This window comes from Podarcis pityusensis (genome assembly GCF_964106645.2).
Source record: "Podarcis pityusensis genome assembly, chromosome: 3".
In the NCBI taxonomy this organism is placed as follows: domain Eukaryota; kingdom Metazoa; phylum Chordata; class Lepidosauria; order Squamata; family Lacertidae; genus Podarcis; species Podarcis pityusensis.
Window position 1 is genome coordinate 45174296 of NC_138026.1, and position 72089 is coordinate 45246384.

Below are 72089 nucleotides of genomic sequence, written 5' to 3' on the forward strand. Positions count from 1 at the left end.
TTACATTGCATCTAAAATAAGCAATGCAAGTTTCTGAGAATTCCTACCCAGTTCCTTTTGAATGCTAATTTCAAGAGGATGTGGTGTCTGCATTATCCTGCCCCCCACCCCGCCCCCATCCCAAAAGTATTTTTGATTTTTATTAAACAGAGTGGCTTAGAAGGGCATGCTTTAAAATAGACATTTTCTGGTTGCATAAACAGGAAAAACTCTGAATGCTTCTCTTGTAGTGTCATACAGAGGTTAGGGGGGGATGATTATAGCACAGCAGAAAGAAAAGTACACTGGAAGCTGTCTTATACATTGTCAGACCATTGGTCTGTCTCGCTTAGTATTGTCTGCGCTGACTAGTAGTGGCTCTCTACTCAGGCTATTTATGTATGCTACTAATACAGCCTGTGTTTTGTTAGCCCAAAGATGGAAAATGAGCAAGGTCCCAACCAAAGAAGAATGGCAACTTAAACTGATGGAATATGCTCAGTTTACAGATTTAACACATAGAATAAGAGAACAAGAAAAATGTATGTTTAAGGAAGACTGATTTTTTGGTGAAAATTGTGTTCATTTAAAAATGCCGGTAGCATTAAGATACATTCAACAATGTAAATAAGGCTTGATGGATGTAACAATGGATTAGTGAATGGTTTAGTTCATGTTAAATATGCAGGGATGTGTGGTATGCAAAATGAACCACGGAAAGAGAAAAAGGGAAGTCATTGATTTAAGGTTGTTTAAATGAATATTTTGAAATGTAAATTAGAAAATTTAATTTAAAAATTATACATATATATATAATCTCCTTGGTAAGACCTTGAAGAGGTTCCAGCAGGAGGTGGGAATAGACACCATCCGATGCATGAGCCAAAGTACTGCCTACACCTGTAATTGATAAAGTTGTGGCCACTTTAAATTCCAGATTGTTGCCTGTCTGAGTCTCTACCCTCACATTTCACCTTGGAATTAGAGCTGCAGGTGGAGTGGAGGAGGCACTGCGACTGGGATAGCAATGTTTGAAAAGGCAAACTCACAGAAGACGGAAGCCTGACTGTATAATGTTTTCCAGAATCAAATGCTGTAATTTAATCTCAGTTCCATGAGATTTAGAAATGGTATTGGTACTTTTGCTGTGAGCAAGCCCACCTTAGCTCAGGATGTGTGGCCCACTTGTGTATCATGCACTACTAATTGTAGAGAATTGACTTAGAGCGTAAACTGATTCTGAATATTTTCGTGGTGATCTTAGTACTTAGGGACTGTAAGGAAAGCTGAAATATATCCCCTCTTGTGGATACAGTTCATATCATATATGCAGCCTGTTAATTTCCTGATCAGCTTCTTCTTAATAACCATAATTTAAAGAGACTTTTTAATTGTCAACTTCTTCCTGGGAGAAGTGACATTCATTCATTCATTCAAGTATTTCTATACTGTCATATCATCAAATATCAGGGCAATGTGAGGGAGCCATGCAGAAGAGTGTGACAGCCTATTTAAGTGTCCTAAATAGGTTCCAGGGAAGAAGAATGTCACTGCAGGTGAACATTGGGAAGGGGACTGCTGCAAACACTTTTGCTCCCTTTCAACCCTCGCTTTTGAAAAATCTGCTAAAGAGGTTGACTTTGTAGTGGATTGTATTTGTGAAAGCATTGAACTGAGCTCAGACTGAATATTTGTGGTTTACGTGATATAAAGGGCAGATAAATAGAATTGTTTAAGAACCTGCTTATTGTATTATGTAAAGACTTCTGCAGGCTCTTCCACAAGCTTTTACAAACAAGTGCAGTGGATTTTCCCATTCACAGATCTTTGGATGCAACCCTGTAGTTTCATTTGTTTGGGATAGTAGCTCAGTTGCATAGGGCTTACTGATATAGGCGGTGATTTTGAAACACTTTAGGTGTGTAAAGTCTTGGGTTGCGCAAGCAGGCTGTTAAGGAACTCTTCTTTCACATCACAAACCACTCTGTATAGTTTCCCTGTACACAACAGTCATATTAATAGATATATTTAAACAGAAATTTCATCCCTCTTTGATATGTACTAGCTCTCGAGTATCAATTTTTCCCACACAGACCACTTGATTTGAAATTACTGTGTATGCTGTGCTTCTTGTCTGCAAAAGATTTAACTTTCCATTTAAAATGCAGTTTATCAAGTTCATTAAAGCATGCTTGAGGCCTGCCTTCTCCAGTACTAATATGAGCTGATTGCTTTGTGTTATCCAACTTTTACTGCTTTTCAGAGTAGTGGAGAGTATACAAATTATATGTCAAGATTAGAGCTATTGTCATAATCAGCACCACACACTCAGCAGGGCTTTTTGCTTCTTTGTTGTATAAAAACACCTCCTCTGGCACTTGAAAGTTTGCTTTTGGAACATGAGTTTGTTTCAAGAGTGGTTTGTGATGTGAATATTGCCTTAATATTGAAATAAATTTATGAACATCGAAAGGGCAAAAAGTAACTAAACCTTTAACAGCAGGAGTTATCACAAAGAGTAGAAACACCATGAAGAGTGCTGTGTGTTTTCTTTGTTAATTTGCTTTGTTTTTAAGTTGTACTTTTATCTTATTTTGTACAGTATTGATTTGTGTAAGTAGCCTTGTGCACTTTTGAAGAAAGGTGGGACAGAAATTGAACAAGTACCAGTAACAGTCACCTGTTTTTTGATAACCAGACAAGGAATTCACATCTTGTGAGCAGCCAAACTTAAACTAACTCACTAGCCAATGGAAGACTGATGGGGCTCAACGTGCTGGCACTGATCATATAAAAAACTCCTATATGCATGTTCATATACCTTCTTCTGTACACATGGAGGTGGGGAGCAGATCAGCAGATGTGATCTCACTCCCCTCTCTATACGTTTAGTGAACATAATTACAGTGTTGCCTACTGGCCTTCCTATATACCAGAGGTAGGGCACATGTGGTCCTCCAGACATTGCTAAACTCCATCAGTCCCAGCAAAAATGGCCAATGGCCAAGGGCAATAGGAGATGTAGCCCAACTACAGATAAAGAGCCACCAGTTGCCCATCCCTGCTATATAGTAATAGTGAACTCATTCTCTGAGTGCTGATCCTTATGTAGCCAGAATCATACAAATCCCCCCATCCACTCAATGTCAAAGAGGAAGTTATCAACAAGCCCTGGGAAACTGAAATAAACTGAAATCTTTGCAGAAAGATGAACCACCCAAATGTTGACTGACCATGGTCAGTGGTCACAGAACACTCAGTGTATGTTCTCTCTCTCTCTCTCTCTCTCTCTCTCTGTGTGTGTGTGTGTGTGTGTAAAACTAGGGTGGGGAAGGGAGCATCCTGGAAAAAGGTATGGTTGGCTGGAAGAGAATGAGTTTTGAAGACATGCTTTGTGCCGACCTTGAGGGAAGGTATATAAATGCACTCCAGCCTTCTGATAGTGAAGTGATATTACAGCAACAAGAAAAGAAGCATGCGATGCTTTATATACTTGAATGTAAAAATAAAAATAATGAAGAAAACCTCAAGTTTTAAATACAGGAAGCCTTTGTGGATCTGTCTTGACAGCCTTCATTTCAAAATCCATATGAAGTTGTTAATATAATGAGTGAAACATATGGAGACGAGAGCAGAGCTATCATTAAAAGATAATTGGTCCATCTAGTATTCCGTGTTGCAAATACTGGAGCTGTATATATTTCTTTCTTGAAAACAAAGTAGTTTAATATGCCACTACTTGCCTGAGTCAGCAATCCAGCTGTCAATCACGTTCCATGTGCTATTTTGCTTGATAGGCCACAAACATCTGCCAGGAATTGATTCAAAAGCACCAGCCATTAACATGGCTAAAAATGCAGATGATCTAGGATACAGCTATCCTTTCACTGAAATATGGGAACACACACACACACTGAAGGAAAAAACAAGCAGAGCTAGATAAATTGCTATTTACTAAAACTCCCGTAGAGGTATCAGGCTTACAGTAGAGACAATAGTTCTGTACAGGGTTTATACTTGAACAGAGAATACTGATGCATGTTGGGAGCATGAGGCCATGCATGCTGGTCCTGCCTGCAATGTCCCCATGTGCTTCATTTCCTACCTTCCTGCATTGAGCCAGAAGATCTAAAGAGATGAACGTGCTTAGTCAGGAATCTTGAATCATAAGAGGCTGGAACGAAAAGCGCTACACATACTGGAACAATTGCTGAACACCTTGTCAATATCCTTCGTAAACGGTGACACCCAGAACTGGACACAGTATCGCATATGATCTGACCAAGGCAGAATAGAGCGGTACTATTACCTCGCTTGGACTTCTGTTGATGCAGCCTAGAATAGTATTAGGTTTTTTTTTGGGGGGGGGGTAATGTGAACACACCTATGTCCAGAAATAAGCCAATTAGCCTAAAATTAATTTAATGGTAACAGTGCTTGAAGCATTATTGGGGGGGGGGGGCTGGAAAATTCTAAGTGAAATGCACCAGTCCTACCCCCTTATTTCCCAAAGTTAATAAGAAATTCAAGCAGTACAGTATACAGAAAGAAACAGCATAAATTAAATGAAAGTAGTGTAAGACACAAGATGTGCTATGGGACATAGCTGGCAAAATAGTGTAACAAAAACATAAAACTATCTTGCCAGCCAATCTGAAACCCTTCAAAGCTTTAAATGCAGAGGTTTGTAAGGCATTCTCCAGGAATTCTTCTCGGAAGATTACATAAGACTGCCAAATTTCACTGCAATATCCCAATTATAGAAGCAGTTGGACATGTCAGGAATGACCAATGGTGGTCAGTGCATTGGTTCTGTTTGACTAGATCTTCTCCATTTACTTTAAGAAAAGACCAAAGCAAGGAAAGTTTGTGATAAATGGTGGCATGTCCCATTTATTTAGTGTGTTAATGGAAACATTTGACATTCAGAAAGATAGATCTTCCTAAATAAGAAGCAAGAAGGCAAGGAATGGTCTTAGTGCGATTTCACAGAACAGCCAGAAGCAGAACACTTTACAGAAAATAGATTTTAAAGAAAGAAATTGACTTGTAAATTAAAACAAAATTTACTTCAATGAACATCTGATCTTTCCCCATTTTTTAAGAAGGAAGAGCCATTTCCCAGACTAATGCTTTTAAGCTTCCTATTTGTGGTTCCCTGAATTCAGACCAGCATGAATCACAAAAAGCCAATTACTGTAAAGTGTTGCCATGCCGGCAGTGGCATTCACGATTCTTTAATATTTCCATGAACCTTATTTCTCCTGTGAGCAAGATAGCTGCTGCTGTTTGTTCAAACTTGGCGGCCATGATAGGAGTAGCTGTCAGACAGCCATAGTTCCCTTTGCTAATTTCAAGGTCTGTTGAGCAGTACTGCTGTGGCAAGCCTATCACTCAGCATTTAGTAACGGCCCCAGCAGGTGGGTGAAGAGGGCGGGGAAGAAAAGCTTAAGGGAATCCATAGATATTGCTGATCAGAGGAAGGGAGGGATCTTGTGCTTTTATAGAAGTATTCACTGTTACCACTTCATTACTGGAAGCAAAACAAGTGTCAAGAGTGAAGTCGAAGAGTTTGAGACTGGACCAGCTGCCAACACTTGTTAACACAGAGAAGTCACTTCGCAGAGCCGAACATAATTAGACATTTGTAAAGACTTCACTGAATGGGAATCGTTCCATTCATCACCACTGCCCATGCTGTAATTTCTAGACCTGCCTGAATAATGCAATTTGGTCAGCTCTCTTTCTGAAGGACAGTGGTAGGTTCGGGGCAGGGGGAGGGAGAAAGGTTTTATTTAGGGATGCTTTTACAAGGGATGCAGAAATGGCCATGATTCAAGCCAAGTGTTCTTCTACCCATGGAAAGACCTTAGAACTAAAAACATAAGAAGAACTTTGCTGTACAAGGCCATCTAGTCCAACATTCTCTTCTCACAACGGCCAATCAGATGTCTACAGAAACATGTCCTGGGTGCACCAACACTCTCCCTAATTGTGATTATATAAAGGGGGTCCTCTTCCATTGCCAGATATGCTATGGAACAATTGGCTCCAACCCATCAATTTTATAAGACACTGAAAAAACATATCAAATCAGAATCAGCTACACATATTTTAAATTGACACCTAATTCTACTGCTCTATTGGATTAGCTCCAAACTCTTCCTTTTCTGACGTACTGTCTGTGTGTCTGTTCACTCCTGTTTGAACTTCCTGAGAGCTTTGGCTGTGTTCCAGTCTGCTCCCAGTCATTCCCTTGACGACTGGCATTCCAAGGGGCAGGGGAGTAGCACTGGGCACTGGCCACTGTGTAGCCTGTGTCAGATTTAACCCTGTCTGTTCTGCAGCTAACTGTAACATTCCACTAGGAGCTGGCTCATTCCTGACACCTACATTGTACAATTGTAACAATGATAAGTAAATCCATAAAATAATTGCCTGCGTCCACTCTGTATAATCCGAATACCCCCACCTAAAATGAACTTATCATATGTGTGTTGTCATTTTGCAGAAATGTAAAATACAAATACATCCAATGTAAAATACAAATACATCCAACACAATGAGAAGGAGGAAAACCTGGGGGAAAGTTGATAGACATGCAGGATACACAAGGGAAGGGAATACCTAAGTCCAGGCCACCATATGTTATCCAGAAACTCCACTCACAGCAAAGCTGTGTCAAAATGAAGTGTACATTAGATAAGCTTGCATACAATAATGTGTACATATATTAGGAGAAATTTGCAATGAAATGAGGCTCATTTTTTGAAAAATAATAATAAACTGATGTGAAATATGGAGAATGGAACTTAAGACTGGAAAAATGAGAAACTATGAGAAACCAAAATTAACAGTTTTGCTTAGTCCTACTTGGGATCCAACCAAACTCCTTTCTTCTTTCCTGATGGCTTTTTCTCCTGATAGCATAGCTATTTCAGTACTTGGGTCTATATGTAAGACATTTTTGCAGCATTTACTGTATATTTTGCAGTAATATAAAAGAGGGGGGAAATGTATTTTGTTTCCAGGACAACAAAAATAAAGCATATTAAAACAAGGAGAACAATTTACAGCTCTGTGGGGACTGCAACAATGAAAGAAAGAAGGGTGCAACCAAAGTTGTGTGGAGAAATACAGCAACTGTTATTAAAGCTTATCCTTCATTTCAAAGAGGTGATGCCAAATGACTGTGACAATTATATTTTTATACAGAAACTGAAATTTGATGGAAAAGGTGTTTCCTGCTCATGAAACCCAAAACCATTTTTTCCATTTCAACAGCTTTCTAATTGTGTGTCTATTGCAGTTCACTTGGTGAACTGTAAAGCCTCTCCTCTTCCAAGAGGGGAGGTGTTGTGGGTGGGACGCGATTTCTGCGTCATGCAGGGGCCGTTATGGCCCCTGCCCCACTTACCTGGCTGGCGCACCACACCCACAGGTAAGCGCCCAACCGGGCAGCATGGAGGGGGCGTGGTTTGCAGTTTAACTTACTGCTGCGCCAGCCATTCTGCCTCATTTTGCACCTTCCCGCCGTGAGTCACCCACCCTCCACTCCCTTAGAGTTTAGGGTTTAGTTTTTTCTCTTGGCCTTGCTATGGACCTTAGGTTGGTCGCCCAGGTTGTCCTGGGGGCCTGGTAGGAATTTTTCCATCTGGCATTAGGCCTTGTGGTTTTTTCGCCTACCTCATAGCAATCGTCACAACTTTCTTGGTATTGGTGGGTAGGTTAGGCATTGGAATGTGTTGGTGGTGTGTGGAAGGGCTAGGTGCGGCCATCGCCTACCCCTTCAATTTTGGGTATTCCGTTAAAGGAATCCGGCGGTCGTGGATCCTGTCCAATGCCTGTATGGCAGGGGGCCATGGCACGACCCTCGGTAACATCAGGGGAGAGCTTATAGTTGTATTAGCATCAACAGGCTCCACCTTCTGGTGAATAAACCCCCTTTGGGCTCACCCCCTACCCGAGTGGGTGGAGTCAATTGTCGTGATCCAATGCCTAAGCCAATACCTTTTCACTTGCTGTAATCAATAAAGTTGTGGCCTTTTCTTGCCCATTAACCTTATATTCCGTGTCCGTGTGTCTTCATTCCACAAAGCGGGGATCGGGTCCTTGAACCACAACTCCTTAATCTGTTTTCTAACACTGTGATTCTATGCATGTCAACTCAGAAGAAAATGGCATTAGGTACAATGGTTGGAAGCCAGTATATGATGGACACTTGCACATGTTAAACTGCACAGCTGAATACAAATATAAAAAGCTTAAAACAAAAGGACCTAAAGAAATCAACAGGCACCAGCAAATCCTCCAATTCACACACACACAAAAATAACAAGGCTTTTTTTTTGGAGGGCTGTGTTAACAGACCCTCCAAGTGTTGCTATTTTGCAGGGTCAATCCTGGATTCACTGAAGCCATCCTGGTTTCTGATTTGATTCTCGAATGTCCTGCTTTTCCTTAGAACTTCCCTATTTTCAATGGAGAAATGTTGGAAGGTATGCAGTTATGTGACCCCTGAGTCAAGGAAATAAGGACAGCAGATCTGAACATCTATTTGAAAAAAATAGACAACAATCTGTGCACTCCTTGCACAAACATTCAAAACCTACAAAATCCAGGAATCCGTCTCTAGTAGAAAACTGCCAGATGTGTCTGGGAATATTGCAAGTAGGACATGCTGACATTTAGATTTATACGGTCTCTGAATATGGAGATTCCAATTTTAAAACCAATAATACCCATTGATAGGCTGTAATATTGACTAAATCTTTTTCAAAAGCCACCTGATCCAGCTGTACAAGTTCACCATTATGACTGGTGAAACAAAACCAAATTCCAAAAGGACATCTGTGGTTTGCATAGAAAATCCCTTAACATGAGGTCACCTGAACCAAATCAATTTAAACTTCCAAAGTAATGAGATTGCAAACATGATATTATAGAAAATTCATAAGCTATTTCCATCACAGGGAGTTCAAAATTACATTATGCAGGGAATATAATTAACTCCACTGTATTATATCATAAGTAGCAGGTTAAGAGATTAAGAACCACTCATTAGCATAAGAAGACATAGAGAAACAACATGGAGTAAGTTAACTAAAACCTTAGTAGACACTGAGGTAGGCATCTAGGGGAAATTGCATTTGGTCATATCAGTAAAACTGAAAACACAAACTTATAGAATCATAGAATCATAGAGTTGGAAGAGACCACAAGGGCCATCGAGTCCAACCCCCTGCCAAGCAGGAAACACCATCAGAGCACTCCTGACATATGGTTGTCAAGCCTCTGCTTAAAGACCTCCAAAGAAGGAGACTCCACCACACTCCTTGGCAGCAAATTCCACTGTTGAACAGCTCTTACTGTCAGGAAGTTCTTCCTAATGTTTAGGTGGAATCTTCTTTCTTGTAGTTTGGATCCATTGCTCCGTGTCCGCTTCTCTGGAGCAGCAGAAAACAACCTTTCTCTCTCCTCTATGTGACATCCTTTTATATATTTGAACATGGCTATCATATCACCCCTTAACCTCCTCTTCTCCAGGCTAAACATGCCCAGCTCCCTTAGCCGTTCCTCATAAGGCATCGTTTCCAGGCCTTTGACCATTTTGGTTGCCCTCCTCTGGACACATTCCAGTTTGTCAGTGTCCTTCTTGAACTGTGGTGCCCAGAACTGGACATAGTACTCCAGGTGAGGTCTGACCAGAGCAGAATACAGTGGCACTATTACTTCCCTTGATCTAGATGCTATACTCCTATTGATGCAGCCCAGAATTGCATTGGCTTTTTTAGCTGCCGCATCACACTGTTGGCTCATGTCAAGTTTGTGGTCAACCAAGACTCCTAGATCCTTTTCACATGTACTGCTCTCAAGCCAGGTGTCCCCCATCTTGTATTTGTGCCTCTCATTTTTTTTGCCCAAGTGCAATACTTTACATTTCTCCCTGTTAAAATTCATCTTTTTTGTTTTGGCCCAGTTCTCTAATCTGTCAAGGTCGTTTTGAAGTGTGATCCTGTCCTCTGGGGTGTTAGCCACCCCTTCCAGTTTGGTGTCATCTGCAAATTTGATCAGGATGCCCTTGAGTCCATCATCCAAGTCATTGATAAAGATGTTGAATAAGACCGGGCCCAAGACAGAACCCTGTGGCACCCCACTAGTCACTCTTCTCCAGGATGAAGAGGAACCATTGATGAGCACCCTTTGGGTTCGGTCAGTCAGCCAGTTACAAATCCACTGAGTGGTAGCATAGTCAAGACCGCATTTTACCAGCTTCTTTACAAGAATATCATGGGGCACCTTGTCAAATGCCTTGCTGAAATCAAGGTAGGCTACATCCACTGCGTTCCCTTCATCTACCAGGCTTGTAATTCTGTCAAAAAACGAGATCAGGTTAGTCTGACATGACTTATTTTTCAGAAATTCATGCTGACTATTGGTGATCACAGCATTCCTTTCTAGGTGCTCACAGACTGTTTGCTTAATGATCTGCTCCAGAATCTTCCCTGGTATTGATGTCAGACTGACTGGGCGGTAATTATTTGGGTCTTCTCTTTTCCCCTTTTTGAAAATAGGGACAACATTTGCCCTCCTCCAGTCTGTCAGGACTTCGCCTGTTCTCCAGGAATTCTCAAAGATGACTGCCAGTGGTTCTGAGATCACATCTGCCAGTTCTTTTAATACTCTTGGATGCAGTTCATCTGGCCCTGGAGACTTGAATACATCTAGACTAGCCAAGTATTCTTGTACTATCTCCTTAGTTATTCTGGGCTGTGTTTCCTCTGCTGAATCATTTGCTCCAAATTCTTCAGGTCGGGCATTGTTTTCTTTATCAAAGAAGAAGGAGGCAAAGAAGGCATTGAGGAGTTCAGCCCTTTCTGTGTCCCCTGTTTGCATTTCACCATCTTCTCCTCTGAGTGACCCCACTGTTTCTTTGTTCTTCCTTTTGCTACGAACATACCCATAAAAGCCTTATTTGTTGCTTTTAACCTCTCTAGCAAGCCTGAGTTCATTCTGTGCTTTAGCTTTTCTGACTTTGTGTCTACACGTGCCGGCTATTTGTTTGAATTCCTCTTTGGTGGTTCCCCCCCTTTTCCATTTTTTGTACACATCCTTTTTTAATCTTAACTCAGTTAAAATTAAACTTCATATTAAGGAGTAAATTTGCAAGGAGAAACCAGGAGGCAGAGCTAAATGTTAATATGAGTGACAATATATCCATGATATAACACAGTTTCAAGCCGAAAATAAGGAATCATCATCATCATCATCATCATCATCATTTATTTATTTCTACCCCGCCCATACTCTGGGCGGCTTCCAACAAAATATTAAAATACAGTAATGCATCAAACACTAAAAGCTTCCCTAAACAGGGCTGCCTTCAGATGTCTTCTAAAAGTCTGGTAGTTGTTCTCTTTGACATCTGGTGGAAGGGCGTTCCACAGGGCGGGTGCCACTACCGAGAAGGCTCTCTGCATGGTTCCCTGTAACTTGCCTTCTCGAAGTGAGGGAACCGCCAGAAGGCCCTCGGCGCTGGACCTCAGTGTCCGGGTAGAACGATGGGGGTGGAGACGCTCCTTCAGATATAAGGAATATGCAGTGGTACCTCGGGTTAAGTACTTAATTCGTTCTGGAGGGCCGTACTTAACCTGAAACTGTTCTTAACCTGAAGCACCACTTTAGCTAATGGGGCCTCCTGCTGCTGCGGCGCCACCGGAGCAAGATTTCTATTCTCATCCTGAAGCAAAGTTCTTAACCTGAAGCACTATTTCTGGGTTAGCGGAGTCTGTAACCTGAAGCGTATGTAACCTGAGGTACCACTGTATATAAGGAATAGGAGTCTTTTGCCAAAAAAACATTTCTAAAGAAGTTATCTGGGAAAGTGTTTGTCTTCAAAAGATGATCAAATATACCTTTTAAGAATAACTTCTCACTTCTCATTTCCTTAGGCACATCTACCAGTTCCAAGATATGGCAACATGAGCTTCCTTGCCATTAACAGCCAATTACATTTGCAAAAATATTGGCACACACAGAGACCCAAATAAACCCTCAGACCCACCACATAAGGCATGCCTGTGTGTATATGCAGGCACACAGGCACACATGTTTATTACATACACAAATTTATAAGCAAATACTTTTTATTTTTTATTATGGCATGGCTTTTCCTTCCCTCTGTTAAAAAAATAGATTGTTTGTGCAAACTACACACTATGCTCAAGATGAGTTTTTGGTGAAAAAAACTCTTTCTTGCCCATGATAGTTGATGTTTAGCTAGCTAATCATTCTACCTTACATTTTAAGAAGCTTCAGGTTCTCTTCTATGATCTATGGTTAATAGCTAGCTAATGAGACATTAATGTCTGTCATTAAATAAAACTTGATTATTGTCGAACTAATCCTTCAATATTTTCTGCATTCTAAAAGGAAGCGTAGTTCACAACTCAACATTTACAGTAGATCAGAGCTGTATTTTTAGTCTGTGCTTTTTGATTACTTACACAGTATTTGTTATGTGTCATTCCAGTTATATTTTTTGTAACACACACTAATATGCAGGTGTGTGTGTGTGTGTGTGTGTGTGTGTGTAAATCTAGTGTATGATAGCAGATCTCAAGACTGCATTACAGAAAGAAGCCCTTTACCATAACTGAGTGCAACAACATTTCCAAATGAGAACACAAAATAACTGTCTTAGTTGAAATGGAGCAGAGGCTAGTAACACGGATTATCCCAATTCTAGCGACATTCTGAGAAGGAGAAATGTTAGAACTGATAGTTCCGAGTGGGCACATTCCTAGCCCTGCACCTTCAATGCCACCCAAAGGCTGACACCTTACAGACAGAAACTAGTCATTTTGAATCATGGGCTGGGAATAGGTGAATATTTAAAAAGGGGCACCACCTCACTCTTTCAACCCATAACAAGTCCAGGTCATAACAATTTCAGTTTTGTCCAGACTCAAAATGATCCACCTCATCTGTCCTTACTAATGCTAAGTAGTGAGCCAGTGTGGTGTAGTGGTTAAGAGCGGTAGTCTCGTAATCTGGGGAACCGGGTTCGCGTCTCCGCTCCTCCACATGCAGCTGCTGGGTGACCTTGGGCTAGTCACACTTCTTTGAAGTCTCTCAGCCCCACTCACCTCAGAGTGTTTGTTGTGGGGGAGGAAGGGAAAGGAGAATGTTAGCCGCTTTGAGACTCCTTAAAGGGAGTGAAAGGCGGGATATCAAATCCAAACTCTTCTCTTCTAAGTTTCTCCCATTGGTGATCTACTTGTGATGTAAGTGAGCCTGCATTTGACAGGGAGGAAATACATAATATAATAATCACTCAAATTGTGGATAGCGTTGCCCGTTAGTAATTTTGCCTGTAAGATACTGAGCAAATGTTAAGGGTTGCCCTGAGCACTGGTAATTTGTAATTGCATTAACTTTTTTCAAGTTTTGAAGTTTGACTTACAAAAGCTATGAATTGCGTTGTTTATCTTTCTATTTTAGAATGCAAAGTATTAACTCATTTCCTTCATTTTTGTAGCTTCTCCAGTACTGACAGTTGCAGGAAGGAAACTCAATCAGCAGGAAGCAAGGTACAATAATGCCTAATGCTTACGGACCATTAAAATGATCAAGAGCAGGTTTTTAAAAGCTGTGAAAAGTACGACGAATTACAGATGTTAATGTTGCAGGCAGAGATGGAATTGTTACAATCAGGCATCATTTGTGCAACTTCACTTTCAAATCAGCGGCAGCCGCATTTCTAGATTAAATATACATCTGAAATAATCATCTCCCTGAAATTGATGTGTGGGCATGTATAAATTGCTCTGCTAAACCCCAGACAAGTCTGAACCTGAACACTTGTGAAGCATGACACACACAGGCCTCTTGACAGCCAAGTTAAGTCAAGTACTTGGATTTTATTACCATGGCAGTCAGGGGGCCCAAATTGGCTTAAATTCTAGTAATTTATCTTAATCATGTTATGGAACCTGGACATAGCTGTGTGAATTACATCCTGAACTATCCACATTTCCTTTGCTTTCATCCAGAAGTACCTTACAACTGACCGGGGGGGGGGGGGATATAAAGGCTGTTCTTAGTGCTCAGCAATTAGTTACAGACAGAGAAAGCATTTGTACAGAATTTGAATTAATTCCACACAGCTCCAATCCAGAGACTGTCATGCACCAAAGCACCAAAGCAGGCTGTTTGGACAAAAGAGGATCTACCTGAAAAAGAGATAGTTGGCACTGTGAATATGTCCATTTGGGGTAAGAGAAGAGAAGGTTCCCAGGATCCCCCCACCTCCATCACAATGGGTGATAGCTGCTTTCAGAGTTTTTGTTGATCTTTCTGCTGCCTAGGTTAGTTGCAACTGCTTTGCACACAGTTACAGGTTCTGGGTGTGGACTTCTCATGATCAGCATCATTGTGCAGGTTGCAATACAGAAATCTAATCTGTACATGGGAAGGGTTACTGCCTTCCTTTTTACAAAGGGCATAAAATATGTACAGTGGTACCTCTGGTTACGTACTTAAGTCGTTCCGGAGGTCCGTTCTTAACCTGAAATTGTTCTTAACCTGAAGCACCACTTTAGCTAATGGGGCCTCCCGCTGCTGCCGCGCCTCCAGAGCACAATTTCTGTTTTCATCCTGAAGCAAAGTTCTTAACCCAAGGTATTATTTCTGGGTTAGCGGAGTCTGTAACCTGAAGCGTATGTAACCTGAAGCATATGTAACCCGAGGTACCACTGTATGTATGCATGTATAAATCTGCTTTATATTGCCAAGCCATTGATCCAGATCAAAGGCCTGGTTGATGGCAGTCCTCCAACCCCTACTATAAAACCTGGCTTAGAAGAGTGGATATGGCAGTAGCCAGTTCTTTTTTTCTAGAAAAAGTGGTGTCAGAACTTACCATGAACGCCTCCCTTGTTCTATTATAATGACAATGGCACCTACCTGAGAGGTGCTGGAACTGAATTTTGGCAAGTTATAGCTGGAAAAAAGCCCTGGCAATAGCTATTAGAGGATCTTGGGGAAATGATGCTAACAGCATATTTTGCCACCAGGGTTCAAGGCTACAAATTTCATGATATCCAACACTGGTGATCATCAGGTCTAAAATTCAATCTGATGGTTCTAATTGCCAATAGAATACATAAGTAGCCAAGATACCTAGTTTCAAATTTGGCATCCTACCCCAGCTCCATTTTGGTTATCCTAACCAGGGGTCCTCAAACTTTTTCAGCAGGGGCCGGTCCACTGTCCCTCAGGCCTTGTGGGGGGTCTGACTATATTTTTTTGGGGGGGGGGAATGAATGAGGGATGATGAGCGCGTGTGAAAGGGCTCCAGAGAGGGGCTGCTTTAAGTGGTGGCCACTCAAGAGGGGGACTCAGCCAGCCTCGGCTCCTGTGTCTTGCAAGTGGCAGGGGCTGGCGGCGGTGGTGGAGGGACGATGAGTGGTGCGTGAAAGGGCTCCGGAGAGGGGCTGGCACCAACAAAGCCCAGCCCCCTTCCTCCTCTAGGCAGGGTGGGGAAAAGCCAGGAGGAGGGAGGGAGGAAGTGCCGCCGCTGCTGTGTGAGGGAGAGGGAGGGAGAGAGAAAGAAGGCATGCATGCTGGATATCCACGCGGTGATTCCCTGACTGTCCGCAGGCTGGATTTAGAAGGCAATTGGGCCTGATCCGGCCCGTGGACCTTAGTTTGCCGATCCATGGTCTGAACAGACTTTCATTATCTAATACACCATACTTCCTTTATACCACAAGGCTGCAACTGGTTAGTGACGCACAGTAGCTACACTAGTGAATTTGCCTGAATACAGAAAACTCTAAAATATTTATGGAGCTTACTAGGTGGCCATGGGCATATTACTCTTTCTCTGCCTAGCATCTTCAATCTTTTCAAGTGTGGAACAGCTGAAACAACTGTGTGTGTGTGTGTGTGTGTGTGTGTGTCTTTTGCAACAAAAGTTCCAACAAAAGGTTACTAGGAAATAAAAAAGGGAGAAGGGTCTCAGGGTGGGTCACAACAATTTAAAATGCAATATTAAAAACATTTAAAATGATTTACAATCCCAAGAATAGTTGGGTCCCAAAACATGTATCTCAAGTGTCAAAAGCCAAAGTAAAGAGTTGCGTATTCAGCATATGTACAAAGATGTCAGAACTTCAGAATTTTACCTAGGGAATAATGGAAGAACTATTTTATTCAAAAGAAATTGGTTGGCATGGTAGTTCCATGCAGTAGTTGCACTACAGTGTTATTCTTCATTTGCCAGAGCATTAGCTAGTTTGAAATGATCAAAAAAAATTGTCTAGCATGCAGAAATATCAAGGACTTGCCTTTTACTGATTCCTTTAATAAATGAATGTATTTTGTGAGATAAAAATTGTAAAACTTACAAAGAAAGAAGAAGAATGCTATAGTTAGCATTGGATTTGCTAACTATAATGGAAACAATGGGTTCTCTTTCCTGATAATCCTATGAAATTCAAATTTGTTCTTTGTTCCTTTGCCGGAATAAAACACTGCTCAAGTATCATAGATAGTGACTTTGATGTCTTCCTAGAGAACTTGATCTCCCATTTTCAAGTTCATTCTCCTGTTTTTCAAGTTCATTCTCCTTGTCAGAAAAGCAAAGCCCCCAATTCATAAATTCCCTGGGGCTTTCACCAACCATAGTGCACCATTCCCCCTCGCCACCACACAGATGCCATAAGAATATATGCGTTGGGGATCCTACTTAAGCCCCATATCATGCTGAGGTCCATTTGTGTGGTTTCTCTCTCTTAAAAATGGACATGACATTGAATAATGTCAAAAAGCTCAGGTAGAACATGATGTAGAACAAATTGATATCAATAATATAAAGAGGTAAGTGCCCCCCGCAACTCTATATAGCCAAGTGAATGGCCATGAAGGTTCTCATACAGAGGCACAGGGATAACTTTCTGCATAAATGGTATAGACTATTAGATGAGGGAGTGAAATGTCTGAAAGTTGTCTGGAATAAAATTATTCCAGGACAGTCGTATACCCATAGCGATGCAGTCTCAAAGGTGATTGTACAATATATATTTTCAAAACACAACTCAAACCCATTTTGCTGCAATTTCTAGCAATTTATTTGTTTTTTTTTTGTTGTTTTTGTTTTTAAATTACATTCAGTAACTGAGTCAGATCAATTTTTATGGTTATAAAGTTGATTTACTATTTTCTCTTTGAAAGGTAGTGAGGGAAGAATCTATGATGGATGGTGCTCCAGTATAATCAATTAATTATAAATGAAGATAAAGAGGCGATGTTATTAACTTGGGAATGGTAACAGATTACACATCAGAAAATGTGCCTCCCAAAAGTGCAGGGAAACTAATTCAGAAATCTGAAAAGTGGAGTTTGTGATCTCCCCCTCAACCCCAACATAATTATATTTGGAGAGGGAGGTGAAAAACTGAAGATCAGGGTCATCTTCTCCCATAACATTAGCCTTCGTTAGCCTGCATGGGCTTTGGATGGTATGAGTGGGGTTGCAATATGTCGCATTTGCTGCAGAATGTCTTAGAAAGTCACATAAGAACATGCAAAGAACCCTGCTAGGTCAGAGCAAAGGCCTATCTAGCCTATCTGAAATTCCAGAGCTGGACTTAGCTGTAGTAAGGTTTAGAATAAAATCATAGAGATGGGAGAGATTATACCCCTGCCCCAGGATTCTGTAATATGGGATGCAACTGCATCATCCCTGGTAGATGTCTGGCCTTCCTCTGCTTAAATTTTCTCTTTTCCTGACTAAATGTACCCAGTTTTTTCAATTGTTCCTCATAGGATTTGGTTTTCAGACCCATCCCCATTCCTAGTTGCCTTCCAATGGACATGCTTCTAGTTTGTCAATGCTCTTCTTAAAATGTGATGCCTAGAACTGAGCAAAGAACTTCAGTTGTGGTCTGGCCAGCACAGAATAGAGTGGAACTATTACTTCTCATAGGGACGCGGGTGGTGCTGTGGGTTAAACCACAGAGCCTAGGGCTTGCTGATCATAAGGTCGGTGGTTCGAATCCCGGCGACAGGGTGAGCTCCCATTGCTTGGTCCCTGCTCCTGCCAACCTAGCAGTTCAAAAGCACGAAGTGCAAGTAGATAAATAGGTACCGCTCCGGTGAGAAGGTAAACAGCATTTCCGTACACTGCTCTGGTTTGCCAGAAGCGGCTTAGTCATGCTGGCCACAAGACCCGGAAGCTGTACGCCGGCTCCCTCGTCCAGTAAAGCGAGATGAGCACCAAAACCCCAGAGTCGTCTGCAGCTGGACCTAATAGTCAGGGATCCCTTTACCTATTACTTCTCATGCTAAGGACATGGTGCTTCTGCCACTGCCGTCTAAGACTGCATTAGCTTGTTTAACAACTGCATCACCTTGCAGATTCATGTTCAGCTGCTCACCAACTGCTAAAGGATTGGACCATAGCTCTAAGGTACAGAATCTGCCTTGCAGCTTTGCATGCAGAAGGTGCCAGGTTCAAACCTTGGTTTTCCAGGTAGGGCTGGGAAACACTTCTGTCCGAAACCCTGTCTGTTTGTGTGATGTACAACAAAAATGTGCTACTTGAGGTAAAGAGTCCAGAAGATTCTCTTTATTTTTCAGACTGGAACTAATGGAGTTTGGTGTTTGTCCATCCTTAGAGTATTTGTGACAGTACAGCTGCTTCTGATAACAGCTATATGTCAAGCTTTGTAACACTGAGATTTAAGTATCAGTCAGAAAACTGCATCACAAACTCTAATTTACCATTGTGGTGTCATGGTTATACTAGGACCAGTGATATCAGTGTTCAAATCTGCACTTGACCATGCTGGATACTATTGTGTCAGTCACTGTGTCTGAGTCTCACAGGATTGTTGTGGGACTAAGATGTGGAAAACCATGGATACCACCTTGAGCAACATGAGGGGAAAGTGGGGCATACCGTAAATGTAAGAAATAATAATACATAAAATATATACATGGGGTAGTCAGCCTGTTCACTGATTTAAGGAAAGCATCTCCATTTGGTTATTGAAAGGATGAGTCTTGATAAGAGAAGGAAAAGAAAAATGGGTGTGTGTGCAGAATGAGCAGTGCAGTGAAAAGAACCACTCAGTACATACCTTGAGTGGGGAAAGGGGGATGGGAAGAGATAATTAAGAGAGATGGCAAAGTTGTGGACCCCATGTAAACTGCTCTTTCCTGTTATAGGAGCAGAAAAATCACAAGGTACCATTTAATATTAATTTCTCTACCATGCCTTAGTTCTCAGAAGATGCACAAATACAGAACCTGAGAGCTGCCAAATGCAGATCTCTTTAGCCCCCCCACACACACACACATTTAGGCAATCAGTTTATCATGGGGGTCATCCAAGACATACATCTGACATCTTTAAGTTATATAGATGTGCATCTTCCAGCTGCTTCCTGGCAAGCTTCTCAAGACCATGTGCAAGGAAAAGGAGCATAAAAAATGTCCCTTAGCATTGGGTTATAAAAGTGCTATGTAAGTGATTCATAGCAACTTAGGTCATTTTATGTGCAGATATGTATATCCATTTTCAACAAATACTAAGATGCTCAAAGAATTGAGCAGATGTCAGTATTCCTGATATTTGATTTTCCATAATATTTTTATTAAAATAACAGTTATCGTAGTTATTTCATAGCTTCTACTTGACTGTGATGGGGGGGGGGGTGCAAATCACCAAGAATATATTGGCTAGAAGTGTCTGTGTTCTTCCACACTAGGTGAGGGAGAGAAAGAAAAATTAAATAGCATTGCAAAGCTAGTTTTGATCGCAAATGTGAAAAGAATTTCAGCTGTTCCATCTCCTTAATTGGATTTGTAATGCATTTGTAAATGGAGCAGTACCTTTCGCTCTGCTACAAGAATATGCCAAGGTTTAAAAACAATACAGCTGAACACATTTACAGAATGCCCTGGATGTTGTCAAGGGACATTTGAACATTTCCTACGGAGAATGTTAAACAATATCTATTTGTGTAGGACAGCTAAAGGGGTAGATCTTGGATGGTGCAGTTCATTCTCATCCTGGTCAATCAAAGCACATAAGCACATGTTTTATATTCAATATTATTATCATCTTTGTGTGCATTGGGAGGCATGACCTATGGAAAGCAGCTTGCAGCCAAGAGATGAGATCTTTTTTTCACCAGAACAAGGCAAGTATGATCGTTAGGAACCATGCAAGGAATTAAAATCCAGCAGGTCTGTACAAACAAAGACAGTAGGTGGAGCAATGAGCATGCCAAATAGGTGGGGTCCCACCAAGGAGACAGCACCATGAAATTTGCATGACTGTAGAATGGTTCAGCTTGATCTTGAAAGGATGACCTCTCCTCAACCCCAAGGATTAAAAAAGAAAGAAAGAAACCAACTCCATAGACACCTGGAAGGTTAGCCTAGACCAAATCATTATTGAATATTCAGTACTCCTTTTAAATAAAATCCTGCACGAGGACTTACCATTACTAGAAGTGTTGTGTGGCTGATTAGGAAGGTGAATGGAGCTTGGGATGGCTCTGGTGTGGATACCCAGCTGAACGGCAGTATGGCAGAGGAGTTTCTTGGTTCAAAGGAAGCCACTTGCCAATGCTGTGAAATGGAGCCCATGCAGGAGGTCACCCACATCCAGAGGCTTTCAGTCATGGCATGAAAGGGAAGGTGTTTATTGAGCTTGAGACAGAAAGCAGTAGCATCAAACAAGAATGGAGTGGTGATTTTAATGGGTTTCCTTTTTCCTTTTTTTTGGTGTGAGAGCGTTTGAAAGGACAAACATGCTTTTGAAAAGTTGTTGCCATGCTGAACAAAAAACGCCCCAGCGCAGCACCTTGATCTTAGCCCAGTAGCTAAGTGGCTATCCAGTACTACAATTAATAAAGCCATTCCTATTGTTGAAGGGTGCAATTCCCTTTCCTATTTCCCGTGTCCCCCTCTCCAATCTGATCCAGAATAGACCCCAACCCTTTGGAGCAGACTTTGTGGGAAAGTGGGAGCTGCAGGGAACAGGAAAGGGAAGGGGTGGCCTGGTATGGAAGTGGAAGTATGCTGTTGGCTGTCTCCCCCCACCCGCCATTCTTTGTTGGTTTTGGCAGAGGCGGTGGTTACTCTGGATTCTGTTCATGACTTTTAAAAAAATGTATTCAAATTATTGGTGGTTTTTTTCAGTTATTGTAAGCCACCGTGGGTGTGTTTCTTGTTCTAAAAGGTGGTGTTTAAAATAATTAAATTATAATAAATTTAATTTTACCCCGAAAGAAAGAAAAACCTCCACTTTTCCTACTTGCACAACCACTTGTTCTGCTATGGAACCTAGGTTTCAAGACTGTTGTGAGCTAGGTGAATCAGGATAGTGGCAGTATCCAAAGTAGCATGCTTGGAGAACTGCTAGAGAACCATCTAAAGAGTCGGGGAAGGCGGAATCAAGAGGAATAATTCAAGTAAATAAGCAGATTTTTAAAACATAAACTTGGGCTAAAGCGTTTCCAAAGAAGCACTGGTGGTGACATAAATTCTCTTCTTTCCCCCATCTACCCACCCACCTGCAGCCTGCACTTGCTGATATACGTAACAGCCGTATTATAAGGTATTTAGCAGCAGCAACAGACAAGGCTAATGGAGGAAGACTTAAAGGATCTCCAAATGCTTCAATAATTGTAAAAGATTACCTCAGACTGGTGACTTCGAGGACCAAAGGTGGAAAAGAATGCTGCTGCTGGCAACTTAACTGACAGAACAGGATCCAGGATAGGAGAAATAGCAAGGGGGGAAAGAGGCAAATGAAACCTACGAGTGGAAATGAAAGAAAACCAAGACTCGAATGTTGCTGCAACTACGCAATATTTTGATTCCTTTAAAGGGATGGGAGATATGCTACAGAATGAGGCAGCATCAGCAGAGTCAGCAGTGGAACTTAAGTTGACTTCAGAGGAGAAGAACAGGGATAGAATTATGCTTCAAGTGTATGGGACGTATGCAGCCTGCAACTGCTCCATCTCCTATCAGTGCTTGGCAGTTCTCTTTCATCCACTGTCTTCTGCAGGTACTTTTGTTGAGGCTGCTGCTGCTGCTCTCCATGGTCTCATCGGCCACTTTTCTTTCTCATCTCTTCCATTCTTCCTTCAGACTCTTTTCACAAAAAAAAAACTCCCCTGAAATCTGTTCATAAAACTCTAACCTGTATAGCAGTTCCTCAAGGCCAAAGGAGGTTTTTATTCCAGGCATCCTGCTGGGGCGATACATTCTTTCTTGGATATACTAGTGCCAGCCATGTTTTTTTTCTAAATCAGACTACAGCTGGGTGAATGAATGCCTCATGCCTGCGTAATTAAGCGCAATTCATGGCCTAGCAACAGGTCTGCATTCAAAGAAATGATGTTACGTGCCTACAAGTGGAAGCCATTAGCACCATATTTTGTTTTCCTGAGGTAACTGTTTAAAAGCAAAAATATTGCTATCATAACAAAGGGCAGCTTCAAGCTCAGTTATTATCTTGATTAATATTTTTGGATGATAGCCTGACTCTTGACCCAGGGAGGGAGCAGAGACAATCTAAAGGATCTGGTGGTGGTTAGAATCCAAGTGCATCCCTGTCTTCAATAAAAATCAATGAGCAATTTTAATATTTCAGCTAATTTCATAGTTTTATTCCGGAATTGCATCACTACTATTGCTTTTCATTTATGTGTCACAAAGTACATAGTTGTGGTTTCACACTTCACATCATATGGTGAAAATTGGATACATGAGTGCATCTCCTGTATGCAGGAGGATGTCTGAATAGGAATGTGCACACGACAACAACGTTTTATGGAAAATGTTAGTGCATTTAGTTTTGTTGGGGAGCAACTAAGGAGAATATCAGAGAGAAATTGTGAATGTTGTTGAGCAAATACACAGGAAAAATCTGCTTCCTTAATAATTAAAACATGGGGGGTGTCACTTAATGAAACTAAATGACAGTACAGTTAGGACAGACAAAAGAAAGTCATAAAATTCATTATTTACTCGCAAAATTCAATGCCACAAAATATTTTGATGCCCACTAACTTAGATGGCTGGGGCGGCGGGGAGACGAGGAACTGCTGGACAGTTATATTGCCTACTGTGGCTTTAGAAACCAAAATGGGAGAGATATGTCTTGTTGCAACTGGGACAGATGAAGGTGTCCAGTTGTTTACTGGTGAAGGGTCTTCATTTTTCCAGTACTGTGCAATTTTGTACTACTCAAGCTTCTGACTAACTGGTAGTCCATGTTCCTGTCTTCTGTTTTTATTATGCCAAACAAGAGAGTTTTAGAGTTTCTTGTTTAGTTATACTCCACAATATTGTTTCAAATATTATATTTCAGAAATGATTTATTTTGCTACAGGACCAAAACACGTGTACAAATTCTACTTTAGTGTTCCTGCATCTCCATCAATTCAGATTCATTTTATAGATTTTAGCCAGCTTGTACAGAGTAAGATATCACTGATATATTGAAGAGACTTTCTTTATCACGAATGATATAACTGTTTTAATGATCCAAGCCCATTCATTATATTTTATTTATCAATTATCACTTGTTAGCACACACACACACAAGCTTTATTTCTTAAAAGATGGGTGTAATAGATTTTATTTTATTTCAGACATAAGGAAATAGATGTTACTGATTGCTGTCTTCTGATTCAGATTGGAAACAAAATTTCAAAAGGTGTAAGTGTTCAGCAAAGACCATATTTAGTTTGTAGTTGTTCTGCAGTATGTCTCAATTAAAAATACTGTAAGATCCATTTGCATCATTGAACCAGCAGGAGAAGTGCAACTTTTTTTCATTTCAGACAAAGATGAAAAGTCTATAATATACTGTATTGTTCTTCCTGGGAATTCATTTGATAAGAGATAGGAGAGGAGATTTCAGGATCCAATTTTGGTTGAAGTTAGCACTACACTTTGATTACTACTTTTGTTGATGAGAGATTGTTGGAATCAAGAGTGTGCATCCTTGGTTTGAACCACAATATTTGCCATATTTGTTTCTTATTTATTACTTGTTCTGCTCTATTTACTGTAATATCTTCAAACCAGCTACCAATCATTGCTATTTTTACTGCTTCATACCACCTTATAATTTCAGGGATGCCAAATCCACCTTTATTAGTTTTTGATAAAGGTTTTCATTCACAGTAGAGGCTTACTTGACCAAATAAATTTCATGGTTTCCCTTTGCTAATTTGTTATTTTCTACTTCTAGAAATAAAGTTTGCAGTGAAAATAAGATTTCAGGAACAATAATTATATACGATGCAGCTTTCTTTCCAAAGGATAACGAGTGTCTTCCCCATTGTTCCACAACTTTCTCAGTTTGTGATGCCATTTTTTCAAAGTCATGCTCTTTTATGTATTGCAGATCAAGATGTAGCCAAACTCCTAAATATGTTATTGGAATATCATTTCATTGTATACTGTTATAGTTTGAGATTTTTCCCAGCTGGACTGGCAGACAGTTGATACTGGACCATTCATGTTTTTTATCCTGAAGGCTGACTGTATGTTTCCAGAATTTTTCATGGATTGATCTTTTAAGGTAGATCAAAGTTAGTATGATGTCATCCATGCACAAGAGATCTTATATTCTTATTAGGCAGAATAAAGTAACCTCTCAACTTACATTTAATGGGTGGAATTCAATTAACTAGTCCTGCTAGCAGAAACCTGCACAGGAACTTCTACTAGCACAATGAGGGTTCCCCCTCTCCTTTCCCATGCCCCCAAAATGGGTTCTGGTGGGGGGTCAGGAGAATCCCCAAAACAATACTGTGGGGAGGAGAGGAGTGTCCTTCTGTTCAGCATGCTAAAAGGCTTGCACTAATGGAATGACTGCCATCACATCAATGACATGTTTTGTTCAGAAAGTCCAACATTTAAGAAAAAAGATTTAAAATAGCAAACATTGCTTTTGTTATGAAATTTTTGGATATAAAGTACTGTGAAATTATCATAGCATGAAGTTATAAACCTCATGTATGTATACTCAAAAAGAGGCCTGATTTATGAGGTGCCTTCAATGGGATTTTCATCAGGCTCTTTGTTACTAGATGTTATACTCAAGAATGGGTAAAAGTGTACTTGAAGATACAAGGTGAAACCTGTACTGTGCATAATGTAGCAATGCAAATGGAAGGGGGGGGATCTGTCCCCCTCCCAGTAGTAATCCTGAACTGAATCCTCAATCAGAATTTCAGTGATGTGATACCTGGTGACCTTCTGCTAGGTGATGAGTACAGCAGAGCATTGCTATGCATTATACATTCTCATATACGCCTTTAGGCATCTTTCCCCAAGTGTCCATCAAATGTGTGCTTGCATTGAAAAATGACAGTGCATCACAATTACCTCTTATAAAGTTGGTGGTCAAACTCTTGGATGCCTATTTTAACTTGATAAATGTTTACGTAAAACAATCTAAAGATATATGAAAATGAATTGCTGGCAAGCTGATGTATAGCACAGCACAGCAGCGCCTCACTGCACAGGGATTAGCCTGACTTAAAAACTGAAGAAAACTTTCCAAGAGAGAACCATGTGAGCAACAGCCAATAGGAATTAAATGCAGTCGTGTGTGTGTGTGTGTGTGTGCGCGCGCGCGCGTGTGTGCGTTCTGTAATAGCAACACTTTTTAATGGTCTGTTGTTGTTGTTGTTTTGTTGTTTAGTTGTTTAGTTGTGTCCGACTCTTCGTGACCCCATGGACCAGAGCACGCCAGGCACTCCTGTCTTCCACTGCCTCCCGCAGTTTGGTCAAATTCATGCTGGTAGCTTCGAGAACACTGTCCAACCACCTCGTCCTCCATCGTCCCCTTCTCCTTGTGCCCTCAATCTTTCCCAACATCAAGGTCTTTTCCAGGGAGTCTTCTCTTCTCATGAGGTGGTCTACTCTTTTAATGGTCCACTCTTCCAAATTTGTTCCATGTCAAATAGCGGGAGAAAGGGCTCAAAGACGACATTTGTTGTTGTTTATTTCATCGATGAATCATTTCCCATGAGGCATGTCAAAGCAATTTATAATGCAATGACATATACTGAACATGTGTGTATATTAACACAGTTTGCATATGAAAACAATTAAAAATAACTATGAAAATAAAAACAGCTTTAAAAAAGCACTTACATAAAATCAATTCAGAGGCTACTTTCAAAGTCATGTCCTTGAATGGAATAAATAATGCTTGATCTACCACAATGCACAAAATAGTGATTCCACAATTTCTGAGCAAAAGTAGACAGCTTTTTGTTTTATTTTTTTCAGGGTATGTGATCAGTTATCACCAGTACATGACCCATTCATTTCCTGTCAAGTTCCAATGACAGAAAATTGCTGCATATTTGGTTCATAGGACCCTTCTATTGTCTACTAAGGTGAGTGAGGGGTTCTCAGTTCAGAGACTGGTGATTCTAGATAAGCTTTGGCCTTGCATTTCTTTTCCTTGTACTGCAAGTTTATTCTGAATCTTCTGAAAATGTTCACCTCCTCCTTTATACTGGAAAAGTTCCTTAAGGTATATAGCAAGGCAGTTATTTAGTATTAAGCCTGTTGTATAGCATATGGTTCAAACATTAGCTGTTGAGGATTTTTCAAAGCCATTATTCACACTTTTCTCTCTTCACTCTGCAATGTGCACACAGTACTCACTGGAGAATTTGATTGTGTTTGTGGCCTGATAAAGACAAAATGTCTTCCATTACTTTCAACTCTTCCCTCAGGGCTAAGCTGCTGTCAGATTTATGTTTTTTATCTTGTCTTCATTGTCATCTGCAGACAACTCATCCATGTGGGTAACATTGTTCTTTTTCAGATCTGCCATTCTGCTCATTCCCTGAGTCTTTGTCTCTTATAATTTATAATATGCTTTGCTTGTCTCACATATCTCTATGTATTTTGTGACCTAGACTTCTGGGCTTTCTTTGGCAGGAGGCACAAACACCCCTTAAAGCAAGGATGCTGTTGGACTCCAGCCGTCATGGCCACAGATGATGACAGATGCAATGCAACAACATCTGGAGAGCTGCAAGTTGCAGGCTCAGGCACAGTGAAACCCCAGGCAGTAGGGCTGAGGCACTGGATAATACCCTTAATAATTCCAACTGGGCACAGGTTTGTCATCATTTTATTAGTCTATTGCCTTTCCACATGCCCCAAATGGCTTCCAACAAAAAAAGGACAGTTACACCTCAGAATCGACCATCACAAAAACAATTTCATCATAACATGAATAATAAAGCAGCAACATAATAGCGAAACTAACCCCATATATATATCAATGTTTCTGTGCTATAAACGTAACAACATTGCACCAACAACCTTGCAACCTTTGGCAATAACAAGGGAACTTGACAACTTCTTTATGCACTGGCAAAACTTTAGAACAGTACCTTCAAACTGTTAAAATTGTGAGGACAAGTCATAGAATTATTGAATGTTCTCTGTAATGTCTGTTGCTTAAATCCACTGAATTAACAGCTTTCACGTGTAATGGGGAAATTGGGAGAAAGTCATTTTTAGTATCACACAGAGCAGTGCCTGCTGACTTGGAAGGAACTAGATACCAGTTCAGTTGCCTGCTGCAAGATAGAATCAACCCTGTGCCACTTTCCACCTCTGTGAAAGAAATACCAATCGAAAAGGAATCGAGAAAGGTAGCTAAATGGGTTGGGGTGAATTTAGCCCTCATCAGCTCTAATGAAACTCCTTTAGGTGTTGATTGAAGCACATAAATCCCAAATTCAGTTCATGAATACTAAGTGGCTGTACTCTCATAAAGAGTGCAGTAACATTTTCTCCTCTCCCAATGATCTCTGAATTTTATCTTAAGAAACATGTAAATAGGGCTGCCAACTTCTTCTTCTTCTTCTTCTTCTTCTTCTTCTTCTTCTTCTTCTTCTTTAAGAACCCATGCCTAAATTCATTAAGATGTATGAAAATGTTTGAAAACTCATTGACTAAAGTTGAAGCTAAGCTAGAAATATGTCCTTGTAAGCACAAATAATCAGAACCACTTCAAACCCACCAAGCATCAACTTTCCAAGTGAAGAACTGCACGATGAAGAACTGCAATGTGTTGTATGTGATCTGCTTCTTGAACATTTCTCCACATAGTTCAATTTCTACTGTTAAGCTGCTAGCTGGAACCAAGAGTTTCCCACCAGTCCTTGTTAATTTATTAAAAGCAAGCGCACAATGTCACTCAATTCTTGATCACAATTCACAATGCCCATTTCTGGTGCCTTTCATGAGGCATGACCCAGCAACCATGCAATGCCATAATGGTCTTCATGATCATTGTTACTAGAAGACACATCTCATCTCTTCTCTGATTCAGAGATAGAGTTGTCCATAGCGCTCTTCTCCCCAGCCTTGCAAGAAGCCAAAGCCAGCAGAATAAGGCAATGACCATTTAACAGTTAGCTCCTCTGCGGAGGTGGTAAAGTTATGATTGTGCCTTGTAGTTATTTTGTATGCTCACAGACATGTATTTCTGTGCCATGGCCTTTTTTTTTCTTTTAGAAAGAACCCTTGATTTTTAACAGGTATTCGAAATAACATTTTAATCCTTAGAAACAGCAACTTTTATCCATCAAGGAGAAGACCAATCCTATTTCATCTAATCTAAGGGATCATTTGCACCATTATTATTAGCAACTTATGCACAACTAGGAAAGAAATAAAATAATAGTTTCCCTGTGTAAAACTAATCTGAACTTTTTTTGCTGTCAGCATGCAGGAAATCAGTATGAAAATATATCGCCCACAAGGACTTACCAGCAAAACCTGCATATTTCTTTTGGTAATAAATATTTCAAAGAATGCTTCATCGAGAGTAATGTCCTATGGATATTTACTTAGAAACAAATCTCACTGTGTTCAATGAGGCTAACTATCAAGCAAATATTTTTAGGATTGCAGCCTGAAGCTATAATTAGTTGTTATTAATATATCTCTAATCCTTGTAAGTTGACAGCATACTGACTCTCAATTCATTTTTCCCTCTAAAGTAAAGCATTGGATTAGTCATGTCAAAGTAAGAGCTCTCTGATGACATTGGAAGTCCTTAAGATGACAGTGTCAAGTGCTTTCTTGTTTTGTTTTCCTTCCTCTCAATTGATTACAATACTGTGACAGAAAATGAAATGCTTTTCACTAACAACTTTGACTTCATGTTTTAAAGCATTGATTTCTTACTGCCTTGTTTTCACATTAGAGTTGAATGCAGATAATGCTCATCACATAGACTACCGTAGTTACCAATGGCGTTTTTCACCCCTAAAGCTATGCAGGTGGTTCATCCTTCAGGGCCAGTATGGGGAAATCACATTACCAGGTTTCATCCTTGACTTTTTCCAGCTGATTCCAGCAATGGGATATCTGGCAAGGAGTGACTCAAGTTATCCCACAATGACCCACTCAGATGCCTACCCTGTACTGCATGGTTTGGAGGGTTCAAGCCTCTTACAAGCTTAGCACTCATGGGAATAAGAGGTGAGGTCCTTTTGGGGGGGGTGGCTATTGGTTTGGTTTGGTTTTTGTTTATTATGCATTTTGTGTCTTTATTTTGTGTACCACCCTGTGATCTTCGGATGAAGGGCGGTATGCAAATGTAATAAATTTAAATAAATAAATAAGCCACTGTGAAGCTACCCAGCAGCCTCGGAATAAAATTACCAAATGTGACACATTTGAATATACAAGAAAAAGGACCCCGCAGTGATTAAGCAATGAAAAGCAAACCAGTACAACTGAATGTCAAAGATGCCAAAGGAATAAATAATCTAAATATGCCAAATGAGGCTGTTATCAAAATGGACACTGCACTAGGAAGACACAGGAAGTGAAAGTAGCCACTGCCCCATAACTGTAAAGTAAATCTGTGAATTATTCTTATTCTTATCCATGATTCGCTGCCCACTCCCATCTGAGATGACTTTTCTAGTCTCATGAAGGACTTTTCCTATTTTGTGGTACCCATGGCATGAAAGCCAACAGCATTCTGTGTCCAAGAATATATACAAACCACAAATAAAAGGAAGCAGCAGAAAGAAAGCTCACAGCCCTGTTTGTGTGTACTGACAGCAGCTCTCTTTCCAAGCAAGTGTTGGCAAGAAGCCATGGACCTGAATGGATTTGTTACCTTTTATTTATTAAAACACTCAGGCTGCAGATTAACTTCCCCTGTGCATTATTCATCATTGTTTGGTCTGCTTAAAACATGAACCAAGCATACTGAGATAGACTGATGAATTACACTCAAATGTTGTCAAGTTGGGTAATTTGATTGTTTTTGTTAGTTATTCTGCCCATTTATGGTTTTAAACTCACAGTATTAGCGTTCACCATTTTTCTCCTCAGGAAAAAAACCATTGCCACTGAATCAGAGCAAACATCAACCTGGTTTTCTCTGGATTGATGTTTGCTCTAATTTAGTGCAATTTAGTCCAATTAGTCCAATTTAGAGTGGATTTTCCACGGGAAAGTGGTAGGGAAAAGGCAAAATTGCTTGGACTGTGCCTAGAAAGCAGAAAACCACAGAAAACCAGCAGGAAACTGCTCAGACCCATTCTTTCTGTGCATGGGACAATTGGGAGTGTGGGTGAGCCCTTAGTTTCCAACAGGTCGTACTTCTGGTGATCCATGTGTTTGCCTCTTACAGTAAAAAAATATTTTATTCCTCCCGGGCACAAGTACATTTTTCAGGATTATGAATGTATTGTGTGACTGAAGTCAAGAAGGAGCTCCAAACCTTCCCCTTCCCTAAAGGGAGCCAAGCTCTGTGTTGAATTGGACATGTTTTTCTTGCAAAGCTGGTGCGATGTTCTAATGCTGATTTACACTGACAGGCTAAGTTCACAATGGCTTGATCTAGCTCTCGGGTTTAGAAGTTCTATTATATGTTTCTGTGGCTGTTGGAAAGACATGAGGTTGTTAGTTTTGAAAGTCCTGTTAGGTCTCAATAGTTGAAAGCAGAATCTTTCCAAGAGCTGCAAGAAATTCATTTCAGTGTGCATGTTGAGGATACTTGTGTGAAAACATTAACATGAAACGGTTCTGGGAATGAAAGTGTGCACATTCTTTAGATATATTATTCCTTGTCATCTCACAGAAACGTAGAAAAGGAAGATTACAACAACAGGTTAATAAAAAAAAATCAAAGTTCAACAAAACAACAACAAAAGCACTAAAAACAAGGCAGCTGCTAATGAAGCAGAGTTGCTATAAAGTTGCACTGACAACAAAGTTACCCTTTTGGTTTCTTTCAGCTTCTCATTTTTCTAATCTTAAATTCAGCTCTCTATATTTTTACAGCAATTTTCTTTTCTTTTTTCCTTTTAAAAAAGAAGAACCTTCATGAAAATCCATAACCATTTTAATGCAAATTTTTCATGAAAGATACATTTTGCATGTAATTTTGATTAATGTACACATTTTTGCAAGCAATTTTCCCTAATATAGTGCATTTTGTATTTTATTTTCATAATACATGCATGTTTGTGCACTTTCTCTTAATATATGCATTTTGTGCACCTTGTTTGGAGAGCAGCATGGCAAAATTTAGGGAAATGCAAATTTCAAAGGATGCCTGTGTTTCATTTCACATTGTATCATTTCAGATAGAAGTTTTTCATTTAATGCAAACAAAACAAAATTCTCCCCATCTCTACATGTAAGCCAACTTGTATATATCTACCTTTTGACTGAGCTCTTGATTTGTATTCTCCTCATGACAAAAAAGTGTCTCTTTGTGCACTGCGCATTGCCGAGGACAATGAGGCCTAGATATTTGTTGTATCCAGTGAGAGTTAATAGGATATTAATAATACATCTATATGCAGCAAAAGCTATGTCTGTCAAATAATCAAACTTGAACTTGCTGTTCTATTCAAAGACAAGACAATTACATCTATTAAAGCCACAATGGAAGTAGCTTATTCTTCACCAAAGTCAAAAGCAGCCTGCAGTGATTAATCTTAGCATTTTACTCCATGCCAAATGTAGGATGAAAACAATGTTGTTTCGTCAAAGTGAGTGTTCAAAAGTGCACAGAAACAACAGGAGATTGCAAAAGAAGCCAACTCTTCACTCTTGCATTGAGCGCCTCTGACCAATTGCCTTCAGTAACTTACTAAATAATCTCCATTACGAAGAAGTGTGATTTCCCTACAGCTCTCCATCACTGTTGATGCTTACTCCCTCTAGATTTATAAGTCATTATTAGCCTACACATACACACACACACATGTATTTTTAAAGCACTTTCTGTAAAACTTTGCCCTCCTTATCTATTTTAAGAAAAGCAAATGTACTTTGCAGGCATCACTCATGATAGTAGTAGGTTCATGTGCTCAACACATTTCCAGGGGAATATTTTGCAAATAAAATGAAAGCCCCTTGCGATTTGTCTCTGAACTTTGTTTTTATCCATATGTTATATGGATAAAAAGCACATTACACAGCTCTCCCTGTGTGGTACTATTTCCTGTTAAGCTTTAGCTGTGTTTATTTTTCATTTTCTTGCTTCAGTTCTCTCTTTCTTATTCGTTGGCTTGTCGTTATTGTTTAAATAAAGATCACACAAGGCCTTGTTTATGCTGGCAGTCACCTTAGCCCATGGGCAGGGAGTCTCTGACCTCAAAGCAGAAGGTCCTCCGTAAAATTGTGTAAGTTTTCAAAGCACCAGCTCATGGGACAATTGCTTATCTTATAAGCTGTGCTCTCTTTTGTGTGTGACAGACCCCAAAAATGGGAAATGGGAAAAGGTGTGACTGTAGTCACTGGAGTGGGTCCTGTCACACCACATCTCTCCACTTACCAGCTCAAACCACTAATTTATACCTACACCAAATATGTTTGCAATTTGGCTGCCCGGTCACACCATTTAACAAGAGAGAGTTTAGAGCTCTTCATGGTCCTTCTGAGTTTTCACCATTCTGAATCATTTAGTACAACTTTCCCTTCAAATGTTTTCGACTGCAGCTCATGGCCCAGCATGGGATATCCCCAGCCACAAGCTGAGTTGCAGGGTGGTGTGGCTGCCGCCATGACAAGTAGCCTCTTTTCTCATCTCCCACTTCTCTTACCATTACTGTCATATGCAATAATACTGCTACATGCCACCCGAATCTCCAGTGAGTGGTGTGAGATTCCATGGGCTGCAGGCATGCTTTACCCAGGGTCTGTGTTTCCTGAGACACAGTGGAGACTATGGTTTCTTCATGATATAGAATTTATTTATGCCTATATACAACATGGTGGGATGCAGGTGGTGCTGTGGTTTAAACCATTGCACCGCTTGGACTTGCCAATCGGAAGGTTGGCGGTTCGAGGCCCTGCAACAGGGTGAGCTCCCGTTGTTCAGTCCCTGCTCCTTCCAACCTAGCAGTTTGAAAGCACGCAGTGCAAGTAGATAAATAGGTATCGCTTCGGTGGGAAGGTAAACGGCGTGGAAGCGGACAAACGCCGGCTCCCTTGGGCAGTAAAGTGAGATGAGCGCCGCAGTCCCAGAGTTGTTCATGACTAGACTTGACTGTCGGGGGTACCTTTAGCTTTACCTTTATATACAACATGAGATGGAGAGTTTTCATACATTACACTCCAAGAGGGTCCCTTGATTCTCCTACAAGCTTGGGTCTAAGAACAGAGAAATCACCCATGCTCTCTGACTCTTTGTTACAACCTGCCACACTCAGCCCACACGGTGCTCTTTGCCCACCTCCTTCCTCATTGTCACCGCTAACCCAGTGAAAACTATTTCCCTCTCACCAACATCATCCAAACTGAACTCCTAAACCCTTTTTGTCTCTTCCTACTAACACACAGCTGGAGAAGGGGCTCCACCTCCCATCAGGACGTTCTGGCACAGAAGGTCCTGATGGCTCACCTTTTATTAAGTGGTTGCCTCATGAGGAATCTGGCCTCTGCTATTTCCAGCTTGAATCCCTGCTAGATCTAGAAGTTTTGTGTTTGCAGATCAACTTCTCAAACCTCAGTTAATTTCTAACAATTACTAAATCCAGAAATTATAGGTGCCTTGCACCTGACACCCAAAACTTATGACAATACATTTCTCACATTGTTCAGTCATGATGATGTGCTTCAAACATCAAACAACTCTGAATAATTTTTTAAAAAGAACATCAAACTTTGCACACAACCAGCTAATATGTATTCTGCTTGCACACAAAACTAAATTGTTCGTCTGGCCCCATAAATGACTAACAATTATTATTTATTTTCCCTTCAAAGTTATTTCACACCAATGAAATCATGCATCAGGAACCATTGGCTTTCCATCTTGGGCATTAACTGTGCAGTTGTTTATTTCTTCATTGGGCACCATCTTTCATTTTTATGTCTCACACAGTCCTGTAAAACAAACAGAATGGGTTGGAATGACATCTTGAAATATGCACTCATCATTTCTAAGGTAGAGTGGTCAAGGAAGGGGGGGAGGTCAATGAATAATGTAATAGATGGCATTAGCAAACATTTTCTTAACCTACCATGCTGCTGGGCTATATATATGTGGCTCACCATTGCCAAGTCCAATCAACATGCAGGAATGCAAGGTAACACCCTTTATTGTGTACATTGATCCCATCAAAAGAAATAAAATGTAGATTAGAAAATGGTGTGATGAATGATGGTCTTCTAGAAGAAGAAGAACAATAACAAAATAAAGGAGCTCCCCTTGCACACAGCACAGCATCTTGCATTGCCAGGCTAATCAAAATGCATAGTGCATATTTCAGCAGATTGAAATCAATTGCAACATGAGATAGCCTTTTATTTTATTCATCTTGACATTACTGAGCGATTACTTTACCTTCTGCTGCTCAGCAACTTTCAGGACAGTGCACAACTCAGTGGGCTGACTTAATGGCTATGTGCTGAATCTTTATTTGATTTATTTAGTCCAGTTTGCCACTACAGAGGGCTGCAGCCTCAAAAGGCCTCCTTGAAGATGGAGGATCAGGGTCAAAAACTCACTTGTGGAAGTTATTTCTGTTTTGTGGGAATGAAAATACAAATTTACTAGAATCGAACACTTCTGAGATTAATAGAGGAAGTGACCATAGATTCCCGAGGTTGGATTCTGATCTCTGGATCTCTTCCATATATGGAGTGCCACATCATAAGATGTAGTTCAGGAACAGCTTTTCTGAATATGCAATATGCTATTGTATATTGAATATACTATTACATATGAATAGTAATGGCTGACTTACGGTGAGAACTGGTGCTGGTGCTCCTGAGCACATGATATGGTCTTTATTCATTGGCCAAATTTACATTTGTGAAATTGATATATAATGTTGACATCTTGCAGTGTGAGCAAAAGCAATGCTAAATAGGAAGAGAGCTAAGACAGAAGTGTGTGTGTGTTTAGGGGAGGCAGATTATAATAAGGGGGATGGCATTAAATCTTCATTGATTTTAGCAACAAAATGCATATTGTGCAAAATTGTGCTCGCTTGCAATATAAATTAAGTTTTAAATACAACATAGTTCTCATACCAGATCAGCATTTTTTTAAAAAAAAATCATTCAAACTCAATAAAGTGCTGGAACACAAGACAGTTGCATAGTCCTGATCTTAAAGTACAACACTGTCCTATTCAGAAAGCCAGAAGTAGGCTCGTATGTGCCTCATAAGCCCACCCAAATATTGGTTTGCTTTAAAAAAAAAAAAGGTAGTCAAAGTCACAGGTGTCAGTACTGATAAAATTGGTGGTTTGCATGTAATAAGGGGGAAAGGCCATGACTCAATAGTAGAACATCTGCCTTTCATGCAAAAAAGTGTTTTGTTCAACCTCCAGCATCTCCAAGTATGGCTGGGAAAGGCCCACTGTCTGAAACTGCCAGTCAATCTGGGCAGTATTGAACTAGATGGACTTAGGGTGTGACTCAGCATAAGGCAACTTGTTATGTTTCTATATAACCATGTGCAGTGGAACCTCGGGTTGCGAACGTGATCCATGCAGGAGGCACGTTCACAACCCGTAGCGTTCACAACCTGCAGCGCCGCGTCTGCGCATGAGTGGGTCATGATTCGTGCTTCTGCACATGTGCAAAGCGCAATTTAGTGTTTCTGCACATGCACGAGAGCCGAAACCCAGAAGTAACCAGTTCCGGTACTTCCTGGTTCGGCGCGGTGCACAACCTGAAAACACATAACCTGAAGCATCTGTAACCCAAGGTACCACTATACAGTATACTATAGAGAAAGGGTAGCTCACATGGTATCATCCATAAGTTTGGGAGTATAACTCATCATCCTCGGCCAGCCTGGCCAAGGATGATGGGAGTTGTACTGAACATCTGGAAAGCACCACTTTGGCTACCCTTGCTAGTCTGTGAGACTAAATAAGATGACGGATGTAAGCTTCTTGCCTTGTCCTTATATATGTTTCTGTTCAGCTGTAGGACGGCTGCCAGAGACAGGGCTGTGGCTGATAGGTAGTATAGCCTTTAGGGGCTTGAAATATGTCTCAGCACAGTGCTTCTTTTATGTTTAAAATCAGATGCAATTTTAAAAAAACTATTCTGTACATGAACAACTAAAATGTAGCTCTAGCTAGCCGAGGGGTGGAAACCAGTCATTTGGTTTGTATTGCATTTCCGACATTCTATTCTTTCATTACCTTTTTCCTTGATGTTTGTTTATTTATGCATAAAACCACCAGAGAAAGTAGATGAATAGCTAGAACTGCTAGAAGCATAAAAAGTATCCCAGGGCATTGGCTTCCTATGTTTTTACGGGAGAGATATAAAGATACATCACAAGGGGGACAAGAAAGTTCCTCAAGGGCTATAAAAATGTCAAAAAGGATGGTTTGTTAAAATCTCTTCAAGGAGCACTTCTCCTCTTTCATCCAAGAGGGATACACATACACATACCTGCTTTCTAATCATATTCTTAAAAGACTGAAAAGAATGTCTATTAAAAAAATTCTTCTACCTTGATTAAAATGACTTGTGCCCTGAAGAGAGGCTAACTCCTTATCACAACAGCAAATCTTCTCCAGACAAAAGGACACATGACTACAATGTCAGATCAACAGTCACATGCCAGAACTCCCTTTTCTGACTTATATTTTAAAACTTCATCATTATTAGATGCTATCACAGCTACAGTCATGCCAATCCAACAGAGAAGTAGAAACAGGAGCAGGTGGTATAGGCAGTGTTTCAATCACAGAGGCAAAAGAAATATAGGTTTCATAATAGTTTTATGCTTGTGTTAACTGATTTGCTAAATGAGTCTCTTCTTTCCTCCAGCCTGCTTTGGCCATCCGATGCTGGGATGGACAGGTGGAGTCCTGTTTTCACATACCTATTAAGGTAAAGGTAAAGGACCCCTCCACAGTTAAGTCCAGTCAAAGGTGACTATGGGTTTTGGCACTTATAGCACTTTCAGGATGAGAGAGCTGGTGTTTATCCACAGACAGCTTTCCGGGTCATGTGACCAGCTTGACTAAACTGCTTCTGGCACAATGGGACAATGTGATGGAAACCAGAGTGCAGAGAAATGGCATTTACCTTCCTGCCGCAGGGGTACCTATTTATCTACTTGTGCTGGCGTGCTTTCAAACTGCTAGGTTGGCAGGAGCTGGGACAGAGCAACTGGAGCTCACCCTATCGTGGGGATTCGAACCGCCGATCTTCCAATCAGCAAGCCCAAGAGGCTCAGTAGTTTAGACCACAGCACCACCCACGTCCTATTATTACACACCACCACAGTCTCCAAAAAGTGTGTGACTCCAGAGGTTCCATCACTTACCCAGGTTTGGTTTCCTTAGAATGAAGGCCAGTGGAGAGTGTGGTGGTGTTAGGATATGCGGTTTTATTTACATTCTCATTTCAGCTCCTGGGGGAAGAAAAATGTGTTTTTGACAGAAATTAGTGCATGCTGTCTTCAGAAAACTGAATTGTCCTTCTAAAACCTGCACCCTCCAGATGTTTTATACTATAATTTTCATAAGCTCTAGCCAGCGCAGGCCACATAATGGTCCAAAAGAGCACTAGTATCCAGGCAAAGCCTGACAAGCCAAGTCATTTGGCAACCCTACTTAAGTGTCCCTGTTTCTTTTGCAAAATGTTGGAGAGTATGGTTTGATTTAAGGCAATTTCATATGTAGTGCATAAACATATGTTTTAAAAAATGCTACTATCCCCCCACACCCATTAATAATTATTATTTTTAGGAACTGGGAACATAACAGCCCAATTTTGTTTTGTGTGTATGTTTAATTTTGATTAAGTAGTATTGTCTTTCTTTTTCCTCGTATGTTATTGAAATGCATGCCCTTTCTTAGATAATTGTTTCTTTAAAAACCATTGTTTATTCCATAGTACTCCAACTAGAGAAGTAGCCACAGATACAGACAAATAGTTTGCCATGAGCTTGACGTTCTTCTGCATTCACTTTTTAAATAACCACCCTGTACCTATGGCTCATACAGCAAAAGACCTGACCTTGGGCTAGTAAGGAATGAACTGGTAGTTGGTAGTGTCTTGCTTTTCTAAAGACCTTTACAATGAGAGAAAGAAATCCAACTGGTGCTTTGAAAGTTCATGAACATTTCGTTTTACATAGGCTTCATTTATCCTACAAAATTGACTCAAGTTCCCCCTGCTGGCTTCACCATTGTCATTAAGTTGTCAACGCTTTCCTGACATAATCTAAAAATGCCAGGACACAATTAAAGACATTTGATGTATCAGTGGGATGCAAGTGCCTGTGAAGAGCATGTTGATATTTTTCAGTTTTGCACGTTTAAAAAGTTCTTTAAATGACAAGCAAAGTAGCAACAACAACAAAGTAGAAAATATGCCTGTGCAAAATGGACTTCTTTGAACCACAGAGCACAATCCATTAAGTTCCACTAAAATACAATATTTAGGCTGAAATTCTATACACACTTACCTAGGATCAACTGCTATTGAATCCAATAGCAGTTACTTCTGAAACATATAGGATTGCACTGATGAGTTCCATTTAAATATAGTACCACCAAAAAATCCATACTTACAAAAATAAAGGGTATGGTTGATTGAGTGTATAATGCAATATGACTCAGAGCATCTCTGTCATTTGATAGTATAAAATCTGAGATGGAATATATTTTGCTGTATCAGAAACCACATGCCAACATGGGGCCCATATACATGGTTCTCTGAGTGAGTTCCACATCTAACAATGGGAGTTCTGGATCAGAAGCAAACCTCCACAGTCAAATGGACCTAGTCCCCACTTACAAACAGGTTGCTTGGCAATGCTGGACCAGTGATGACTGTGATCTGATTACAGTTATCTATGAACACATATAAGGGACGCAGGTGGTGCTGTGGGTTAAACCACAGAGCCTAGGACTTGCCGATCAGAAGGTTGGCAGTTTGAATCCCCGCAATGGGGTGAGCTCCCGTTGCTCGGTCCCTGCTCCTGCCAACCTAGCAGTTTGAAAGCATGTCAAAGTGCAAGTCAATAAATAGGTACCGCTCTGGCGGGAAGGTAAACAGTGTTTCCGTGCGCTGCTCTGGTTCACCAGAAGTGGCTTAGTCATGCTGGCCACATGACCCGGAAGCTGTACGCCGGCTCCCTCGGCCAATAAAGCGAGATGAGCGCCGCAACCCCAGAGTCAGTCATGACTGGACCTAATGGTCAGGGGTCCCTTTACCTTTATGAACACATATGCACATTCAATAGCACAGCCCACCCTTGCGTGCACTTTCTTCTTAGATCAATCAAATGCAGTAAAAACAAAACCAATTACAGTAGCTCCTCCAATGCAAATAGAAAACCGTTTTGGCTTTGCTGTTATTTTGGCAATACTGCAAGTACGTGGAAAAATTAGAGGGGGGGGGGACACCCTGAAAGGGCACATCCAGAGGGCACATGAACAGCACATGGTCTGTACCAAGTTGCAGAAATCTGAACACACATCCTAGTTCAGATATTGTTTCTGTCCGAGGCAAACGATAATAAACTCAGCCACTAATCTATGATGGATGTAATAATACTGACCTTACAAGGCAATTGTGCAGGATTACTGAGATAATGCATGAGAAGCCTTTTGGAAACTCAGAAGCCACTATACAAATGTTATGTATTAGTGTGTTTTTATTACTCCTGCTATTAGGCACAGAATGAAGTCTCAAGTCACACTCTGGTAATTCTCTCTGTTACTTTCATGACAATATCTACCAACTAGAATAGCTGGACCAATTTGGCAAATGTTAGAGCTTTTATGACTGAAATAGATAACTTGTTGGATTTTAAAGCTGTATGGCATTTGGCAACTGATAAGAAAAGCTATGTGCATTCTGCATCATCCATCACTGGGAATCAGATTAACAGAAATCAAATTAATAGAATTGTGCATTTAAAATTTCTCCAGAAAATGCAAGCTAGGAGAATTTGCATTAAATTCTTCCTAGCTTTGTTTCAGATTTGGAATAAACAAAATAGGTATGAGATAGGTGTCAGGAAAATTCATGCCCCAATGGGGAGAGAACAATATCTGTATATTTCACCAAATGTTTAAGAAATTGATATGTCCTTTCCTTTTTCCTAGACTAATACACCTTTTGTTAGATTTTGCCACTTCTTGTAATTTTTTTTACTAGCTTTGCTCATATGTCTTCAAAAGGAGCCCAATCTGACACACAGACATTTAGCAACTGATTTCCCCCCCAGCATTGAAATAAGTGATGGGGAAAGCTGTTAATGTCTCACTAACTTTCTGTGGGTGGAATTCAATGTTGCGCTATTACGAATGTCCCATCTGCACTAGCATTTCAGCTTGCTAGACAAAACAATCCTCCAGCACTATTCTGCAGGTTCTCCTGACACATATATACAATTTCAGTGTGTAAGAGAGGTGGGTAAACTTCTCTGCACAAGAGGTCCTTGAGCAGGGCTTCTGCTGGTGGGGATCTTTAGGTGAATCCTGCCCTGTACATTAGATTGCTGTTTAAAAGCACGAGAGCAGCATCCCTAAAGAAATATGGCAACCCTTTGCTATTATATGAAAGAGAAAAATATGGCTCAATCTTGTCTCTCCGTTTCTTCTGAGCATTTATTGTCACATATCCACATATTGCCATGTGTACAACACTGGACGCTTTTTGTTCTGAGCTGTGCACATCATCATGCCATTTGTATAAATGTGTAATGATCCCTCATGAAATAGGACTGAACATGATTATTTGTGAAGTATCACATCCCAGGGAGCTGTTAGTGTGTTGATGATTGCTTTTCCTTTAGAAATGTGCATTTCATGCCACTTAATATGATGGATAACAGCGAAGGTCATACACTGTCAGGAGGAGATATAAATTCTGAGGTCCTATTTAAAATTAATAAATGGTTTATGTCTCAAAAGGTGAGCAGTCAATGAGTAGCTATTACACCTCAGAGAGTTAACACATCTTACTTCCTATTCTAGGCTGTACTGTCTAGGAGGATACATTTCTGAGAGTGAGGCTTGTCTATCCATCTTTGAACAAAACATATTTATCCCCTCTGTTTACCAGAATTTACCCCTCTCTGTATTTATTTAAATTATCCTATTATTCATGCTTTTGATCACTACATGTAAAACATGAACTGCCAGTGCCTTTAAGGACCTTGGTCAAATTAAGAGGCAGCTTGGTCAGCAGAAGGGTGGGAGAAGAGAATGCTAAGAAGAGATTATATTTTTCTGCCATGCCAGCAACCAGTAAGCTTACAAATCACAGGAAACAGATGGGTAGCCGTGTTGGTCTGCCATAGTCGAAATAAAAAAATTCCTTCCTGTAGCACCTTAAAGACCAACTAAGTTAGTTCTTGGTACAAGCTTTCGTGTATCTGAAGAAGTGTGCATGCACACGAAAGCTTATACCAAGAACTAACTTAGTTGGTCTTTAAGGTGCTACAGGAAGGAATTTTTTTAAATCACAGGAAAGTCTAGTACATCCTTTCTCAGCTTTGGGTCCCTAGATGTTGTTGGACTACAACTCCCATCATTCCTAGCCAGCACGGCCAGTGGTCAGGGATGATGGGAGTTGTAGTTCAAGAACATCTGGGAACCCAAGGTTGAGAAAAGCCGGTCTAGTCTCTAGTTGGGGGTGAGGAATCCTTTGTGGTCAGGGGGCGCATTCCTTTGTCGGCATCCTCTCAGGGGCCACATACCAGTAATGGGGAGGGCCAGAGGCCAAAACATAAGTAGAGCAACTGATAAAATTATTATCTTTGTATAGCCCCACAAAAGTCAATTTTAATGGCATTGGTTTGTTTGCATGTTTGTGACATTATTTATATGTCACCTTGATGTCCTAATAAACTTCATTAGGCTTCCGTTCTCAGACTCTTCCTTGTTATCCCTATCTGAACTCAAGCCAGGATCTTCCTTTGCGGCCCCAGCTTGAATTTTCAGTCACCTGAGATTATATGATGCCAGGTGATTGACAGGGGCACAGGCCCACCCACCTATCCAAGTAGCCCTTCTGGATCCAGCCAACCTGCTGGATCCAGTTCCCTAGTCATGTTATAAAGAATGATAACGCTGATTGTCACGTCCAAAGAAAATGCAAGCTTTGTACCATAAGCAAAAGCTATAACCTTGCAAATGAACAGTCAGTTTACAGGTGATTCTAGTTAGGGTCAAACTATTTGGGATATCAGTCACATGGTTTGTCCTTCAGCACAGAAGTCCTTTAGATGCAGTAAGGACAGGAGGCCCCATCTAGATTGGGAGTCTGGCATGGAGTAGGAGGATTTGAGCACTTTGCCCTTCATTATGGTCCCAATCTGGTGGGGTGGGGACTCACTAGCATTTTAAGAAAATTTGAGCTTTTCCCCATGCAAATGGCAGGTGGAGGGCAACCTATGTTGGGGGATAAAGGGCTGGAGTCTCCTATCCCTCCCCTTCGCCCAAAAAAGTCCAGATCCACAATGTCCCCCTCTGTTGGCTTTTTCTGAAAGAAAAACCATGCACTCAATGACAAACCATATGATTAATGTCACATATGTAGTTAGAAACCTAGAAGGTTAAAAACAAAAAAAGGACAGTCAATGGCTAATTAATGACAGAGGCATTTGTCCAACACAACACGACTTAGCCACAGCACTGGAAGCAGTAAAAATAGTGTCTCATTAGTCTTTTAAACATTTATTCCTGATTCTACATGAAATTGATACTTAATCACTTTCCCAGTGTACAGCAGGCATTTATTGCACAGGGAAAACATGGAGAATGGAAAGTTTATGAAATCTCAGTCAATCTCTGCTCTGTTTGAAAAATGATTCATTATAATGGGCCACTAGCGGCAGAGTGCCTCTGAACGGAAGCCTGTAATTAACTTTGCTTCATGTTTTATTGATAGCATTTGCTGTTTTCTGGGACCTGAGCATACCTTTCTGTGGAATGTAGTATCCTCCAGTTATAGATGGCACTCTAAGCATATTTTCTGCTAAACTCATTGGACTTCTGCAGGAGCAGGCAGCTAAGAGCAAGACCACTGTAAGACTACTGACCATGTTGGCTAGTGATGACGTGTGTGTTGGAGGACCACATGCTCTCCAGCCTTACCCTAAGGTGGTCAATGTATACAGACAGCTATAGATGCGGTGTGAAACATTTCCCTATAATTTATTGAATTATGAAAGGTGAGGTACAATAATAGGGTGTATCCAGCTATGTCATACCTGGAGGGAGTAGACCCATTAAAGTCAATAGACAAGTAGCTAACTTCACTGATTTCAATGAGTATACTCTCTGAGTACTGTATGGTTTCGTTTAGTCACTCTAGCCTAGGAATGGGATCCTGTAGCCCTCCAGTTCTCCAATCTGACTTTAACAGATTGGAGAACTGGGTCAAAACTAACAAAATGAATTTCATTAGGGACAAATGCAAAGTTCTACACTGAGGCAAGAATGCCTTGACAGAAGGACGTGTGAAATCTATGAGTCTTAGTAGACCACAAGCTTAACACAAATCAACAGTGTGAAATAGCAGCACAAAAAAACCCCTAATGCAATTCTAGGCTGCATCAACAGTCCAGATCAAGGGAAGTAATAGGGCTGCTCTAGCCTGCCTTGGTCAGAACCAGTTCTGTATCCAGTTTTGTATGCAATGAATTCCAATTACAAGAAAGGAGCTTCCAACAAAACATTAGGAAGAACTTTCTGACAGAAAGAGTTGTTTGACAGTGGAATAGATTATCTCAGAAGGTGGTGGACTCTCCTTCATTGGAGGTTTTTAAGTAGAGGTTGGGCAACCATCTGTCAGGGATTCTTTAGCTGTGATTCTTGCAGCAGGGGATTAGACTAGATGACCCTTTGAATCCCTTTCAACTCTACAATTCTATGATTCTGTGTGGTTGGACTGCAACTTCGATCATCTCTAACCACTGACCATGCCAGATGGGGGGGCCTTGGCCACAGAATATCAGTGGGCCCTTTGGCTCTCCCCTTTCCTCCTCAAAACACACCCATCTCTCTTTCCCCCAGCAATTATCACCAATTAGCTGATGTAAAAGGGGTGCATGAGAATCTTCCATTCAGCAAACGAATAATAATAATAAAATACACTGGGCACACTCAAACCCTTGGGGACACCCAGAGTATATCTTTGGATCCAAGTCCTAATATTCAAATCTCCTTTGCCACTTTCGACATCAAGCCTCTACTATCCGGCTGTCTGACAATCCATCTACAAACCTCCTGTGACCAAGCAGCCATTTGGTGATTAATGGACCAGCAATTATATATAGTCTGAATAACATGTCACAGTGTTAAATGCGCACAACAAAGTAGCTAGAGATTATTGCTGACTCTCCTGAACTGTAATAATTTCTCAGGAGAGCAAGCCTGCTAGAGAACCTAGCCTAGAAACTTGGAGGGTGGCTGACAGTTGAGAGGGGAAGAAGAATTAGACTATTGGAAGAAGTTAAGAGGTTGTAATTGACTGTGGAGAAAGGATAATAGCATTTGTGTGCATCAATATGTGTATGCGCTTTCCTTCAGAAGAGGAAAATGAAGAAATCCTATTTCATCAAAAGTCATGGGGTTGTTTCTAGGCAGCACCTTACCTCGGTAAAAAGCAAAGAATGAGCTGGCTTTCTCGCATTATGCAACCGCAATCCTGCTGTCAGCTCTACTAATATCTCTGACTTAGGTTCTTTTTGTATATAGAACTGCTTTGAATGAGAGGAGCTCATTGTGTGAGCCAGGCACCCCCAGCACCCAGGACCAATCTCAATTATTACACAGGAGATGTTGCATGGGTCAAATCAGGCCACAACTTTATTGATTACAGATGAAGGGTTTGGCAAGGCATTGGGAAATCGTTTGACAATCAGCCTGCCTGTTGAGGTATGTCATTTGGGGGTTAATCCAAGCCAAAGGGAACACACATCAAGTAGGTACTCCTTGCACGGTTGCTACCTTGAGGAGTGCTGCAGTCCACTTCCTGGGTCTGTGTGAAGCCAGAGAGGGTTCATGCCAGCCCAGAAAAACCCCTTGTCTCTAGCGCACCCGTCGGATCCTGGGCTGGTGCCGGCACCGTCCTGCAAAGATGCCTGACTAGAAGGTAAGCATCATTCCATTAAGGTGAATGAGACACTGCCCCACCAACATCACTCTAACCTCCACCACCACTCACCACCGCCACTCACCTGCCTGCCTTTTTACTGACAACTAGTCCAGGGGAAGCGAGTGGTGCTGTGGTCTAAACCACTGAGCCTAGGGCTTGCCAATCAGAAGGTCGGAGGTTCGAATGCCTGCAACGGGGTGAGCTCCCATTGCTCAGTCCCAGGTCCTGCCAACCTAGCAGTTCGAAAGCACTTCAAAGTAAAAGTAGATAAATAGGTACCGCTCCGGCGGGAAGGTATACGGTGTTTCTGTGTGCTGCTCTGGTTTCTCCAGAAGTGGCTTAGTCATGCTGGCCACATGATCCAGAAAAGTTGTCTGTGGACAAACGTCAGCTCCCTCGGCCAGTAAAGCGAGATGAGTGCACAACCCTAGAGTTGTTCGCAACTGGACGTAACTGTCAAGCGTCCTTTACCTTTACCTTTTTAGTCCAGTGGGTGGCACTGTTTGTGAACTTCTTCCTCCTTAGTCCCCAAAGAACTCAGTAGGGAGGACTATGGGCACAAAACTAGAATCAGTTGGCTCTGCCTGCCATTGGCTCTGGCTCCATCTACTGTTGGCCTCTGTGCCTTTGGTCCCACCAACAAGCACCAGCCACTACCGCTGTTAGTGCTGCACTTCACTGATGCCATTATCCAGGCTTTCCCACATGAAATATGTCCTAAAGCAGCGCTTTCAAACTAGCAAACACTTTCCACATCCATTTGCCTTCTAAGGAATCTTTAGCATCTTCCTGGACAGGATTCTGGGTGTACAGCCACTTTGTACCTAATCAAGATATTCCTGTTGCTCCCTTTGAACAGGGAACACACGCAAAACTTTGCAGTGGCTTTGTAAATAAGCAAGCTAAACCTCAGGGATGCTTGTCTGGTATTACTGATGTTCTCATCGAGGAACCTCTAAGTTCCCCCAGAGCACAGTTTGAAAACTATTATTTTACCGAATTCCAATTTCTATGGAAGTTTTATTCTACACATTAAACAGGATGTGCTGGACAGGGCACATTTACCAGTTAGAGACAAAAGGGATTTGGTAATAGGCCAGTATTTTCCCTCTTCAATTAGGAGACAAAGTATGTTGATGATGGCATTAGAGGGAATTTTTAAGAAGACCTTGAATCTCAAAAAAAGGTAAGTAAACATATACAAAGAAATGCCTAACTCAGCTCCATGAGCTGTGAGGGTTTTGAGGGTATTCTGCCAACTGGAACGATGCTTAGAAAAGATTAAGTTTCTAATTAAAATTCATTCACTGTGTCATAGATGGTGTGTGGGTGGGGGTGTGGGGGTGTGGGGGTGTGGGGGGTGGTGTATCTAGTGGGCACAGACTAGAGGTTCCACAATGTGCTTCATGTTTAGACTGCCCTGTTTTATTTCCTGCAGAAGGACAGAAGCCACACACTGCTAGGCTCGCCTTGAACTGCAATCATCAAATGAAAGAACAAGTCCTTCTCAACATATTTGCTGTTGTGATCTGTATATGCAAACGACCATCATGGACTGTTGTGTCCCCTCTCTGTGGTTCCTTGGCCTTTCAAACCACACAGCGTCACAACAGAGACCGGCAAGGCAGAAGGAAATACCAACAATGCCAAACACCACCAGCTGCTTCAATCAACATGTCCACTCTTTAAATAAGTTTAAAAGTTCACCCTCAAGCAAAGTCACTGCCGCTTTAATTCTTCCCTTCTCTCTCCCCAGATATTCATTTATACTGTTTGCATCAATGCGCTTGGCAATTTATATTCTGTATCCCTAGTACTCTTTGCATGAAATATCTCTGTTGGAATTCCTGTTTACTCCTCATTTCAGTTGTTACTACTGCTTTTTGAAACAGCAGGCTCCAGTTAATTAAAATAAATTTAAATACAGATACATTTAGTAATGGAAAATGTTAGCAAATTGAGGCAATTTTTTTTAGCAGCAAGATTCTAAAGTCTTATTAATAAAGTTGAACAAATAATCCCCCCATCTCTACCCCCTCCCCAAATCTTAGGTTTAGGTAATTACAAAGGAGCAGGAGGAGGAGGAGGAGGAGGAAGGGGGGGGAATCAAGGACCTGTTATTACTACTGCATAATGCCAGGTCATAATGTGCTGGGTAGGGGTTAATGCAGGAAAATTGGACATGGTGAATTAACACAAAATAAATGATTGTATGGCTATGTAATTACATTCCAACCACCATGCTAATTCTAATTTATATCAATTCAATAATTAAAGAAAACAAGCCCTTGCTTGGGTTTCCTATTCATAATGCTGCAAGGAGCCGATGATTCCATGCCTGCTAGAATGCTGGGTCATAAATTGTACAATGACATAATTCTTAATATGTCAAAGACGTTTCTCAGTATGGGTGCCAGATTTGAAAGAAGCACACTGTTAATCAAATCGGGTCAAATGTAAATAAGATAGAGCCAACAAGAGCATAACAAATTCAATTCTGCTTTGGCCGGAGAATTAAATTAAATACATATTTAGCTAGTGAATAATACTGACCTTACTGCACTAGTTTTAAAATGCAATCTTTGATGTAGTGATCAACAACCATGTATCAAATTTCCTGGTACTTGTGGATCAGTTGTAAGCAGCAACAGTGTCTTCCTGGCCCCAAAGTACATCTTTTAGCTATGGGTAGAAGGGCTTGCTTAAATGAAGCATACTCATAGACTGTGGGGCTCTCTGCCTTGCAAGTACAGTTATTACTACCTGATTCCCACCATATATCCAGTTTCCAATGTCGGTGCTATAACAACAATAACAGTAATTAATTTGATTGCTCATGTGTCCTTCAGCATCAGACCTGATGTGGTGATCAAGTTTAAGCAGAGCAAGAGCACTGTACATGTGGCTTTTTCAAGTGCAGAGATGAAGGAAGAGCGTTGAGCAGGAGCAGAACTAACAAGAGTAAATTTTCCCTAAACCTAATTTTTATGTCTTGAAGCACTAGCTTAGTGCCTGCCAAGAAATTGAGTCAGTGGTTTCTTCTGTCTCTGTTTAGGGCAAAGGAAGGAAGGTGGGAAAAGCTCTCTCCTCTTGCCCTGTTGCACAAGCCTTCTAGCCAAAAGCAGAGACTTGAAACTGGGGGAGGGGGGGAGATTGTTGCCACAAGATTTAGGACATAATATACAAATGGAAGGCTGGGAATATTATGGAAAGTGAATTTAAAATTTTCTGACTGCATATTACTAAAAGAGAATTATATGAAAATGATATATTGATGGTATATCACACCAGCAAAAATGGCAAACATGTATAGAACAGGCTCCAATAAGTGCTGGAAGTGTGAAGGGGGGGAAAAGGCAGGTTTTTTCATTTGTGGTGGAATTGTAAAATAATTAAAAATTATTGGGAAATGATGTATAACGAAATGAAAAAAATGTTAAAGATAACCTTTGTTAAAAGACCAGAAGATATTTTACTAGACATTTCAGGTCAAGAACTGCCAAAAGAAAAGAAGAAACTTTTTATGTATGCTACAACCACGGCTAGGATATCGCTAGCCCAAAGATGAGAAAGTGCTGAACTAAAGAAGAATGGCAAGAAAAACTGGTGGAATATGCTGAAATGGCGAATCTAACTGAAAGACTCAGAGACAAGGACAATAGAGATTTTTAAAAAGACTGGGAGCTGTTTATGTTATATCTACAGAAACAATGTAAAAACATGGACTCACTAGCAGGATTTGAGTAAACACAATTATCAAAACGAATACTGTATAGAAATTACAAAGATGATGTTAGGATGACAAGAGCAAAATAATACTGAATTTAAAGAACTTTACATTAAGAGATAACAAAACAAGCAGGAAAAGATGATATGTAAATAACTAGAGGAGGAAGTTGAGGGAAGTCCTGGGGGGGAGGGGGAAATTGGGGGATTGTCTTTCTTTTGTTATTTGATATGATGTTATTATGATAAAATGTAAAACTCAGTAAAAAGCATTTAAAAAAAAAGAAAAAGAAACTGGGGGGGATAAAGCCTTGGGTATCAGCTAAAACACATAAGAGCATAAACATAAGTTATGTGGGAGATCATATGAGTTTTAGAAGACATCTGAAGGCAGCCCTGTTTAGGGAAGCTTTTAATGTTTGACAGACTATTTTATTTTAATATTTTGTTGGAAGCCGCCCAGAGTGGCTGGGGAAACCCAGCCATATGGGTGGGGTATAAATAATAAATTATTTTTATTATGATTATTCAAATCCAACAATGCATATTCTTGCTAGCTGGTAAGTTTAGGGGCTAACAGCCACAGAGCTATATTGCTGCAGCAACTCTCCAGTGTTTCAGTGGTATATTGCTGATAGGCAGAGACACAGACCATTGAGGTACATCATTGGAGCTTTATAATTTAGGAAGACTTTGGAAGAACTGGTTGCCAAGTCTTATCAGTCGCTGACGTATGAGTGGATTTTATTTGCTGCTATTCTGTGCTTCTGGTGCACCAGGGTTTACACCAGCGTAATAGAGTTGGCCAGGATGCCAGAAGGGATACAATTTATGAGCTTTCTCCATTATCTGCACAGCAGGGGGTCAACAGTGCAAAGGTTGAGCTGAAGCGTTCCCTGCTGGTTACTTGCTTTCAGCAATAGGGGTCACTGTTTGGTAGTACCCAATTGGTTAGCTGTCAGATTCTAGAGCTCCCTATTGGTGGCTCTTAGGTAATTCACAAAATACAGCGTCCATTCATAAAATACCATGTTCATTCATAAAGCAGTAACAAAAATCTCCATTGCTACATATTGGGTTTATATTTCAGCAGTTGAACGTACACGTTTATGGCCATGCTGTAGTGTAGTGCTTATGCGACTGTGAATAAAAGGTGGCTGGGCCCATCATCCCGGAGTTTTGGGGGGGAAAGGTGACAAAACTGATTTCCAATAAGTGCCCTCCTTTTATTTTCATAGCAAGTCCTTGAGTCTGCACTCTGAATGATGACACCAGGGACCTAGAAGGTGTAGTCCAACCCCTGCACAGTCTCATCAGGGCTGACCTTAAGGCAATTAGAGCAATTGGGCCAAATTGTGCCCCACAGGCCACTCATAATGGGGCCCCCACACCAGGGCAATCTTGATGGATTTTATTTATATCTATAAGATTTTGCAGACTTTGGCTGTGAACTGGGGCCCTACCAAAAAAAAAAAAAAAAAAATCCAAGTTGCACCCCACTGCTTCAAATTGGGCCCCACTGGCTAGCCATGAGTCTCATAGTTGCTGGGCCTGAGTTGCCCTGCGCTTGCATGAAGTCTTGGGTTTGCAATTTTGGGAGAGGGGAGACTGCCTGCTGGGGAGCAGGAGGGCTGGTAAGGCCCCCTAGGCTTAGAGGCCCTAGGCTTCAGCCTACTTAGCCTATACATATACATTGTGGCTATCCAATCACTCCCACCCACACAAACAGTGAGGTCAGTCCTGATGATCTCACCGCAACACATGCCCTCTGCGAGGAGGACTCGATTTTCCAACTCCACAGTATTCTTTTTGATGTGAGGTACCCTCAAGTCTTGATACTCCAGCATCTTAAAGCTTTAGATCAATTATAAACTATCTAAGCAACACATCTACTACTATTTATGCATTTTGTTGTTGTGGCAGAAGCGTGGTTTTTCATGCACACTTGACACTGATTTTACACACACACACACACACACACACGCACACACAAATAATCATTCATTTGACCTACTATTAATGTCTGGGGTATTAAGAGGCAAATTGAGAGTCAGGGAAAAAATCCGTATTCATCACACAGATATTTAAGGGTTATATAAATAAGTCACAGGTTGCATACCTGCTGACAATTTTGAATTATTGCCTTAAATCTCTTGGGTCAAAAATAGAGGTAATAGCAGTTCCCCACTGCAGGTACTAAAGAATCCTGCCAAATTACTATCAAATGGTGTTAAATATATAGAAGCGAGCCATAAGCATTGGGGGAAATAAGTATATAATTAGCACTCACCCTTTGATTTCTATGTGAGTGTACTAAAGCAGCAGTGAAATCTCCTGCCAATATGAAAATCACTTCGGCTCTGGTGATTAAGGGTCATAGCTCTCAGTCCTCCAGCTCTAAGAAAATTCAGGCTGAGCCACAGTTGTCACATGGAGGCCACTTAAATGAGGAAAAATAACTCACAAGTAATGGGCAGCATTAGCGTATCTGTTATTTGTGACTTATGACTATAGCAGTATGAGCTCATAGCTTGGCCTGTAATGTGAAACACATTATCCAGATTGTGGGCTGACTAGACAGAGAGCAGACATGGTCAGCTATGTAACTGTTACACACTAACAGATCCCAGGATCAGCAGTGAACTGAGGAATGGGTGGGAAAATTGAATTAGCATCTCAGCAGTGCCTTCCTGTCCTCATTATCTGTCTCCTGCCCCAAATGTTCAAATCAACTACAGACTTTCCACTGCCATGTGAGGCAAGCATCTCTGCTTCAATCATTCTGGAGGAAACACAGAAATCTACCTATAAGAGGGTAAGCTCAGGCACATTAAAAGCAACTGGAGTGTACCAAGAGAACAGCTTAGACATTGCCACAGAGAGCTAGAAATGTATGGGAATCCATGATCATTCATGACAGATGCGGGAAGTGGTTAAGGGGGTGGGAGGTCACCCTTTATGTAGGCCTCTGTTGAAAGAGAAACAGGAGAATGTGGCTCCCTTAATTCCCCTTGATCCCACAGCCTTTGATGCCAACAATCATTGTGTCCTTCTGGAGCAGCTGCCTGAATTGGAGATAGGTGGCATCACTTTGTGATGGTTCCAGTCCTACTCTGATGGTCATTTTCAGAAAGTGCTGCCTGAGGAGTATTGGCCCTGTGGAGCCTTCAGTGTGGAGTTTGCCAGAGTCTGATATTATCCCCCATGCTGTTTAACATCTGCACGAAACTGCTGAGCGGGGTCATCTGGAATTATGGAGTACTTTGTCAGCAATATGCTGATGGTACACAGCCATCGTCCTCTTTACAGCTGCAGTGGCAGTGGAAGTGCTGGATGAGAACCAATAAACTGAAGCCTAATCCAGACAACACTGAGGTACTGTTAGTGGCTGGGTCCCTAGACTGGATTAGTGGAATGTGTGCTGCTCTGGATGGAGTTAAGCACCTTCTGAAAGAGAAGGTGTGTAGCTTGGGAGTACTTCTGGAGCCATATTGTCACTTGAGGCTCAAGCAGCCTCAGTGGCGCAAGCTGCCTTCCATCAGCTGGACAAGGGCAGCCTAAGAACTGTTGTCTATGCTATGGTTACCTCTGGCTTATATTACTGTAACACAATAGAGGTGGGTCTGCCTTTGGAGATGGTTTGGAAACTGCAGCTTGTCGCTTACCAGAACAAGGTGGTGAGAGCACATGGATCATACTGATGGTAATTAATTTGGTTTATTACCTACCCATCACCTTGGGGTCCAAGGGCAAATCACAACAATTTAAAAATACAAATGCCACTCTGATTCTTAAAGTACTGCCCATGTAGGGCTGCCATATGTCCACAGTTTTCCAAACGTAGCTGGGATTTGGCCCTCTTAAACAGCATCTGGGCCAAAATCACTTAAATGTCCAGGAAAATCTGGACATAGGACAACCCATGATGGAAGTGTATTTCCTTAAAAATAGCTCAATACTTCATTTCCCACCGCCACCCTTGAGTTTTTGCAAAAAATATATTAATCAAAAAGCTCAACAACTTTGCCAAAAAAAACAACAACTTTTGTGTCTGGATTTTCACTTTTTGAAATAGGCAGCCCTATGCCCATGCAGAAATCCCGCTAAAATCAAATAAGGAATCATATACACACGTGTGTGTGTGTCTGTGTGTGTGCCTGATCCAATTTTATTCTGATGGAGTAAGAATGTCCTAGTGATCTGAATTGGTCCTAAATAAATAGATAAATTTATATAACATTGCCTGCAATGAAATTCATGTAGACTGTCTGCTCTGGCATAACAGACTTGGGAGAGAACTGAACTAATCCTGATCCTGATTGATCTTAAATCTTCTTCTCAGCCCCAAAGCTACCCTTTATCCACTAGCTCCACACAACATGAAGTTCCGTTTATGTTTATTGTCATCATCATTGTCCTCCACCTCTTCCTTCTCTCCATCATTAGGAGCAAGTCCTCAGATAATGATTGACAGATAATGATTGACAGCAGGCAACCAGTGGTCCCATAGTAAAACCACACTTTGGGGCTTTGTTTCCTCTAGTTTTTCTTTAATGACTGCACCAAGCAACACTCCTAGAACTCTTGATTTAATGGCTGTGTTTCCTTTTCCATTAGCACCTTTAATCATGTGAATGTTAGATATGGATAGTGTAATGGTTCCTAAGGGGGTTGCTTGTGCGTAAGCAGGTGCCTATCTTCCTGGCTGGGTGCAAACACCTGGCTGGGCTGCCAAAGTGAACCTCCTCTGTCCGGACAGCCACTCGCCCGTGGCTGACTCAATCGCTGGCAGAATCCGTGAGTGGGCGTTTCTTAAACTTCTTCCAGCAAAGAAGTTCTTTGACGCCTAGTCTCCGCCTACCCTCTCTGCGCGGAAGCCTTCTGCGCAGGGAGGGCGTGGGCAACGGAGGACCCCTAGTATCCCTGCTGGTCCCAGGCAAGGAGTCATGGGACCGCCTCTCCACTTCCCCCACCTGCCCCCCTTCTCCACTGGTGCTACGCTGATTCTCTTCCCCAGAAGATGGGCTGCTTCTCCCGATCCCTGGACGCCCTCTGGAATCCCTCTGGCTTTCGTGCTCTCCCTCCAGTACTGATGGCAGTTCCCTGACAGATAGGCATTAGAGCCTGACCTATACAGATATAGATAATATTCTATATCTGTCTTCCAGGACCAGATGCCCAACTTAGGTCTTCTGTTTCATAGCATATTGCAAACCCAAAAAGTCAGCACCAGGGCTGTAATAGCTTAAGGCTTCTGTTTCCTCTTCCTGCAATCTTTGCCTGCCTGGCCTGGAGAGAAAAGGGAAGTGCAAAGCGCAGCCAAAAGGAGTCATATGCAGGCATCCTTATTTCCCTGCAGAGTTCCTTGGCGGCAGGATTGTCTAGTTAAAACGGCATGATCGGTGCATCAGTTGCTGGGGACAGTGAGCATGTTTAACATTAAATGATCTCTTACGTTCGCCACAAGAGTCATTAGGAGTTGCTAGCACAGGATCCTTGTGCTCAAATCCTGATTGCTAATTTCCCTTAGGCATCTGGTTGGCCACTGTGAGAACAGGATGCTGGGCTAGATGGGCCATTTGCCTGATCCAGAAGCCTCTTCTTATGTTCTTAGGATCTTTTATGGTACCACAAGCCATAAACAGAGGTGGTCCTCTAAAGTGAAGGAGAGATCTGCCAGCAGAAAACTGCACTTCAAAATCTTTTTAGTTAACTATTTCTAGAGGGATAGCTGCAGCAAACACAACCAAGAATTATGACCACTATTAATAACTTTTCTGCATTTTATTTTCCTCTGGCCTCACTAAATAGTGAGGCCAGAGGAAAATAAAATGCAGAAAAGTTATTAATAGTGGTCATAATTCTTGGTTGTGTTTGCTGCAGCTATCCCTCTATAGGTCTAGTTCATACATGAATGTATATCACCTTTTCCCCACACTTGATTTCTGAATGTCTGAACTGATTCCTTTGAAATAAATTGGGCTTGAAGGGATACGGATATTCTTTTTGTGGTGTCAGATTTGTGATGGCCCATTCACGCTTGCAAGTCATTAGTGATGGAGATGTATGAGCCACAGCTTAAGGCTGTGATTCAAAAGGCAGTGAAAGGGGTTTCTGTCCATTACAGGCTATGTGAAGTCCCAGAATCTGCATTCATAAACGACTATGTCTGAATTTCTATCTTTTCTGCACTGACAGTAGCAACCCTATGCGCTTAGGTGAACTAGATTAAAGTTCTCTGGACTTTTAAAAAACTCAATAAAAGGTCTTATATGGGGGAGAAGGAATTTGATACATAATTGATTTTTTCTATTAAAAAAAATCTCATATATTTATATCTTTAAATACTTTTGAATCAGTATCACACATACACATATCTATATGCCTGCCTGCTAAAATGTTTTTGGGTTCTGTTTTGAATTCTGGAGCCACAGTGGCCTCTATTGTTCTTATATTAGTATAGCACTTTATTTCTTACAAAAACTCTGTTTTGATATTTAGGGGATCTTCAGCTGTCAGTAGCAGAGGCTTTCATTGTTTGCTACTGTGGAACTGAGTGAACGTTAACCTTTATACTCTAAAAACCCAAGATGAGCCCTGCTGGATCAGACCAAGGCTGCATCTAATCCTGCATTCTTTTTTCCAACAGCACCTAGCCTGATGTTGCTGGGAAGCCCGCTAAAGAGCATAAAGGCAAAAGCCCCCCTTTGCTGTCTGCTTACTGCCTACTAGATATTTACTCTCTACCAGATATTCACTGCAATCCAGAGCAAAGGTTAGGTATGTTAGTTTGTGGTCCATCAGAGCTAGTTTATTGCACTGAGAAGAACATAGCCTCACATTGGGGGAACTCAATGCAAGCACTGCGTATTGGAAATCACATCACCATTAGAGCACCCGTATGGAAGGGTTCTTTCATATGAGCTGGCATTCGCACCTGGTATCCTTGGACAGCTGCATGGGACCCACCAACCTGGATGGGCCCACCACTTAAACCAGCCTTGCATCCCTACCTTAAAAGAAAATCCAACCTATCACTGTGAGCAGTGATGGATGGGTCTATTATTATTATTATTATTATTATTATTATTATTATTACTACTACTACTACTATTTGAGTTTTTTAGGTGATTTACAATTTAAAACAAATAAAAACATAAAGGTAAAGGTAAAGGGACCCCTGAACATTAGGTCCAATCGCGGATGACTCTGGGGTTGTGGCTCTCACCTTGCTTTATTGGCCAAGGGAGCCAGCGTACATGTGGCCAGCATGACTAAGCTGGTTCTGGCGAACCAGAGCAGCGCATGGAAACACTGTTTACCTTCCTACCGGAGCAGTACCTATTTATCTACTTGCACTTTGACATGCTTTCGAACTGCTAGGTTGGCAGGAGCAGGGACCGAGCAACGGGAGCTCACCCCACCACAGGGATTCGAACTGCTGACCTTCTAATCGGCAAACCCTAGTCTCTGTGGTTTAATCCACAGCGCATCATATAGCAAATACCAACAATAAGAGCATCATGGCAAATTTTCACAGGTAAGCAGCTAAGAGCAATATCCCTGGAGAATCATTACACTATGGCAATGTGGCCCTTCTCCAGACATTTATATCAGGCCCTTGAGACTTTCCCCAAGCCACACTCTCCCTCCAGTTGCAGCCATCTCAAGTGTTTTTGTCTTCCTGGAATATGTTATTGAACTTTATAATGCCACCTGCTTTCCTGGATAAACGATAATAAGAGGTCTGTGAGTATGTGTGTATTCATTGCTCCACCCACTTTTGTCTCTGGCCCTGCCCACCACTAGCATGTGGACCTCAAATGTTTGTCCAGAAAGGAATGCTGTTCTGGGACTGAACCATCCCTGATCTAACCCCAGCTGCCTGCCACTGCTCAGAGTGCTGTTGTCACCACTGCTACATAAGTCCTCCAGGACACATTCATAGATGAGGGGGCCTGCCAAATAACACTTTGCCCTGCAGACCTGGAGCCAACTCTGTCTTTTACTCAAATAAATGCAGCCCAGCCTTCAGCCCCACTAGTAACTACAGTCTCCAATGAGCTTGAGTGAGCACTTCCTGGAAATATGAATTATCTCTAAAAAAGCAGATCAGGGAAGTTTCCTTTGTGTCTTGTAGAAAGAAGACCTGAAGCCTTCTTATCCATAGGACGTCTCACAAAAACCCAAAGTAGATCAGGGACACCCTTTGCGTCTTGTAGAGAGAAGACCTGGATTATTTTTATCCATAGGACATGTCTCATAAAAACCCAAAGACCAGCTTTGTAGCATTCCTTTTTACAAGGTTATAGATAAGGTTATAGATTATAAATTGTTTTTATCCATATTCAGTAAGCAGCAGTGTGAAAGTCAGGTTCCACGTTGACTTTGGCATGTAAAAGAGGCAGAAGCTGTAAAATGGTTGTTCTTCATACTAGTACAGCTTCGCTCCATATTCACTGATGTAAGTCTAACTAGAATCAAACTTTCCCAAGGAAGCAGTTCCTAAGCGTTTTGTGTTTGGAATGATCTAGGAATACTTTGCACTCCATTGTCTCCTGAGGCAGGCGGGTGCCAACCAACTCTGCACTAAGTGAGCTGGGGATTGTGGCCTACATTTCCTTGTATTTAAAATGACAGCTCTTTTCTCTGTGGAGCTGCCAGCTGACATAACATTCTTAAATTAAATTGCATTTCTCTCCTTGATTTTTCATCCAAAACTAATCCTAATTATTCTATGGCTAAACTCAAGAAAACAAATCCACATAAATCTCCACAAAGCTGTTATAGAGAAATGTTATTATAACAAAATATTAGAAATTATTTACCCTCTGTTTCCATACCATGAGAAGACTCGATGTGTTTGCAACTGCATTAGAACCACAGCAAATCATTTTGACAGATGCAAATCTCATAAAGCTAATGGGGAAAACTTTCACATTTCTGTACTTCCAGTCCGTTGGTCACTATGAAACATGAGAAAAATTCTAGATAATTAAGTTTTATATATCTCTGGCAGCATACCAGTGGTTTGGGACATCTTGGCAGACTTCAGTGATATATAACCAACAGTAAAATGGAAACATCTACATATTTATGTATGCAGCAGGTAAATTTGAATCCACAAATCTCTGAAATACATAGATCTCTGAAGTTCATATCAAACTTAATTTACAGGTCTCATTCTCAAATTAGTTCTTTCCATATTTAAGAAAACTAATGGACTCTTTAGTATGCCAAACATAAACCTATTGTCTTGAAATTCTTTTGTGATTGCAGTGGAACTAACCTCAATGCAGGACATCAAATGATATATTTTTTCAAGTGTCTTCCCATTCTACAACACAGCTGTTTAATAGTTTTATGTATGAGTTATCAAAAATGTATGCTCATCGATTTGAAATCCATGTACCTACCACTACATTATCCTAGGATCCAGGTTTAGAACACAACATTATACAAGCTTCAGCAGTTATAAACTACGTAGAAAGAGATACATTTTTAAAAAAAAAAATTACGTACTCAGTCGACACCATGTGTAAAGAATAGCAATTTAAATATGCTAGCTATGGAAACCCATCTGCTTTGCTCACATATTTTTATAATTAGATAATGTATTTCAGGTTTCATAAAAATAAATACATACTTAAATAAATAGATAAACTAAATGTAGTTAAGGAAATAGGTCATAGAACAGGAAAATTAGGTTGTGCTAACATACAGTGATTTAAAAAGAGATAAGACTGAAAATATTGTTTGCATTTTGTGTGCATATACTTCTACCCAGAAACAAGCCCCACACAGTGGGATCTACACTCAGGTAAGTGTGTGCTCGTTTGCAGTCTTAATGAATATTTAGTAATAATATGTTGTCCCCCCTTTATCTTCTTGCCCCCACCTCTTTCGGATGGACCAGCAAAAGGCAATCAGAGACAAAACCAATAATAGTATGAGTTAAGCTTTCCATTTTCCTCCCTAACAAATCAATTCTCTTGGCTGTGAGAATTATTTCTTCAAGACAATTCTGGGTGGTTATTTTGGGGGTCTTTTTTAGGGCTAGGTGGAACCTACGAAGAGGTTAATTTCTGGAAGGTGGAAATTCAGAAGGGTTGCTAAGTAACAGAGTAATGCCCTCTGGGTATGGACAGCCAACAGCCATTTTTGTCTGAAAATCTAAGGGTGAGAACTATGTCATTCTGAGACCTGCTTCTGGGCAGAATTTTGTTCTTATATGTGTCAAAACAGTTTCTTCTGGATGAAATGAAAATGATGCCCCATGTCCTGCAACAGAATGTAGCATGCAGTGTTTCTTCAAAACTGATCTGCTCACCAATAAGCTCTTTTAAGTTACCTCACTGTGATTCTGTTTTCTTTCATATGTTTTATACTTGCTGTGAATTGAGAGATTAAGGATAGAAAAAAGGAAGTTTTTCTTCAGTGCCCCAGTCTGTGTGTCATTAAACCATGAATGAGCAGTTTGCTCTTGCTGCTGGTACACTGTGGATGAAACAAGGCAGAATCTGGCTCATCAAATCATCTGAAGTCAGACTTGTTCCTTTCAAACAAGACACAAGCCCTAAGCCAAGAACAAAACTTGGTTATTGCTTATGGTTTGTTTGGAAGACACAAACCATGAGCTTGTCTTCAGATGACACAAGAAGCCAGACACTGTCAGCATCGCCCTAGAGCCAGTGCACCAACTGGACTCTTGCACCTCAACCCCGACTGGGCTAGGCGAGCTGGGTAGCACCGCCAGAGACCTCCTTCTCACAGGAAACGGTCACAGTGCTGTGGACTCACAGCTCAGAGCTGAGAGCACCGGATTCACTGTCTCAATAATACAGTCGTTGCGCAGCAGAGTTTTGCAGAGTCTTGCAGAGTATAAACCACTCGGAGAGCAGCTCTGTAGAATATCTTCCTTTTATTCTATAACTACAACTATGATACAAAGCTATATACAGAGCTGAATATTCTAAGCATAAAGCAATGCTACACTGAGAGTCTGCAGCTGCTCTAACAGCAATCTTATCTCTAGGATCTCCAACACTCTCACTCTCTCCGATACACTGACTGACTGACTCTCTCTCACACACACTGATATGTTGCTGGGCAGAATAAGTAGATAGGCAGGACACGCCTCCTGCTCTCTGGAGAGTCAGCAGAGACCATCAGGAGATGATCAGGAGATTCTTGGGTATGGGAGGGGTGAAATCTCCTCATCCTACTTGGTTATTGCTTATGGTTTGTTTGGAAGACACAAACCATGAGCTTGTCTTCAGATGACACAAGAAGCCAGACACTAGCTTGTTTTCTCCACAGCATGGCAGCAGCAGGATTGTGGAAGGAGTGCCATGAGAATGTTCACATTAAGCATAGCTTTTTAAAATGATTTGCAACCAGACTTTTCTACGGAATTTGCTGCAACAAGACATGGGGGTGGCTGCCAACTTAGATGGCTTTAAGAAGGGATTAGATAAATTCAAGGGGGATAAGGCTCTCAGTAGTTTCTAGTCTTGATGGCAATATGATATCTCCAGGATCAGAGGCAGCATGCATTTGGATACCACTTGCCGCAGGGCCAGATTTAGATGAAGAGAGGCCCAAGGCTACTTTGTTTGTGAGGCCCATCCCCATCCCCCACCCACACAACTAGAAGAAAATGGAAGAGTGTTATAAACAAAACTGAGTGAAGCCAAGGATGATGGCGGGTATTTAAAATTCTGCAAGTCACTATTCCTCCTCTAAAGGACATAAGATATTATTGTTAAATACCATGGTGATTTTAAAAAAAATCTGCAAGTCACAATTTCTCCTCTAAAGGTCATAAGATATTATTGTTAAAAACCATGGTGATTTTTAAAAATACATAAAATTAACACTGAAAAACTTTGGCAATAACTGAACTTTGTAAACCTTTTTAGGAAAATGAAGTTGTAATGTTATTTTTTAAAAAAACATGAAGGCCTGGCCAGGGCGGTCTCCCTCTTATATACCTGCTGGGATTGACAAGGCATCTGACCCACATCTGAATCTCAGAACTCTCCGGACAGGTGATTTGCTCTGCAGCCACAGAGCCAATAAAGGATGAGATTGCCCACCAGATACCAGGCACTCTACTATTCAAATTAGGCCCCTTCTCAATTAAGTATCAATTTTAATCCAGAATTTATCCAGAATTTAAATTCTCAAAACTTTCTTATTTGTTAATTTGAGCAAGTAAACTACTGCTCTCACTTCATTACAAACAGTATTTCTACCTGCAACACACTTGAGCAAACCTGCTCCTCTTCCTTTCACAGATATTTTGTTGTCATTTGCAACTGTAGCTTATTTGCAACTGAATGAAAGGTGGCTGGGCTCATAGTCCCGGGGTCTGTAGGGGGGAGTGACAAAACTGATTTTCAGTAAGTGCCCCCCTTTATTTTCATAACAAGTCCTTGTGTCTGCACTCTCAATAGCTACACCAGGGACCTAGAAGGTGCAGGTCTTGTCAGTCCAACCCTTGCACAGTCTCATCAGGGCTGACCTTAAGGCAATTGGACCAAATTGGGCCCTCTGGGCCACTCCTAAGGGCCCCCCCACACACACCAGGGCAATCTAGATGGATTTTATTTATATATCATGTCCTCCTTAAAAGAGGCCATGTGTTGCGGTGAGACCTGGAGGGGGGGGTCTATTGGATAGCCACAACACCTGATTGGTAGGTCTCTCGTTGCTGGGTGTACTCTGGTGTACTTAGGGGGGAGGTCTCTGGGTCTGAACACGTAATTACAGTGGTACCTCGGGTTAAGTACTTAATTCGTTCCAGAGGTCCGGCCTTAACCTGAAACTGTTCTTAACCTGAAGTACCACTTTAGCTAATGGGGCCTCTTGCTGCCGCTGCACCGCCACTGCACTATTTCTGTTCTCATCCTGAAACAAAGTTCCTAACCCGAGGTAATATTTCTGGGTTAGCGGAGTCTGTAACCTGAAGCATATGTAACCTGAAGCGTATGTAACCCGAGGTACCACTGTATAAGATTTTGCAGACTTTGACTGTGAACTGGGGCCCTACAAAATAAAATTCAAGTTGCGCCCCACTGCTTCAAATTGGGCCCCATTGGCTAGCCCTGAGTCTCATAGTTGCTGGGCCTGAGTTGCCCTGCCCTCACACGAAGTCTTGGGTTGGCAATTTTGGGAGAGGGGAGACTGCCCGCTGGGGTGTGGGTGGGCTGGCGAGGCCCCCTAGATTTAGAGGCCCTAGGCTTCAGCCTACTTAGCCTATACATAAATCCGACACTGACTTGCCAAGGAATATCAGTGTGGAAGGGCTATTTCTCTCACGTACGTTTTGTGGACTTCTCAGGGGCACCTGAGTTGGTGACTGTTGGAAACAGGATGCAGGAGTAGATTAGCCTTCGGCCTGATCCAGTAGGGCTTTTATTGTGTTATAGTGAATCAATCGAGAGGCAGGGATTGTGTCTCATTTTTTAAATGATAAAGTGACTTATTGTGCCATTAATGTCAAATACTAACTAGAAGAGGGTGGCACTGTGGTTTAAACCACTGAGCCACTTGGGCTTGCTGATCAGAAGGTCGGCGGTTTGAATCCCTGCAGCAGGGTGAGCTCCCGTTGCTTGGTCCCTGTTCCTGCCAACCTAGCAGTTTGAAAGCACGCCAAAAATGCAAGTAGATAAATAGGTACCGCTCTGGTGGGAAGGAAAAGGCGTTTCTGTGCACTGCTCTGGTTTCACATGACCTGGAAAAACTGTCTGCGGACAAACGCCAGATCCCTCAGCCTGTAAAGCAAGATGAGCACTGCAACTCCAGAGTCATCTGCAACTGGACTTAACTGTCAGGGGTCCTTTACTTTTTTACCTTTTTTTAGAAGAGGAAAGAATGAAACTAGAGCATGAATACTACTGGCAGAAGCAGAAAGATAGTTAAAATTACACTGTCAATTTTCTAATGCTTTTAATAATACTGTATCATATGCAATCCAGAATGTTTAGGATACAGAACAGTGACTCACCCAATCAAATGTTCATTTTGGGTAGCAATTATCACATGGAAAAGAGGTTAGAGAAGTACCTGCTAGCTCTTTCCTGACCTCCATGCACCATCAGAACTGGTATGCAAGAACCCACATACATGTTATCCATATCCTCAATTTTTCTCAAGTACATATAGCATGTGCCTATATAACATCTACCCATATTGGGTGGTGTCCTTGAAGATGGACCTCAACACAACTAGGTCAAGAGTTGTGACCTGACCCTATTTTCTACACTTTCATTTCTACCTAAATGAATATCAAGCAGCAAGTAACTTGCATTTCCAAGAATCTCATGTATCAGGTTTGGAACAGGAGATGGAATATATGACTGTGCTATGTATGGAATGAACAGGGGTTTCTGCTATTAATAAAGAAAAATGGTTTTGTGAAAGACAGAGATAAAAGGGGCCGGGGGGGGGGGAGAAAGCAGTAAGTTTAAGATCTGCAAGATTCCAAGTATCAGACTAGTTGGACAACTGTAGCATTTTATTCACTTGATATTGTAAAGTCAGTAGATGCACAGGTAATGTTTTAAATCTAGGACATAGGTGGGTGGAATTTGGGGGCAGAAGAGCTTTTGCATGTGATCAATGAAGGAAGAATTGAAGTAATAGTCATCTATGTTCAAACATGGATAGATCAAAAAGAACAACCCATATATAGGTCATGTTCTCCTCCAGGGTCTATTCTTAGGAGTAAAAATACAATAGAAATAAATAGCAGTTATCTGCCTTTTCATGACACAACACCCCAAAGCTTCTGCCAGAGACAGCTCTCTCACCCAGCCAAATGGTATATGTGGCCCTGCTGCTTCCCACTCCACATGTTTAGTCTACCCATGAGGAGAAGGCCTGGAAAGGCCTAATGTAATATATGTATCCAGACATTTGTAGCTTATACTTTTTTGATTTCCTATGAGACACTTAACCTAATTTGGTAAACACAAACTAAAATAATGCCAAGTCTCATCTGCTCTATTCCCTGAAGGTTCCACTTGCTGAGATAATGTAATTATTTTTAAACTGCAGTTTAGAAGGCCATAAAGTTGGTGATTCAGTATTCAAAACATGATTTAGCATTAATCATTGAACAACAGAATGCATTTTAACTTAGCTTGATTGATTTGTTTGACTGCTCTAATATAATATATTGTGATAACTATTAAACAAAATTTGGTACATATACTCTTCAGGTTTGAATTAAGGTTTTGTCCTTTCCTGGGTATAAAGCAGAAGGATTTCCAATCTTGACTTTGTGTTTCCACACATTTGCTAAAGAGGTCATTTTACCATGATAAGGACGGAGCTTATATCTGGCCTTCACAACTTGTAGCCTCCCAAACTGGCAAACACAGATCACCAACTGTATAAATTGGCCTACTAGGTACTTAACAAGGCCCACTCTGTTTTGTGTTTCAAACCAAACACCAAAAAGTCAAGGTGTACATGGCAAGTAGCCTACATTTGGGCTGGTGGCTCATATGTTTGGCAAGGCCAGACCTAGATCCATATTCCAGCACATTTTCATTTCTTCAACAACCTTCTCCTGCCATAGTACACATCTTGCACACATTCTTTCACAAGGCGACAACATGTTTTTAAACACTTTTAAGAGTGGAATTTGATATAATTGGGGAGGGGGGGATCTTAAGGTATCAGTCTCTACACAGCCCCTATGTCAACGCTAATGCTGCTGTAATATATTATTACAGTATTCTGCTGTATATTATCAACACAAGGACTTCCGCTTGAGCAAAAGAACTTTCCCTCCTGCTCCTTTCCCTGTGTGTACTCCATATCCTCTCTGCTCCAGAGAGTTTGGGGAGCACATGGTGGGGAGGAGAAGGAAAGAATGTTTAATTGGGCAAGTACAGTGGTACCTACCAAGACGAATGCCTCGCAAGACGGAAAACTCGCAAGACGAAAGGGTTTTTGGTTTTTTCAGTTGCTTCGCAAGACGATTTTCCCTATGGGCTTGCTTCGCAAGATGGAAATGTCTTGCAAGTTTGTTTCCTTTTTCTTAAAACCATTAATACAGTTGCGACTTGACTTCGAGGAGCAACTCATAGCACGCGGTGTGGTAGCCTTTTTTGAGGTTTTTGAAGACTTTGGTGATTTTTGAAGCTTTTCCAAAACTTTTCCAAAACCGTGCTTCGCAAGACGAAAAAAACCGCAAGACAAAAAAACTCGCGGAACGAATTAACTTCGTCTTGCGAGGCACCACTGTAGAAATCTTTGTAGTGATGGAATGTTTGCCCTAGAGCTACATTGGATTCCACCTATTGTCACCTATGTGTTAGATATAGGCAGTGCTTTTTTTCTGGGCGTACACAGGGGTAAGCATACCCGTAAACATTTTGTGAATCTTTGTACTTTTGTCCATTTGCTGTATTTATTTTTCCCAATTTGAACTATAAAATGGGAGTTTTCTTGAGTCAAAATGAGAGTACCCTAAACATTTTTTAAGAAAAAAAGCACTGGATATAGGGCCAACTGAAAGTTTCTGATCTGACTCTTGTTTAGAAATAAATAAATATTTAAGGTTTATTTGCCGAACTTGGTTTTTAAACATTTAGTTGCAATCAGTAAGTGTTACCAAACAACAAAAAAGAATACATTGTGTATTAGCAATGAATTACAGTCTTTTAAAGTTCAGTAAATCTTTTCTTCTGATTCCAGAGTAAGACCATGCTGTTTTAAGAGCAGAAAGGATTCCTGGGACTTTCTGCTGTAACACACCAGCAGGAGACACTACCTAAAGAACACAACTCCTTATGCTTCCCTGCACATAGTATATAAAGACAGAGAAGCACACCTCTCTTCATTGTCTTGTGCTTTCAACTTGTGACAAAGTCAGTGGATGAGTCACAAGATGATGTAGCACACCCTATGGAATAATACTGACTCTCTGCCTAAAGCTTCTTTTACAACAATTTAAACACTATGCAATGAAATATAGCATGTGTACACTTAAACTTACAACTTCAATACTATGTTCAACTTAGAGAAAAGTAATAACACAACAATGTCTTGAGAAACGGGCAGAGGAAACTGAAATATCCCTGGCAACTCTGCACCACGTATAAAGCATGAATAGACACATCAACAATGTCTCTGCATTAAAGACCAATACATAAGACAGCTGTACACATATCTGAAAGTTTGTAGTTCTGGTCCCAGCAGTGTATAGCAAACTGGGAGCTGTGTAGTATGCTGATCTTGATTGATAAGCTATCTTTAGGGCCATTCTAGTGGAAAGGTGAAGCTTAAAAATTTTAAATAAAAAAATGTATATTCCCAACTGATTCTCCACATAGCCTCAGTGTTTTTCCATCTTGCCTTTCTACACTGTCAGCTCTTCCTGGGTGTCCATTTGCTCATTGCATGTGTGGAGTATGTTTGTACAGATAAGCCAGTCATCATTACTGTGGTATCACCCCCTTGTGTTAGTCCCCCTCCAGATGGCAATAATGTAGTATAAATCTGCCATGAACACACTATTATTGCATCAATGACATGCTGTGGAATACACACACAAAACAGAGAGAGAAGTTGGGGGTGTTATGTACTGAAGTTCTCACCCTGGGCCAGCAGGGGGATACTGTCGATAGTTATGCAAATGAAGGATCGAAAGTGACGTTCAGTGATTGGATGGATACTGTAGATGGTTATGCAAATGAAGGATCAAAAGTGACATTCAGTGATTGGATAGTTTTAGAAAGTTGTTACAGTAACGAGGTTCAGGAGCTCTATATAAGCAGGCTGACTGAGCCCTTCAGTTCAGTTCTGTTCCAGCTTACAAATAAAGAGCTGCTTTGGAGAAATTGCTGTGTCGTCTGATATGTTCACCCACAACTTAACAGGGGGCAAGTTCTTTCCCGTGACAACCCTGGCTTATGCATTGACTTCTCACTAGCTTGTCAGTCCTGATTTCCAACCTACCTTCCTACCCAACCTGCCTTCCTATTTGTCCTTTGTTGTCTGCTTCTGCTTATTCTTTTATTGTGACCCCCATCTTGTCCTCAGCTGCAACCATCCTTAGCCCATTCTTTGTGCTCTGGCTGGTTCCCAGTACCTGGCTGCTTGGGTCATTCTGGATAGCTGCCTACAGTTCAGCCCTAACACAAGTGTACAGAACTAAAAGCTGCACAGCATCATTCAGGAAGTGTTTGAATTCTGCATTTGATATCCAGTGTCCATAAGGGAACAAAAATATAATTTCCACAGCGCTATTTTTATGGAAATAGAGGTGCCAGAATGCCTCCCTTGTTCTCTTATAATGTCAACAGCACCCACCTGAGAGGTGCTGGAACTGAGTTCTAGCAAGTTCCGACTAAAAAAAAAGCCCTGCATGTTAGTCTCTTTTACCAAAGTCCTCAAGGACTTCTCAGACACAAATAGCTCTGGCCGCTTTAATTAGGCTCTGAAAACTCTTGTGAACAAAGAAAATCTTTAATAAAAATATTTTTTTAAAAAATAAATAAAAACAGCATGGGAAAATGTGATGAGAGACATTTTCAATATGTTAAAATTAGAAGGGTTTATTAACTTGTGTGTTGTTATCTGTAGCAATTGTGTTATGTACTTCTTGATTCTGTGACAGCTCATCAAGTGCTAATGAAATTGCAAATCTTTGGAATGTTTCAATTACTTCCAATTTCTTTTCAACAAATGGAAAGCATATCATGAATACTAAAGACAAAGACTGGGTGGGTATGTAGCTAATGGTAACATATGGTGTAAATGCAACTACTTAGTTGCCACAACAACTGAGAGAGAAAGATCTCATGTTCATACCAGCCTTCTTCAGCCATTCATTCCAGAAACTGGAACTTGGGTAGAACAGCACTGCAGGGATTTGTGCTTAGGCCAGCCTTCAATTCTTCATGTGATTACAGGGAGCATCTGTTATTGCAAGTATTGTGTATTTATGCACACATCCCATGCATAATGTGATTGAGAACCCTGATCTTCCAAGGTTCTCAGTTGCACAAGTGGCTTCCATGGACACACAAGGCTCCCCGCCAGAAGCTCACTGTAACCACATGATGGGCCATGGGGAATCATGATACTCCAGGAGATATTGCTAAATGTGCATCCTCACTGTCCTGTTTTACCAATATTGCCTGAAGAGGGCTAGTGACAAGTTAAAATGGGCAACCAATCTTGTGCTCACTCCCCAAAAATGGATGCATGAAACGCCTAATTCTTTTAACTGTCTGCTTCCTTTTCTCTATCTTCCAGGGAGAGGAATCATCTGATCAAGTAGGATGAGTAGGAAGGCAGAAGAACCTAAGAACTTAAGAAGAGGCTTGTTGGATCAGGCAAATAGCCTATCTAATCCAGAACCCTGTTGTCACTGTGGCCAAACAGATGCCTGTGAAAAGCCCTCAAGGACAACCTGACTGTACCAGAGTTCTACCCTCTTGTGGTTTCCAGCAACTAGTGTTCAGAAGCATACTACATCCAACAGGGAACGCCCATTGGGAGACACTCACTAGATTTCTCATTCTTCCAACTCTTTCTACAGTCCTTGTGTCTTTTTCTGTTATATGATATTCCAATTGCTCTGGTCCCCATTATGCTCAGTAGAACATGCCAGCATCATGATACTGATTTTTTAAAAAGAACAAAACAAAACAAAACAAAACAAAAAACATTAAAGGATTAAACTACTGTCTTCACTTTACAAAGGACTAGGGAAGGAGAGCAGGTTCGCGCACCCGTATTTGAAGGAACATGCTATATATTTGAAGGAGACATGCTACCCTGTCTCTCTGTCATCCATTAATCCTGGCCCCCAAAGTGAGTTCTTTGCTGCTTGGGGACAGTGACAGTTGAGCAAGTGGTGGAAGCAGGGAAGAATGCAAGCAAATAAATTTTATTCTGCTCAGAAGAATTAAATCAGGGGTTCCCTCCTTTGTGAGCATGTCTAAGTGGGGTGTTGGTGGAGGGAAAGGACGGACTGTGCTGGGAAGTGCAGGGGGAAAATGTGCTGTCATTACAGTAGAAAAACAGGAAGGTTGACATGTGACTCTTTCCTGAAATAAGTCCTTCACTAGAAATAGGGTAGGTTGGCCTTTTGCAGATTTAAAGGGTTCTTCCTTATGGATTCTGTAAGTATCCTGTATACTAAAGCAATGTTTGGTATTATTCTTACTGGCCATGGAGTGTCACTGTTTTCACAGAATTCGTTTTAGACAAAGAACCATAAACAACATACAGAAGATTTCAAAGCAAAGAGGCTCTGCCAGTTTCCCTTAAAATGGCCTAATGCATTTACAGTCCTAAGGGGGAAAAACAAATTCATTGATCTCACACAACATGCTTTATTTAGATAAGCAAAGTATCAATGCCTCGTTGGAAATTCAACAGCTGGGTGCCTAATTAGTATTATTTCAGGCTTTTCAATATACAGAAAAGTTTTATTGATAATGTATTTTGTAGGCATTTTCATTCTATTTCAATATTAGAATATTTCATTCTGTTTCAATAAATGAAATTATAAATTGATACTTTACAAGTTTGTCTGTATAAATGCATGTCATGGGAGATTATTGGATTTGTATTTCCTTTAAAAATGCAATCAGCCATTTTTAAAGAAGATTGAGAAACTCCTTTGCTTTGAAATAGAAAACTAAGTGCAAAGGTCTTTAAATTCGTCCTCCTTTTTGAAGGGGTTTATCAGCAAATTCCTCTGGGAATTAAGGACTTGCTAAAAAAGCAAAGTATTGTTCTTAAATTCTGTTGTAAGATAAGAGCCACTAGAGGGCAAGGTTTTCATTGTCTGAAGACATAAGTACTACTGTACTGTGGTTATTTTATGTACACGTTGTGCTATTTTTAATACTGTTTTTCATAGCTGTCTTGCTGTGCCTTGGTATGAATTTCAGGATAAAAAATATCTTAACTCAGTAAGCGAGCTGAAGGGCCATAGGTTCAGGAACCGTCCCAGGTTCAACTGCTAGCATCTTCAGATAGGAGTGGGAAAGACTTCTTTTCTGAAACCCTGGACAGCTGCTGCCAGTCAGTGTAGCTAATACTGAGCTAGATGGACTAATGTGGCCAGTGTTGTGTAGTGGTTAAGAGCGGTAGTCTCGTAATCTGGGGAACGGGGTTCGTATCTCCGCTCCTCCACATACAGCTGCTGGGTGACCTTGGGCCAGTCACACTTCTCTGAAGTCTCTCAGCCCCACTCACCTCACAGAGTGTTTGTTGTCGGGGAGGAAGGGAAAGGAGATTGTTAGCCACTTTGCGATTCCTTAGGGTAGTGACAAAGCGGGATATTAAATCCAAACTCTTCTAATAGTCTGGTGCAGTATAAGGCAGTTCCTGTTTCCCTAAAGAAATAAGATCTCTACCACTTTATTTTTTTCTTTTTTTAAAGATAATTTTTATTTGATTTTGCAAGTGTAGAGTTATAACGAAACCAAATCAATATCCTCATTTAGAGATTTTCAACTGCATATTGTTTCGTAGACCATATTTTATATCTGTCCATATTGTCCATAATAATTGTTACATGACAAGTGTTATTAAAATCCTGTCAATGTTTTCATCTGCTTACAATAAATGGTAATTTCCCCCCATTCTTTCTTAAAGTTTTTGTTGTCTTGGTTTCTGAGCTTTCCAATCAGTTTTGGCATTTCGGTGTAGTCCATCAACTTGGTTTGCCATTCCTCTCTGGACGGGACCTTGTCTTCTTTCCATCTCCACCTCTTTTGATGGGACTTGGCCATGTTTCCCTCAAGCATCTGGTTGGCCAGTGTGAGAAGAGGATGCTGGACTAGATGGGCTATCGGCCTGATCTCTTTCTATGTCCTCATAAATATGATACTTTACACACACATACCCCCCAAAAAAGTTGACGAGCTTAACATGACTAGGATTCACCCAGACTCCAAACTTCAAGTTGTGTCAATTTTGCAACTCAGTGAAAACACTACATGCTCAGCAGTTTGTAAGAATGTCTTAAAGTGTAGTTTTAATCTATCCTGCTCTCTGTTCACAGTTTCACATGACTTCCTAGTGTGAAATTGACAACAAATGGCATCAAGCTGATGGCTACAGGCAAGGAAATTGTAAAAGGCACAAATATATTCCCTCAGCTTAAAACTATATTTAGTGCTCTGTTTGCAGCTTGCTGGTGGTGGGGGTGGAAGGGTTATTTCAAGCTCACTCTTCTCATTATTAAATTACTGCTTATACACAAAGTCTGTGCTGGAATTTACATAAAATTATCTCTTTCTCTGTTGTCCTCCAATGGTTAAGATGGCGCATGCTAGGTCTTTCTGGTTTGGTTTTGTTTTGTTTTGTTTTGTTTTGTTTTCCAAATGAATTGACCCATTTTTTACTGTTTAATAATGAGATAATGCACCAGGCTGTCTGCTTCCTGATTCTTCAAAGAAACAAAAGATGAGATTTTACTACTACTACTACTATTACTAATAATAATAATAATAATAATAATAATAATAATAATTTAGATATTTTATAGTTCAACATTAATTTACAATACAACAACAAATTTATTAAATTTGTGAGGTCCATGCCTTTACACAAAATACCATAAAACATTATTAAAAGATAAACAAAAAGATTATAAAAGTAAGCTAAAATTCATGCCATGCTGTCCCAGCAAGGAAACTACCCAATAAACCCCACCATTTAGGGAAGAAGATACAACA

At 40.9% G+C, this 72089-nt stretch overlaps 1 long non-coding RNA gene across 1 annotated transcript; it reads right to left on the reverse strand.

Annotated features, from left to right (window-relative positions):
- Positions 1 to 34235: 34235 nt before the first annotated feature.
- Positions 34236 to 51751, reverse strand: LOC308473050. Its single transcript, XR_013983876.1, has 3 exons — positions 51659 to 51751; positions 37847 to 37933; positions 34236 to 34428 (listed from the first exon to the last, which is right to left on the reverse strand). It is a non-coding gene; the product is annotated as an uncharacterized lncRNA (long non-coding RNA).
- Between the last annotated feature and the right edge of the window lie 20338 nt (positions 51752 to 72089).